General features: G+C 43.9%; 1 protein-coding gene, 1 non-coding gene and 1 pseudogene across 2 annotated transcripts; 1 reads left to right on the top strand and 2 right to left on the bottom strand.

Annotated features, from left to right (window-relative positions):
• Positions 1–24027: 24027 nt before the first annotated feature.
• On the bottom strand, positions 24028–24102 carry Trnas-cga (transfer RNA serine (anticodon CGA)). The gene has a single exon. It is a non-coding gene; the product is annotated as a tRNA-Ser (tRNA).
• Positions 24103–25857: 1755 nt separating this feature from the next.
• On the top strand, positions 25858–71255 carry LOC126419092 (protein takeout-like). Its single transcript, XM_050086189.1, has 6 exons — positions 25858–25988; positions 37639–37731; positions 42704–42851; positions 57214–57347; positions 61702–61854; positions 70196–71255. Exons 1-6 carry the CDS (start codon positions 25904–25906, stop codon positions 70348–70350), a joined length of 768 nt encoding a protein of 255 aa, XP_049942146.1. The 5' UTR covers positions 25858–25903; the 3' UTR covers positions 70351–71255.
• Positions 42144–42261, bottom strand: LOC126420017 (5S ribosomal RNA; annotated as a pseudogene).
• Positions 71256–72089: the final 834 nt, after the last annotated feature.

The following is a 72089-nucleotide window of genomic DNA, read 5'->3' as shown; positions in this document are numbered from 1 at the left end:
AGCGCTATGTGGGCGAGTGTTAACTTTTTGGAAAACAGTCCCTGGAATGCTGATCTTGAATGGCAGCACAGAAGGTCGAATCACCAGACAGACGTACAAATTTGCAGTCAGGGTGGCTGGGATAACCAAGAGAGTGCTCCTGGTGTCACACGAAATCGCATCCGGACCGTAACTAGGAGTAGGTCCAGTATGTCTAGCATGCAGACAGGTTGTGAAACCCCTGGGCTAGCAGGGCAGAGGGCATGGAATTATATTTGTGGAAAGGGGCCAAAATAAGTTACTGTCAGTTGCACTCAACATACAAGCATTATTTCTTAAAGCAGACAATCACACAAATAAGAATAAAAACTCTCAAGGTTTTAACGAAAGACCTCCTTTGACTTAATTTAGATCGGCTGATGGCCTCATCGAAAATCCAAGGCACAAGGCCTAAGCAAGGAACTGAGCTACAGAAGTTCTTCTGGAGGTTTCACTTCTTAAGAAAAAAATATTTTATCTCCAATATAAATAGGCTGAAAGCCTTAGCTTAAATTTGTCCCTTAGAACTCGGCTGAACGCCTCACATTAATCAAGAAAAGTGATACGGCTTGAGGCCGAGACAAAGATTTTCAAAGTTTAATCTAAATAGGCTGAAAACTCGGCTGAAGGCCGCAGGTCAACAAAACAAGGCCTAGGAATAAGAGCTTTCAATTTGAAAAGGCTGAAGGCTTTATCTTAAAATATGTCGTGTAAAACTCGGCTGAAGGCCTCGTACTTATGACTTAAGAGCAAGACAAGGATTTTGAATTTTTAATTTAAGAGATATTAAAACTCGTCTGAAGGCCATACACCATACAGAAAACAATTTTATGGCTTAAGGCCTAAGAAGAAAAGCAGTGAAATTTTAATAAGCTAAAACTCGGCTGAAGTCCCCACAGAGTGCTTAAGACTAAAAGGAAATCGCTATGTAAAACACAAGGAACGGCGCTCAGAAGGTTCTAAGGATCGGCCTGGGAAGTAAGACTAACGCGCATGTTTAGGCGGGACAGGCAGCCAGGCCGACAAACTCTTAACAGGAAGGCAACACAAGCTAGGCTAGGGACGGTTCAGGACCGACCGACAATCCGACCGATTTCCAACAGTCAGATCCAACTGCAGAGATAATGGAAAATATCGACCGATGGAGAGTGATCCAAGATACCAGTAACTTCAAACTTGGCCTCATCAAGATCAAGGCATCAAACACCACTGAAGACAAGTTTAAGGAATACAGAAAACAAGTCACAACTATCAAATCACTACTGAAGAAGGCTGCAGGTTCTAGGGAACAAGACACACTACTTGTTATCACACGCGTGAACGCCTAAGGAAACAACAAACCTCAAATAACGAACAAATCGTAACAGTCGAGATTTAAGTACAAGTAACTAATTACTCAACTTGAGGATCCTGCTGCGGAGGAAAGCGAAAGGTCGCTCACTTAGCTAGCGCCTCCAAATGCAACAGCGCGTGCCCGCCACCAGAAACCCCGGCCTGGCTCCGCGCTGTGGAGACTACGTCGTTGGTCAGTCCCAACGAACCAACGAGGTCCAACCAAACGACCAACGGCAGCCCATTTATCGCCCACAGTGGTCCCGGCGAATACTAACGGCATACGGATCCGACTGTTGCTTGCTGCGCACTCTTGCGCGACTGATACTGGTGTCAGTGCTCAGCCGACCTCATTTCGCCATCCGACGACCAGCCGACCGACCGACCAACGGTGTTTCATCAGCGTCGACCACGGTCCCAGCGCGTACTTGCACCGTGCGGACCTGCCTGCTGCTGACTGCCAACTCGTCCGACAGCCGAGTAACGACAAACCCAGCTCAGTCCATCACCCAAAAGCGACTGAGACTCAGAGCCGACTGACTAACATGGGACTGTCTGCCTTCAAAGTGACTCTGCCGACTCACTGCACCGACTGACTCCACCGGCTCCGTCCACCGACTCACTGCTGCTGCGTCCCAACTGAACTCCAGACACTCGACGATCCGGAAACACTATCGGTCACTCCAGAGATAGTAAAACAGTGCACTTACCGATACGTGCTGCTGCTGCCTCTCACGGAAGGTAAGGCAGGAAGTTAGTGACGACAGTAAATGGAGTAAGGAAACGAGGCGGCAGTACCGTAAGAGAGGATGACAAACAATAAATGACATGAACATGAGCCGCGCACGGTTCAGGTTGGTTGCAGACCCTCAAGTGGCATCCTATAAACAATACACGGTCATCACTGGCACCGAAGCAGACCCAGCTTCCATCAGAAAACAGAACAGACGTCCACCCTGTCCTTCGTGTGAGTAAAGAGCTAGTTGTGTTTCACAAGAACGATGTTTTCTAAATCCGTGTTGACTGTTTGTCAATAGACCGTTCTCTTCGAGGCAATTCATAATGTTCGAATACAATATATGTTCCAACATCTTGCTGCATATCGACATTAATGACATAGACCTGTAATTTAGTGGATTACTCCTACTGCCTTTCTTGAATACTGGAGTGACCTGTGTAACTTTCCAATCTTTGGGTACGGATCTTTGGGTTATATATGATTCTTAAGCACAGCGCTACTGCATCAGCTTACTCTGAAAGAAACATAACAGGTATACTGTCTGCACTGGAAGACTTGCTTTTATTAAATGATTTAAGTTGTTTCGCTACTCCGAGGGTATCTATTTCTAAGTTACTCATGTTGGCAGCTGTTCTTGGTTCGAATTCTGGAATATTTACTTCATCTTCTTTGGTGAAGGAATTTCGAAAGGCAGTGTGCAGAACTCTGCTTTAACAGCACTTTCGTTGATAGTATTTCCATTCCTATAGAGAACAGAAGGCATTAACTGTCTCTTGCCACTAGCATACTTTACATACGACCAGAATCTCTTTGAATGTTCTGACAGGTTTCGAGACAAAGTTTTGTTGTAGAAACTATTATAAGCATAACGCAATGATGTTCGCGCTAAATTCGAGCTTCTGTAAAAGTTCGCCATCTTGGAGATTTTGCGTACAATTAAATCTGGCATTCTTTTTTCGTTGTTTTTGCAACAGTGTTGTGACCTGTTTTGTGGAGCAAGGGGGATCAGCTCCGTCGTTTGTTAATTTATTGGTATAAATCTCTGAAATGCTGTCGATACTATTTCTTTTAATTCAAGCCACATTTGGTCTATACTTGCATTGTTAATGTGGAAGGAGTGGAGATTGTCTCTCAGGAAGGCGTGAAGTGAATTTTTATATGCTATTTTGAATAGGTATATTTTTCGTTTATTTTTGGAGGTTTTTGAGGGTTACAATATTCAATCTCTCTATGACAACCCTGTGCTCACTGATCCCTGTATGTCTGGATGCTCGTGGCCGCTCGGTTAGAGGCGCCATGTCACTGATTGCGCGGCCCCTCCCGCCCGAGGTTCGAGTCCTCCCTCGGGCATGGGTGTGTGTGCTGTTCTTAGCATAAGTTAGTTTAAGTAGTGTGTACGTCTAGGGACCGAAGACCTCAGCAGTTTGGTCCCTTAGGAATTCAAAGACACTTGAACATTAGCTCAAGATTATTTGTTGCTAAGAGGTCAAGTGTGTTTCCACATGCGTTTACTATTCGCGCGGGCTCATGAAGTAACTGCTCGAAATAATTTTCAGACGGTTCGTTTAGCATTATTTCGGATGTACTGCGTTTTATCGTACGATATACGTATACTTCTTTAGAGAGAGCCTTCATATAAGTGTTCCACTGCTTCTTGTGTTTCTTGTTTGTTGTTGTATACTACCCCAATTTTCATTTAGTCCACTTTTGTCTTATGCACTTTTCACTATTATAATGTCTTTCGAAGATTGTTTCTGGACTTGTACAGTCTATATACAGTTTCGGAAATGAACACAGCATCCTGAAGGACAATACATTGACAAGTGACGTGGTAGGAAACGCATCATTATAGGAGTATACGGTAAAATATTCAGGCCAAATGAAATATACACGTCACAGAACAGGGTGCCAAAACAGTCGTATTAGTACACAGTCTACCTCCCTCTGGCGGCAATGCAGGCGATTATTCTCGCATGCAAACGATCGTAAAGGTATCGAATGGCATCCAGCTTTAGGTTGTCTCAACCAAACATCTTGCACCTTTTGTTGCAATTCGGCGACACTTCTTAGTGACTCTGAAGTACGAGCAAGTTCCCACTTCATCCGAAGGACAAGTTGCATTGCTGCAGCCGTATGTGGATGTGCAATGTCCTGCTGAAAAAACGAATTATCTTCGTGTCGAAGAAATAACAGTAGCACAGGGATAAAAACATGAGCAGTTCAGTGGTCACTGGTTACTTTACATTGCAGAAACAACGTACGTGACCGCGAGTTGTAAGTGATAGCCCCCTACACAATAAAGCCTAGGATGGGACCTGTATGTCGTGGGGAATACACTCTGATACAGGCCACTCACCAAGTCTATGCCGTACACGTGCACATCCGTCATTCACATATAGACAGAACATACTTTCATCACTGAAGACGACAGTACGCCGCGCCAGTGTCTGACACTCCACTCCTTTTCACATTCGTCAGACGTCAGCAAAAACGCCCTGTCACTGCGTTAGTTTCACTAGAATAAATTAATGGGGTAGGAGTGGATCCTTATTCTACGACAGAGCACATCGGTATTTAGATGTACAAAATTGGTTTGTTCACTATATTATTGTCAATGAAGCACATTGATTTACATAGAGTGTGACATGACAACTTCAAGACAATTGTCAAGATAACAAATTACGTCCTGATTAGCGGAAATAACACTGAACACAACAATATCAAATTTAAATAAAAGATTCTCTACAGATTTTTTCTTACATCTAGACAGCGAAGCACTGTCTGAGTGGCCAATATACGTCAAATCATCTGATTCCAAGTTCTAAGTTCGGTACTATTTAGGATGACAATCAAGTCTACGGAGGATGGTTAGTTTTTCATACAACATATGCAAAAGATTACACAAAGTTCCTCGTGCTAACAGTGGACACAAGCTGGTGATCCAATATTTTTACGCCTTTGCCAGTGGCGTTTACCTTTAGCTGCGACGTGTAGTCGGCTGATGGCTGCCCTCGCCCTCTGAAAATCCTAAAAAAAGCTAATCAAAATCCTTACTGATTTTATCAGCTGAAACTGCCCCATGTTTCTCGTTAGGTGGGAAAATATCCACTACTCCATAGTCTGGAAAATATGGTGATGTACTCGCGCATAGATGGAGCAGCGTGTATATTTCAACGCCTTCTCAGTTCTTGCAAGAACAATTAACTATGGCCCGCAGCTCGTCGTCGTGCGGTAGCGTTCTCGCTTCCCACGCCCGGGTTCCCGGGTTCGATTCCCGGCGGGGTCAGGGATTTTCTCTGCCTCTTGATGACTGAGTGTTGTGTGATGTCCTTAGGTTATTTAGGTTTAAGTAGTTCTAACAAAGGAACCTCCCCATCGCAGCCCCCTCAGATTTCGTTATAAGTTGGCACAGTGGATAGGCCTTGAGAAACTGAACACAGATCAACCGATAAAACAGGAAGAAGTTGTGTGGAGTTATGAAAAAATTAGTAAAATATACAAACTGAGTAGTCCATGTGCAAGATAGGCAACATCAAGGAGGATGTAAACTCGGGAGCGCTGTGGTCCCGTGGTTAGCGTGAGTAGCTACGGAACGAGAGGTCATTGGTTCAAGTCTTCCCTCGACTGAAAATTTTACTTACTTTATTTTCGCAAAGTTATGATCCATCCGTTCGTTCATTGACGTCTCTGTTCACTGTAATAAGTTTAGCACCGCAAAACCGCGCGATTAGTAAACGAAAGGACGTGCCTCTCCAATGGGAACCGAAAACATTTGATCGCAAGGTCATAGGTCAACCGATTCCTCCACAGGAAAACACGTGTGATATATTCTATACGACACTGGTGACGGCATGTGCGTCACATGACAGGAATATGTTGTCGACCCACCTAACTTGTACACTTAGCGAATGCGTAAAAAGATTCTTCTACCTTGCCTGATTTAGGTATTCTTGTGGATGTGATAATCACTCCCAAAAAAGTGATGAAAACATAAGAGTTTGTCACATAAACTGAAAATATAAAATTAAACTTTTCACTCGAGGGAAGACTTGAACCTAGGACCTCTCGTTCCGTCGCTGCTCTCGCTAACCACGGGACCACAACGCTTCTTGCCTGCCGTTGTCCTTCATTTTGCATATCTTTGCATGGACTACTCAGTTTGAATATTTTACTAATTTTTTTCATAGTCCACACAACTTCTTCCTGTTTTCTCGATTGATCTGTGTTCAATTTTTCAAGGCCTATCCACTGTGCCAACTTATAACTAAATCTGAGGGGGGTGCGATGGGGAGGTTCCCTTGTAAGTTCTAGGGGACTGATGACCATGGATGTTAAGTCCCATAGTGCTCGGAGCCATTTGAACCATTTGAATTAATTATGTGGCTGTTTCGTTTCTCCGCTATCGGAGCTCAGCGGCCCAAAATTCCTCTTTTTTTGCGCCATGCAGGCCGTGATGCGCCCTGTACTATACTTGATGATAGTTCAGAGGAGAGTCGCCGAATTTTCGGTATTCTGTCTTTCGTAGCAACTGTCCCCTACTTGTGTCATTTCGTGCTTCGCGTCATAGCTTTTTTATTCCAATGAGAGCATTCCTTTCAACTCATGGAAACTACTCCACTAAACGCAGAGGGCGTACCTTCAAACTGCACAATAATCTCGCCACTTCTAGTCCTTTCGAGTTTATTTCAGCCAATCGGACATTTTGTGCCGGCTCCTGATACCTAAAAGTTACACACGTACATCGCAAGAGCACCACGGACCTTTCATGTGATCAGAAAATGCGACTCTATTTAACAGTGTCTCAGGCCTGTTTGTATCCATTTGGAAATTCGCCGGCGCAATTTTCTAAAGAATTTCTCCATCGCAGACTGTGCTTGGACATCACCTGCTCCCTTCGATGGACCGCCTGGTGCGTTCGCTGTCTCCCTCGCCATGGTTCACACACTGCTAAAAGCCTTTTGCTGTACACAGGCCGTGGCCGGGCAGCCCGAGTTCGTCCCAAACTGAAGCGTCTCTTCCACCAGCTTTTTCTTTTTTTTTCTCCTTTTGCTCATTGACATGCTGGATTTGGTTCTGGTGTGTTGATACTGTCGAATCGAGTGTCATACCTTTTTGCATTGCATAGAGTACATTTCGATACAAAAATCTGCACACTATCACCAAAGTAAGTCATGTGCCATATCATTCAACTCGTGATATATAGAATCTCAAGTAAGGTGTGAAATAACACTCATTCAAGCTACCACCTTACATATCTGCTTCCTTCTGTGTTCAATTTTGTGCTGGGTCAATCAGCGGTTCAGAAATTAATTGAAGTCAGTGCAAAATTGTTCTCAACTGCTGAATGTAGCAATTGTTATGTATTTATATTGACCAACCCTCTATTTTAATTTGGCATAGTCGAAACATGTGTTCTTTCAGTCACTCTTTGTTTTTCCAGTGCAGTTGGTTTACTATATACTACAGATTTGAGCTCAAAAAAACTAATGTTTTCCAGACTTTAACACGTTTTATTGGTTTTGTGACTTACAAAATTCTTTTTTTAATAATATGAATCCTTTTGTTTCTATTCTATGGTTGCCTATACTTTAATTTTAAATTCAAATAAAACAGAGATTCTCTTTCAATTTATGTACTGTATATTTATATCTGACTTTAATGCGAATTTGTACCACTCACAATTTTTAAATTTGAGATTGATTTCTATTCGACATCTAGACTTATGTTAAATGATGATGGAAATGTACTGAATTGAGGAAACCTTCATTTAATATTACCCTCCCCCTTTTTCAATACTTATGTCTTGTTCTCAACCTCAATTACTATATTTATTAGTAGCTTCTATTACAATTATAGTTCAAAAAAGTTTCCCCCTTACAATAATTTCTCAAATTATATTACATTTATAAGCACTGTCCCATAACTTTACAAGGACAATCCCATTAAGTTTTATATTTAACATCACAAACATATTTATATCCCCCAAAAATCTTAAATTTATGCTTTATGATTTTACAGAAGAAATAAATTATTCATTGCCTTCTACAAAAATATTAAATTCCTAACCCCACTAATTACCCTGTAAACATCAAATCAATATCATCAAATTGCAAAACTCTTTTTTGTACATAATCTATATATCAACAAACACGTTACATATAAGAATCTTAGCATCGAAAAAAAATATGTACACTTGGTTTCCTTAACCTAGCGTTGTCAGATATGAAATATAAATAATGTCATTTATATGTCAAGATTAGCAAAAAACTGAAAGGTATTGTTAACAAAAAATCTGTTTCTCAAATTGTATTACATTTATAAGCACTATTCCCATAACTTTATGAGGACAATCCCATTAATTTTTACATTTAACATCACAAACATTTATATCCCCACAAAATCTTAAACTTATGCATTATGACTTTACAGAAGAAATAAATTATTCATTGCCTTCTACAAAAATATTAAATTCATAAACCTACTAATTACCCTGTAAACATCAAATCAATATCATTGGGTTGCAAAACCCTTTTTTGTACATAACCTGTACAGGGTGTTACAGAAAGGTACGGCCAAACTTTCAGGAAACATTCCTCACACACAAAGAAAGAAAATATGTTATGTGGACATGTGTCCGGAAACGCTTACTTTCCATGTTAGACCTCATTTTATTACTTCTCTGCAAATCACATTAATCATGGAATGGAAACACACAGCAACAGAACATACCAGCGTGATTTCAAACACTTTGTTACGGGAAATGTTCAAAATGTCCTCCTTTAGCGAGGATACATGCATCCAACCTCCATCGTATGGAATCCCTGATGTGCTGATGCAGCCCTGGAGAATGGCGTATTGTATCACAGCCGTCCACAATACGAGCACAAAGAGTCTCTATATTTGGTACCGGGGTTGCGTAGACAAGAGCTTTCAAATGCCCCCATAAATGAAAGTCAAGAGGGTTGAGGTCAGGAGAGCGTGGAGGCCATGGAATTGGTCCGCCTCTACCAATCCATCGGTCACCGAATCTGTTGTTGAGAAGCGTACGAACACGACTGAAATGTGCAGAAGCTCCATCGTGCATGAACCACATGTCGTATCGTACTTGTAAAGGCACATGTTCTAGCAGCACAGGTAGAGTATCCCGTATGAAATCATGATAACGTGCTCTATTGAGCATAGCTGGAAGAACATGGGGCCCAATCAAGACATCACCAACAATGCCTGCCCAAACGTTCACAGAAAATCTGTGTTGATGACGTGATTGCACAATTGCGTGCGGATTCTCGTCAGCCCACACATGTTGATTGTGAAAATTTACAATTTGATCACGTTGGAATGAAGCATCATCCGTAAAGAGAACATTTGCACTGAAATCAGGATTGACACATTGTTGGATGAACCATTTGCAGAAGTGTACCCGTGGAGGCCAATGAGCTGCTGATAATGCCTGCACACGCTGTACATGGTACGGAAACAACTGGTTCTCCCGTAGCACTCTCCATACAGTGATGTGGTCAGTGTTACCTTGTACAGCAGCAACTTCTCTGACGCTGACGTTCGGGTTATCGTCAACTGCACGAAGAATTGCCTTGTCCATTGCAGATGTCCTCGTCGTTCTAGGTCTTCCCCAGTCGCGAGTCATAGGCTGGAATGTTCTGTGCTCCCTAAGACGCCGATCAATTGCTTCGAACGTCTTCCTGTCAGGATACCTTCGTTCTGGAAATCTGTCTCGATACAAACGTACCGCGGCACGGCTATTGCCCCGTGCTAATCCATACATCAAATGGGCATCTGCCAACTCTGCATTTGTAAACATTGCACTGACTGTAAAACCACGTTCGTGATGAACACTAACCTGTTGATGCTACGTACTGATGTGCTTGATGCTAGTACCGTAGAGCAATGAGTCGCATGTCAACACAAGCACCGAAGTCAACATTACCTTCCTTCAACTGGGCCAACTGGCGGTGAATCGAGGAAGTACTGTACATACTGACGAAACTAAAATGAGCTCTAACATGGAAATTAAGCGTTTCCGGACACATGTCCACATAACATCTTTTCTTTATTTGTGTGCGAGGAATGTTTCCTGAAAGTTTGGCCGTACCTTTTTGTAACACCCTGTATATCAACAAACACATTTCATATAAGAATCTTAGCATCAAAAGAAAATATCAACACTTGGTTTTCTTAACCTAGTGTTGTCGTGATCTCTAACATTGAATTGATACTGAAAATTTTTGATGGCACTTGGTTTTAGTATAAGCACATCAGCATTTTGCCATAATTGTCCCTCTAATTCGGCTTTGTCTGTTTCTGAAATATCCCTTACTTGTAGCAATTTATTATCTATTTCTTGATAAATTTCCAACTTTACTTCGTCATCTGCAGGTATTGTTTCTTCCAACCACCTATACCGTGGATCCATTTTTTTTGTGAGTGCCTGGCATCTCTTCATGTCTGAATTCTTCTTCAGAAGTAAGACGTACCTTCCCAAGCATCATATACCATTCGTCGATATTGAGCGTCACACGATTTTGATGCAAGAAATTGGCTTCAATTATGGGCACAGACAGTTTCGACACAATTACACTTCCCGTGTCAAGAATGATATCGACAAGCGTGCCCCCTACCTCAGCTCGATCGGTTGCGCCTCATGAGGAGCTTCAGGTTCATTTTCATGTATTAACGCATCCTCTATCGAGTCACTTTTTAACCCGTCAATGTGTTTGGCCTGTATTTCCCATTGGTTTGCTACAGTCACCTTATTCTCCTCATTATTCTTAACATCTGTCATCTGAATGTTCTGGGATGGAGTTATTTGGCCATATTCTTTGTCATAAATATCTATGATCTCTTCATATGTACCTGTCCTAAATACGTCATCTGACTTTTGTATCAATACTGCTGTTGCCAATGCTGCATTATCCTCTTGGCATACCATTTCTCTCTCAGTTTCGTGTAAATGAACTAAATCCTCATCAATTTGGTGATCATCAGTTTTTGTACACCTGCACACATTAACTGTCGACAACTCTTGTTCCTCATCATCAGACGATTCCCAGTTAATTTTCTCCCAGCATGCTGGCAATTGTATTTGATCACCCCCTAAACCTACTTCAGAATCTTGTTGATCCAAGTTAAGTCTATTTACACATTTAATTATAAAATCAACTTCATTTGGCGACTGAATCTCTTGTGACTGGTCTTCGTATCGTTCATGTCGTCAGTTCTGTTTCTTACCAGGGTTTGGTGGCCTCAACTCCTGTACCGATTCATCTGGCGTGCGTTGTCCTGCTGCAGCCAGATTCTTCCTACCTTTCTGCATTCTAGGCATTCCAGTTCCACCAGAATAATTTGACTTTGTGGTGGAGAACCTTTAAACCTTCCTACTTCGTTTGTATCGTTATCATATCGCGAATTATAGTTACCACCATAATTTCTGGAACCAAAGCCATTAATATAATTCCATGGCTTACCAAAACCATAGTTATTGTTTGACCTCTGTGAGTTGCCAAAACCATAGACACTATTATTCCATGGACAATTACTATTGTTTCCAAAACGATTACCTTTCCCAAGATTACTATTGCTGAAACGTCCCCTTTTGAAAAATTATATACATGACTGGGCTTGAACTGACACACAATGTCTTTAGCGCAACGCAATCTGACTTTCAATAATCCCTACAAAACAATGGCCCTGACTAACATTAACCTATACCTTTCACAAATCACTTACCTCACAAAAATCTTTGTTACTCGAACTACTGCAATATAGCGAGCGCCACTACTGCCAGCTAAATAAAAGATTCAAACTACGGAAGGCACTAACTACTGATAGGCATAGTTAGCAAATGAAAGATTTTGATAGAGAACAAATGATGTATTTACCTTAATAGTCATAATATATATGTAGCAGTTCCTGACATCCAGTCTTACAAATTTCAAAACTCCACCATCTCTCTCCCCACATGCACCACTGCTGGCGGCTCACCTCCAACTGCGCAACGCTACGTGCTATTAACATCCAGCTGCCCAACACTACAATGGCAGACAACAATGCAAACTAGCCACAGACTGCACACAGCACAGCCAGTGATTTTTATACAGAGCGCTACGTAACCTTGCCAATAAGAAAACTTAAACAGCCTACTTACATAGCCTCCATGCTTCCCACAAAAAATTTTACAAATTTTTTTGGGCACTGGCCAATACATATTTGTTAATATTTTTTTCACAATTACAGTAACAAAGAAATCAAATGCACACACTTATTGATACAATGTTGGTCAAAAGCTAAAATTTTCTCACTGTCCATAAAGACAGTCCTGATCATTCATCACAGTAAAATTGCAGTGTTTTTTTTCCCAAAGTCTGAGCAGTAAAAGAAAATGCACACGGAAGTAGTGGATTTCCATGCAATCTTGAAGAAGTAATGTTGTCCTTCCAACGGAAAGACAGTGCTGACTCTTGACATGCAGACAGGTATTGGTCCACAACAGAGCAAACCCACAGCATAGTCAGTCGAAATTTGGAAGAGTATTGGTAGGTAGGTCATTACAGAGCAGACCCACTGTAGTCCTGGTAGAGATTACGGTATTGGTGGGCCACCAGAGGTGCAGACCCACTGCAGTCTTTGTAGAAATAATGGTACTGGTGAGTCAGCAAAGGTGTAGACCCACTGTATTCCTTGTAGAGATGGCCAGCAGCCATCTGCTGTGACTGTGCAGGTGCACAATCACCATTGAAAAGTCTTGCAGATAATATAGCAAGTCCATAACCACCACTTGTGCACTCACAAAGTTTTTGGAATTGTCCTTAGAACCAGCAATGCTGCTATCCAGTCCCTTGCTGAATTTTTAACACACGTGCAAACACTAACAGTCCCTACTTCTCACATATTGTCCATATACTATAACCAACAGAAATGTGTGCAGTGAAATGTAACTTACAAGTTAATAATATGATGAACTGGTATCAATTACAATTTTATAACATAAGAATACAATAACAACGGTACAAAATACATCATTAAAGAACATAACAATACAGATAACATTTGTAGTAAAACAGGCTTTACAAAAGAATACAAATAAACATGCACATCATTGTTACAAGAATTATGACTTAAATGCATACATAAAGATCATAATAACTTTTGAAACATCAACTTCACATATGAGCAACAAAGCAGAACAGATAAATAATGTCTAAACATCTTTACAAAGTAAATAACATAGTATTAGAAAAATTCTACAACGTAACTCATATCAGCTAAACACATAAAGACAGGAAAAACACAAATATACAAGAGTACACAAACACATAGCAGAATAACATAAGAGGAAAGGGCAGGGTTTGTCTTACTGCAGTATTTTGCAAACAAAACTTTCTTTACTTCTCGGAGATCTCCCTTTGTTCTTCATTATTTCCAAAAAGTCCTATCTATACCTGCTCTCTGTACTTTTCTCGTATAGCCTCTCAGTGCATTTCTTCAAATTCATCGCAACTCATTCTCTTATAGGCTACCCCCTCTTAAGCTACCTTAAATCTACTGAGCTCAGATGCTAAACTAAGGGACGAGGCAATGCAGCAGCATAAAACAAATAACACAAACAGCAATGACAAAAAAAAAGATGGAAAATTGCAAAGCAAGCTACAGTAAATCTAAATTACCAAGCAATGCAACATTACAACTAATATGAGCCAATGTGCAGCAACAAGAAAAATAAATCAGTAGTAAAACTAGCTTAACAGAGTAATACAATGTGAAATTTAGTAGCACTATGCCTGGCAAACAGCAGCAGCAAATGCAATAACTTATATCTGAACATGACATAGCTCAAGCAGAAAAAATATTACGCTAAAGACAACAATGCAGACAAGGGAAATGTATATTCACATCTTAATGTCTATGTAATTAAAGTGGTGCACCACAAGAAGTTATTCTACCAAAAAAATTACCAAGTAGTTGAAAAGAAAATTCCATATGCAATTCCTGTGAAGGGAAATGTCTTTTTATGCTCATTCGTTTTTTTGAATAGCTCATAAAATTATTTACTGGTTCTGTAGGCATAAAATATTTATATTAGTACATCTATTAAATTTTATTTTAACCAATGCTGCAGCAGCTAGAAACTTGATATGAAACAAAATGAGAAAACTCTCAACTAGAAAGACAATAGATGTAAAGTGTTTCTCATCATTTCATTAGGCATTTTAGTAAATATCATAAATTAAAAGCTCCACAGTATAATCATATGTTTTCAAGTTTGAGCGTGTCGTATTTGCAATGCTTTCTACAAAGAAATGTCAATAGCGAGGGTGATGGCCTCTTTTTTTTTCCACCTGTGCCTCTGAAAGGCACACACTAATGGCTTTTTTCCAGGTGACTGTCGCGCAGCTGCCCACGACGCATTACGTGCAGGTGGTCACTTAACTTTCCTACGGAAATATTTACGACAGCAGTTTCCGCTACAGTGACAGTCTCATATAAAAATATTTCACAGGTCAAGAATTTGCGTTACAAATCTGTAGAAACAAAATCCTATTGATATAACACAGTCCAAAAAATTTTCATTGGCATTGCAATACATTCAAGCATTTACATACATTTCATAACTCTTAAAGTACGATTCTTGGTTTCCAACAACCTTTTTCACAAACCAGAGTCCCTAACCACTACTCATTATTCCTTACCTTATTCGTCGACACATCTTCAATATTTCATCATAACAGATATGTAGCATACTCAAATAACTCATATAGCATCAGCTTATTGATCATAAACATACCGCAACAGCATAATACACATAGTCATTGTAATAATATCATAACATCTCAGTCAATTTTCAAAATCGTCGTAGCTTCCTCCAATAATTTCAAAACCTAAAAAAAATTCTCTGCTCATGTCAAAAGTGTCATCTGCCTGCGCAACGCTACGTGCTGTTAACATCCAGCTGCCCAACACTACAATGGCAGACAACAATGCAAACTAGCCACAGACTGCACACAGCACAGCCAGTGATTTTTATACAGAGCGCTACGTAACGTTGGCAATAAGAAAACTTAAACAGCCTACTTACATTGCCATTGTAAGCATTACTAAAGACCATTCCCCCTACCATTAGTTTCTCTCGCTGCACGTTGTTTTTTCGCCTCATCTTCACTGAAGATGAATTCAGGTTCTCTTATCGTCCCTTTAAATGCCTTTGTATTATCTCCAGCTCTTCCAACTAACGATTGCTGATATGGCAAGGGTAACTTCATTGTACACATATGTATCTATTCCTCATCACTGTATAGACTGTCTAAACACTAATTCTTTTTCGACATTTCTTCAAAAAATCTAACTGGCTTCTTTTCTCCCAAATTTTCAAATGACGTCTTCTGTAACAATTTATATTTTATTCTATTTTGGGTTTCTGCGGACAGTATGGAGACTTGAATTGTACGACTGACAGTTTGCAGCGACTCGTTGCATCGTTTCCGCTATTGGGCCTTCCATATGACCACAAATGAAATCAAGTTCATGTCTAAGTGACCAATGTTCTGGTGAACCGATTTGGAATTGATGTATAAACGTGTGGGGGTGTAAGTTGTTCCCGTTTTCCTTGTAATGCTGGAATCTTCTGACTGTCAAAAAATGATCAGTGTCAAATTTCTCTATTGCAACGTATGGCGGTTGTGTTTTCGCAACATTTTTCCGTTCCCTTCATTTGCGCCATGTTTTTCTTTATTCGTACTACCACATTTGGGTGCTGAGAGACATATTAGAGTCCCATCGAGTATCGCATCTACACAATGGTGAGCAATTATCTATACCATAACGTTCCTCGTGTATCGGACTGAAAGATACATTCAAATTTCCTGTTCTGTATCAGTGTTTTGTACTTGCTTCGTATTGACCTGTGGTATTTAACCTGTTGTGCTGCAACTCAGAAATTTGATACGTGTGGCGCAGTAAACTGCTCTGTTATCGCGTCATTCGCGTACGTTCGGTGGGTCGGCTGCTACTCCGTTGTTTTGCTCGCAGTTACCGCTTCTAGGACCATTGTCGGCTGTGAACGCACATTAACAGCTTCGCTCTCCTGTCTCTACTGTACTTCTACAGTTTGTTTCTGTTTAGGATCGGAAAATACTAACGCAACATCTTGTGTACATACTAGTGGAATCCCATTACTTTTTTGCGTTTCCGCAACTGACACGAAAGACTGCATAACTGGCTTGGTTATATCTGGACTTTTTTTCACCACTACGTCAGATGATATTACCGATTCCGTCGTCTCAGTGCTTCTTTCTGTACGGTTCTCAATACGCTGCTTCAGTTCTGTACGAAGCTGTTGATACTGCTGCTTATTTTTCAAGACGGTATTTACAATGCGTGTATCGAATCTTTTTTGACGCGGCTCGCGTGACACGTTTTCTGACTAAGTTCTTCCACGATTTGTTGCGTCTCACCAGACGCCTACGTACTAAGTTATCAACTCTGTGGTTGACAGCAGACACTGCGTCCTGCACCTGGTCAATGTCAGTACGCATATTTTTCTTATTGGCCATAAGCGACTGAATTAGAACGCGCGAGTCCCTCGCCTCTTTTCGGATTTCAATAAACATTTCATTAACTTCGCATCTTTTGCTGAACTCAGCGAACTTTTTCTAACCCAGCATTGGTTTCAATTCTGAGACCATTTAAAGCAGCATTTGTGGCAGCTAACACCTGAATTTGTTTCGGTTTTTAAATTCGCCGTTTCGGTTTTTAAAGCCTCCAACACTGCATTTGTTCCTAAGTCTGCTAACCCTGCGCTCATCGTTTCACTTGTTTGCTTGACAACAGTAGTGAGTTGCTTCAGTATTGCGAACACACTATCAGATGGTTCGCCGTCGTCACCTGTCGCCATATGCTGAAAATTTTACCGTTCGCGTCTTTCATGTGACGTTTCACCGACTTCTGTGCATAGTGCTGGCGCACTTACACACATTATTTCCGTAGGAAACTGTCCCGTTTGATTCAGACTTATAACATTTGGATCAACGTACCGAAGTTGCACGTCATCTGATTCTGCTTCTGAACCACTAGGACCATCATCAGCCTGGATTTGTACGGTCTCAACCTGAGATACCGATCGCGAAACTGCCTCCATTCCCTCTGCATTGTCACTTCGTTCGGTTTCGTGACGCGCATTCGATACATTGTCTTGTACGCCATTTTCCATCCTATCAAGATCTTCAGTTTGCCCTACATGCGATAATCTACGTCCGTCCACCGTCTCAGAACATGTGACTGACCTCTGTCTTTCAAGATTGGCGCGTGCCTGAGCTCTAGTCAGCATGAAGTTATACTACCTGCCACGTCTCCAGAATGTCATAGAAAGTCTTTTGTGACATTAACACATCACTATCAACACCGTTCACAGTCTGTGGGCACTCAAACCAACTCAACAGCGCCGTGAACAACTTCACGCGCTCCAGAAAGGTCACGCACCAGCTACTTTTACTCAGAAACACACAAAAATATGTTCTTTGCTCGTTAATACAACCTTTTCTACTCTTTGGATCACACATTTACATTAATCTGACCACTATGCAGGCACGTACATTGAGTAAACTTTTCACTTTTTTTTCAAAAATTTTTCTTCTGAATTCTTAATACACAAATTTTAATTACTCCTCCTAATTTGACTAATTGGCATCGTGGCGACCAATTGCTATCCTGGCAGAGTCCCATTATCTGTCACTCCACTCCTTTTCGCATTCGTCACACATCAGCAAAAACACTCTGTGAGTGCATTATCGTCACTAGAATAAATTGACGGGGTAGGAGTGGACACTTAATCTTCAACAGAGCACATCGGTGTTAAGCTGTACAAAATTTGTTTTTTCGCTGTATTTTTGTCAATGAAGCACACTAGTTTACATAGAGAGTGACATGACAATTTCAGGACAATTGTCAAGATAACGTATTACGTCCAGATTAGCAGAAATAACACTGAACACAACAATATCAAATTTAAATTAAAGGTTCTCTACGAGTTTTTTCTTTCATCTAGACAATGAAGCACTGTCTGAGTTGGCCAGTACTACGTCTAATCATCTGATTCCAGATTCTAAGTTCAGTAGTGTTTAGGATGACAATCAAGTCTACGGTGGATGGTTAGTTTTTGTGACAACATATGCAAAAGATTACTTGCGTTCACAGTGGTTGCAAGCTGGTGATCCAGTATTTTTACGCCTCTGCCAGCGGCATTTACCTTTAGCTACGACGTGTTGTCAGCTGATGGCTGCCCTCGCCCTCTGAAAACTCTGTAAAAACCAAATCAAAATCCTTACTGATTTTATCAACTGAAACTGCCCCATATTTCTCCTTAGGCGAGAAAACATGCACTTCTCCCTCGTCTGGGAGATATACACGCGCATAGATGGAGCAGTGTGTATACTTTAACGCCCTCTCAGTTCTTGCAAGAACTATTAACTACGTGGCTGTTTCGTTTCTCCGCTATCGGAGCTCAACAACCTTTCAGGTAATTTCTAGCTAATGTCAGCCAAAGTGAACACTGTGTTCACACAAAATTCCTCTTTTTTTGCGTCGGGCATGGCGTAATGCGCCCTGTTGTACACCTGACGCTGGTTCAGAGGATAGTCCCCGAAATTTTCGGCATTCTATCTTTTGTAGCATACTGTCCCTCACCTGTGTCCTTTCGTGCTTCACGTCACGGCATTTTTAGACCAATTGGAGCACTCCTTTCATCTCGTGGAAACTACCCAGCCAATCGCAAAGGGCGTACCTTCAAACTCCGCAATTACCTCCCCGCTTCTACTCCTTCAGAGTTATTTCAGCCAATCTGACATTTTGTGCTCTCTCCTGATACCTAAAATTTACACGCTTACATCACGAGGCTACGACGGACTTTTCATGTGATCAGAAAATGCGACTCTATTTAACTGTGTCTCAGGCCTGTTTGTATCCATCTGGAAATTCCGTAACGCAATTTTTTAAAGATTTCTCCTCTGCAGCCAGTGCTTGGCCATCACCTGCTCCATTTGATGTACTGCCTATATTGTCAAATTTCATACTGTTACAGATTAGCACACAAAAGTAGTAAAATGTGGCCACGAATTATTGTATCTCAATTGTTAGAATTTCGTAAGTCGACGTTTTTCTGTTTATCACGAAGTAGCACTGATACAGTGAACAACTGTTTCTTCTTAATTCTTAAAACTTAAAAAATGTTTGTTAATATGCTGAGTCAGTATACAAATGACGAGTTGTATTCATGTAGAGATCAATTATTTTTAATTACGTGGATTTTCATAAAAGTCTCTCCTTCGTTAAGGTAGGTTAAGGCAGACGGAAGACACCCCGCTTTTCACAATAGTAATAGAATGGTAAATGAATTACCTTTAGTATTAGTGCTGTTAGTTTTCGTAAAGATGTAGCGATCCAGGAATGTAGGGGTCAATGATTATTCCAAGTCCTCCACGCCTTCAGATGGACCACAATTCCTACTATCTCTATCTCTCTATGACCCGCCTATTGTAACCCTTTGAACTCCCTATTTAATAAAACTGTTTAATTCTATATTTCTCCCCTCCAGTTGTATTGTTTTATCGTGTTCTTAGTTCATTGCATTTTATTTTATATCATAATGCTAAATCACCACAAAATAAGTGAATGTAAACAAATTGTATGTATAAAGCAAAAGAGGTAAGTTACCTGACAACAAGTAGCTACAAAAATCAAAAGTGGTCTATCTCCTCCTTGTGACAGGCAGCTTCGAGGGCGGCCGGAGTTTGACATAACTTGACCACTGACGGTGTCGGAGAGACCAGCAAACTTTGTCGGGTGTGTCATATCACAATATTTATGGTAATAAAGGGCCAACCATATACCCATAGGCGGCTGGTCCGCTACTTGCTTTAATGAAAAAAGAAAAATCCGCCCTCCAGTCCACTCCTTCCGACGTCAGAGTAGCCGTGGTGTCAGTGGTTGGCCTGGCTAGAGGCAGACGTGACCTTAGTCCAGCTGGAAGCAGACGGTTTCCAGTGGTCCAGGATGACACAGCAGGCGCAACAGGTTTCCAGATTTCGTCCCCGAACAATTTTCGACCTGCCACCGCTGCCTGCACAACGCGTTGATCTTGATGTGTGTCTGTACGATGCGGATGTCCAGAACCTGGTCTACAGTATTGGGGAAGTTCCACAGATTAGCGTTAAAACCAGCGACATACCATCATACCATCGATACGCTGTGTCCAACATGAGCAACAATCCGTCGATGCGCCCGTCCAGCTTCCCGCAGGCGCACAGTGGGGCCCTGTTCAAAGAGCTGAGGCTGTTTGTCAGGAGTCCAACGCTAGAACGAATGTTCGGTAAACGCTGTTCACATCTAAACACAGCACAGTTACTGCCTGCAGACTCAAAACGGAGTGGGCCTCCTGAGCGCCATCTGATCACTTCTGACCGTGACAGATGTATCACTAACACTACAACCCCTTAGTATACCGGTACACGTATAATACACTGGGTCCGTTTAATACTGTCCTTAGGTATAGCGTTTATTTTTCCGGCAGTATATAATTGAATCACTAAAGACGAAACACTTCTTTCTCTCATGTTCGCAAGAGGGGGGACGGGGGGGGGGGGGGGGGGGGGACATAATGTTGTTATTGACGAATACTCTTACCGGTTATATCAGCCGAAGTGCTCAACGAGAAACTTGTTTTTATGGAACGCTTTACTTTTTCCATGGCATCCGAAAGCTCTAGGAAAGACGAGGGCAGTGATACAACGCCTGTTAACGTTGGGATTGAAAGATTCGTTGAAGTATCTGTTCCAGAACAGGAAAAAGGACGGCCGGGATTGTCTGTTGCGATTGCTGCCTAACAGCCTGGAAGGAGAGCTCTGACTTGCGGTTGAAATTCGTACGACATAGGTTAACAGAAGACCAAAAGAAGCGCCGCGTGTTCCGTAACAGGGTCGTGTAGTAAAAATGGAACGGGTAAACGGGAAAGTGACAGCGGTAAACAAATTACCCTCCGCCACACACCGTAAGGTGGCTTGTGGAGTAGTGAGGTAGATTTCTCGGACATGAGAGCACTATTTGCTCATTTTTACACTGCAATTACCAGTGGCACTTCCCTTTCCTTTTAACTGAAGCACATTTCTGGGATACGTTTCCGAAATTCTTCAACGCCCACATTCCCAAATTCTGTATCAGTGTACCGTCTTTTGAAGTATTTTCGAATGCCGTCAAAAAATACACCGTTCCATTAAAAAAATCTTGCTTCGATATCTCCCCTGATACAAGAGCTACAAAAAAAATTACGTGCCCGTCTGCGCACAAACTTAGGTAAGTTTAGGTAAGGTTAGGTTTCTCTACAAATCTGAAATTAAATTTTCAGTATGGCTAGTCCAATACGGCGGAGAAAAAGTTACGCTTTAACCAATTTTGACGAAAATTTGACCAAAACAAAGTATTCTCGTTACTTACATTTAATCTGCAATTTCAGGGCCTTATATCAACCCTTCCCGTAACTCGAATTGCTCCTGGAGAACGACTCCCTCCTTCTTCTTGGCGAGACAAGCCGATGTGGCTCAGCTGGGTATGCTGCGTTCGGCAATCTGCACACGCTGTTCCTCAACTTTTTGGTGAATATGTTTTGCATGCGTACTGCAGTATAAATGATTCTGTGAACGTGCGGCAGGGCGCGACAGTTTTTCTACCTGAGCCGGGCGTCTACGGTTAAGGCAGTCTCGTGGCGGCTTCGAACAATGGGCTGTAGAAACTTTTGCAACGCACGGATTAAAAAAACTTTTCGTCTCGACATTCTAGATACATATACCTTGCAAACAATTGAATAAAAATTCGAATTTTCGACAATTTTGAATAAGCTGTGCGATCAGCACGGATGGCAGTGCATGCTGGTCGTAGGGTTGTTGAAACGGTTGTATCCGGACGCATCCTCACCTGACGAGAGATGGGAACACGTAGTGCATCTCGGAAGGCGGAAGACAGTCTAACGTGATCGTTTTGGTGGTGCGGAGGTTATGGTGCGAAGAGATATAATGTTTCTCGAGTGTACTGGCCTCCAAACCTTATCACGTTATCGTGACTCTGCACTCCTTCCCCATGTGCGTCTTTTCAGCGGCGCACTGGGCCCCGACTTCATTGTTTTGCTTGACAGCGCGCGACCGCATCGAACAGCGCAGGTGGAGGACGTATTGGAACGAGAGGGTATTCGCCGAATGGACTGGCCTGCTGATTCCCCTGATTTAAATCCCATGGAGCTCGTGAGGGAGAGAGATACTACAGTACGTCCAGATGCATCTGGTGGAGCAATGGAACACCCCACGACAAGACCTCCAACCTTGAGGCCAGCTTGGGGTTACGTGCAGAGCTCGCCCTGCCGCCCGTGGTGATCACGCACCCTATTAAGAACCGTGTGGCGCCTTTTGCAATGTCCAGGGAACCATCACAAATCGCGGTGACTTCAGAGTAATTACTGTGTTTGAATAAAAGTGTTATTTCTGTTCGTCTCACTCAGTATGTATTCAGTTACCTTTGCTGCTCTACTGCAGCAGTTCTTTCTACACTATGTGATCAAACATATCCGGACACCTGGCTCAAGATGACTTACAAGTTCGTGGCGTCCTCCATCGGTAATGCTGCAATTTAATATGGTGTTGGCCCACCATTAGCCTTGATGACAGCTTCCACTGTCGTAGGCATACGTTCAATCAGGTGCTGGAAGATTTCTTGGGGAATGGCAGTCCATTGTGAGGAGAGGTATCGATGTCGGTCGGTGAGGCCTGGCACCAAGTCGGCGTTCTAAAACATCTCAAAGGTGTTCTATAGTATTCAGGTCAGGAGTCTGTGCAGGCCAGTCCATTACAGTGATCGTATTTGTTGTATAGCTAGAGAAGGCCGAAATGCACGCGTTAAGCAGGCTGGCGTGAGGTCTGAAACAGGATACGGAATGAATGCTATAAAGAAAAGTACGTAGCTTCTGGAATACTTAACTTTAATCCATCATTTGTATACATCGTTCTTGATGAGACATGCTTCATACGATAACTATCAATTGATATGGCGCCTTGCTAGGTCGTAGCCATTGACTTAGCTGAAGGCTATTCTAACTATCTTCTCTGCAAATAAACGAGGCTTCGTCAGTGTTGCATCGCTAGCTAAGTCGTCCGTACAACTGGGGCGAGTGCTAGTACGTCTCTCTAGACCTGCCGTGTGGTGGCGCTCGGTCTGCGATCACTGACAGTGGCGACACGCGGGTCCGACGTATACTACCGGACCGCGGCCGATTTAAAAGCTACCACCTAGCAAGTGTGGTTTCTGGCGGTGACACCACGGTATTGTCGTGTAACCACTCCGCCACAGGCCGTGCATAATGAACAGGTGCTCAGTCGTGTTGAAAGATGCAACCCCCATTTCACAATTGCTCTTCAACAGTAGGAAGCAAGAAGGTGCTTAAAACATGACGGTAGGTCTGTGCTGTGATAGTGCCACGTAAAACAACAAAAAGGTGCAAGCCCAATCCATGAAAAACACCACACCATAACACCACCGTTTCCGAATTTTACTGTTGGCACTACACACGCTGCCAGATGATGTTCACCGGGCATTCGCCGTACCCACACCTTGCCATCATACCGCCACATTGTGTACCGTGATTCGTCACTCCATACAACGTTTTTCCACTGTTAATCATCCAATGTTTACCAAGCGAGGCGTCGTTTGGCATTTATCGGCGTGATGTGTGGCATATGAGTAACCGCTCGACCATGAAATCCAAGTTTTCTCACCGCCTGCCTAAATGTCATAGTACCTGCAGTGGATCCTGATGCAGTTTGGAATTCCTTTGTGTTGGTCTGTATTGTATTGTATGTATTGTATGTTGAAACTCCCTGGCAGATTAAAACTGTGTGCCGGACCGAGACTCGAACTCGGGACCTTTGCCTTTCGCGGGCAAACGCTCTACCAACTGAGCTACCCAAGCACGACTCACGCCCCGTCCTCACAGCTTTACTTCTGCCAGTACCTCGTCTCCTACCTTCCAAACTTTACAGAAACATCCCCCAGGCTGTGGCTAAGCCATGCCTCCGCATTATCCTTTCTTTCAGGAGTGCTAGTTCTGCAAGGTTCGCAGGAGGGCTTCTGTAAAGTTTGGAAGGTAGGAGACGAGGTGCTGGCAGAAGTAAAGCTGTGAGGACGGGGCGTGAGTCGTGCTTGGGTAGCTTAGTTGGTAGAGCACCTGCCCGCGAAAGGCAAAGGTCCCGAGCTCGAGTCTCGGTCCGGCACACAGTTTTAATCTGCCAGGAAGTTTCATATCAGTGCACAATCCGCTGTAGAGTGAAAATTTCATTCTGTATTTTATGTTAATCGGGGACCTAGAAACGACGCTCCGTCCTCGCCGCAGCCGCAGTGGTCCACAACCCCACGACGACTGCCGCAGTCCACTTCACCCCTCCGCCACCCCAAACCGAACCCAGGGTTATTGTGCGGTTCGGCCCCGGTCACCCGCCCCCCCCCCCGGTCCCCCCGTCCCCCCAACCCCCAGTGAACGTCTCACATCAGACGAGTGTAACCCCTATGTCTGCATGGTAGAGTAATGGCGGTGTACGTGTACGTGGAGAACTTGTTTGCGCAGCAATCACCGACTTAGTGTAGCTGAGGCGGAATAGGGGGAACCAGCTCGCATTCGCCGAGGCAGATGGAAAATCGTCTAAAAACCATCCACAGACTGGCCGGCTCACCGCCAGGCGGATTCGTGTTGAGGACCAGGAGCTCCATCCCACTCCGGAAAGCTGCTCGTGGCGGACGTCCCAAGACACCCAATTCAGTTCGTCGTTGATCCATTAACTGAGAGGGCAGCTAACCCTCTGACCGGACACGCTGAGTTACCGGCGTTAGACCGCTCGGCTAATCGCGCGGGCGATGGTCTTGATAGATGTCTCTCTATTACACATTACGACGCTCTTCAACTGTCGGCAGTCTCTGTCAGTGAATAGACGAGGTCGTCCTGTACGCTTTTTGTGCTGTACATGTCGCTTCACGTTTCCACTTCACTATCACATCGGAAACAGTGGACCTGGGGATGTTTAGGAGTGTGGAAATCTCGCATACAGACGTATGACATAGGTGACATCCAAGCACCTGACCACGTTCGAAGTCAAGTCCGAGAGTTCCGCGGAGCGCCCCATTCTGCTCTCTAACGATGTGTAATGACTACTGATGTCACTGATATGGAGTACCTGGCAGTAGGTGGCAGAACAATGCACCTAATATGAAAAACGTATGTTTTTGGGGGGTGCCCGGATACTTTTTATCACAAAGTGTATGTAACGTTCTAGTTTCATTGAGGTATGTTACTTGGCAGTGACGCATCATGCAAAAGCTATTTTCGGCCTTACGTTATGCACATCATCGTGTATTGATGTTCGAGATGAGTTCCCCAATTCGTAAGGATAATCGCATTTGTTTGAGTATGTTCTGCCTTGTGACAGATTGCGCTTTTTTCCTGTGGTTTCTGTTTTCTTCCCATTTCATAGATGCATTTTTGAGTGAAGAGTAAAAGGAAGGATAGGAACCTAAAACTTGACGGCCATACACAAGGGATGTACGGGAAACCCCAGTACACGGGAGCAGGAACGTCGGTGCGGAATGCACGTGGGTCGAAAGGCGCGCATGTTGCGGCCTGCCTGGCAAATTACCAGCGAAAACGAGTTGCGACTGCGTGGCCGGCGGGTGGGGGCCGCTGGGTTATACCGCGGCTGCGGCTGCTGCACGGCAGACGCAGACATGGCTGCCGCGTGCACAGTGACACTGGTCTGCGGGGCGGCCCTGCTCCTAGCCCCACTGCGGCCGGCTGCGGCCGCGCACCTGCGTGAGTACCGCCGCCGCCTCTACATAAACACTCCAGGAACAACGTTTTACCTGTGCTCATAGTTCTATTGTTTCTAAAAGTAACAGTAGCAGCTCACGCCACTCCGAATTCCTCAACCATTTCGCTGCTGTGGGCCTGTGTACATATCCTGTCACGCCGTTTCCCAAGTGCTGTGTTCGATTCCCGGCCGAAGCGGGGATTTTCTCCGCCTGGGGACTGGTTGTCTCTCTTTTCCTGATCATCTCATCATTCGAGACGTGGCGAGACTGGAAATGGAAAGATTGGGAACTTGTACTGGCGCCGATGACCACGATGTTAAGTGCCCCACTAAACAATACCGTCATCACCAGTGTCGTGGACGTGTATATGCACGCTGCTTGAGTTTTCCTACAGCACTATGGACCTCTGAGCCTCTGACCTATCACTGCTGCAGACGAGTTACTTCCATATCTCGGTGAACGGAAAAGCTTCGAGTATTTAACATACAGCATACTCTGTGTGCCTCATTGCGCGCTATCATTTGCAGAAAACCTCATTTCGATATCTTGAAACGTTCACGAGATATATTCAGAAAGGAGGAATTCCGATCTCTGTGACATTTGGGCAATGAATGAATTCATTGTCGACAGATGAAAATTTGTACCAATGGCGGGATTCGAACGCGGGTCTCCTGCTTACTAGGCAGATGCGTTATCCATTTGCGCCGCCTTGGCACAATAGCCATACACAACGGCACGGACTACCCGAGCACGCCTCCCGCCCCCTCCCCCTCTCAATGCTACTCCCGTTTGACGCACTCTATCCTTCGCCCTTTTTCCTCCGTCTGCTAGTCGCATCGCGTCAAGTCCCGTACGAGGTCGGGCGAACGCTGCTCTAACTTGAATTATCATATTAGCATTCACGGAGCATATATATGACTGGTGTCTCTTCTTGCTGACATGTCCGAAAGAACAGAGAAAACTCATGTTACGACCATAAAATTCGCGAAGCGTAACGACGTGAATGGGTGCGCCACCAACGACCGGGCTTGGGATACAAAATCCAATAACTCGAGAGTGCAATCAGACGTCATTCCACGGTCAATTTTAAATAAAATTTCAGTATCTTATCTACATTCCATTCACTGCAATGTATGAGCTAAAATCAATCATTCGCAAAGTTTAGGCAAAGCGTTTAAACCACAGCAATCTCTTTAAATTTTGCGCAATGTTTTACTTGATTTGATACGGTGCAATAAGCAAGAAGGAAAAAGAAAAGAAATTCAGTCCTTTATCAAGTGAAGATATCAAACTACAAGTTGCGCAGAAATAAATTTTTTGCATCTAATAGTTTTCGTAAAATCGTATAAGTATTTCATACCTGGCGGTGCGCCTTCCCTCAGCACAGTATCAGCATTTGGCTAGCAGTACAGCGGAAACAGAAGCCGCCTAGGCACAGTACGCTAAGAGCTCTTCTGTAGCAGCGGAAGGGTTGAAAGTATTCATTTCTTTGCTGCTGTCGTTTCTTGTTACTGACAAACCATTCAAAATGTGTGTCGCGCTCAAGAAACCGCTGCAGCAAAACAAATAAGTACTTTAACACGACACAAGCAAGTGAAACACCGCCAAAACGACGAAGAACCATGAAACCACGAGCAGCTCTAGAAAGTGTAGTAGAATTAAAGCTATCGTCGTATACACGTCATAGCATCGTGTGAGAGAGAAAATAAACAAGAATCCCATTTTTTTATTTATTCGTATGGCTAGGGCCCCCCGTCGGGCAGACCGTTCGCCGGGTGCCGGTCTCTCAATTTGACGCCAATTCGGCGACCTGCAAAAAAAAATGGCTCTGAGCACTATGGGACTTGACATCTATGGTCATCAGTCCCCTAGAACTTAGAACTACTTAAACCTAACTAACCTAAGGACAGCACACAACACCCAGCCATCACGAGGCAGAGAAAATCCTTGACCCCGCCGGGAATCGAACCCGGGAACCCGGGCGGGCGACCTGCAGTCGATGAGGATGATAGGATGATGATGACAGCGCAACACCCAGTCCCTGGGCGGAGAAAATTCCTCGGCCCAACCGGGAATCGAACCCGGGCCCAGAGGGGAATCCCACTGAAGATAGCACATAAAGTGTTGAAACATACCCGAGTAAAATAAAACTAAAACAGTGTCTTGCATAAGGCGGAATTCCTCTTCAGATTTGACGTTAAGCATCTAAAAGGTTTATGGTCAACTACGCAAAACCGTAGTCGTGTTACTTTTATTTGTTATGGATTATTGACCCATAGATCAATGAAGAAATTTAGAAAAATTATGTTAAAAAAGTTCGTTGAAAGTCACTAACTCCCCTTATTATCAAACACTGGATAACAACAGTGTGGGTAATCTGCGCTCTGTTTTAAGAAAAGCAAGTTTTTCAGGCATTTGTATGTTTATGGCGTCATATCTCCCGAACCATGTGTCGTACAATGGTGTAATTTTACAGGTAGATTCAGTGGTACAGAATGACACCGTTGTCCGCAAAATGTGTTGGGAATCGGGCTGGTAGTAAAGAAGAAACAACTTAAAAAAACTTGTCTGATGCTAAAGTTTTATGCATGAATAGCGAAAATTTACTAAACAATATTTTGTTTTTATTTTCATTGTTTTTTGGGGGAGAGGGGGAAGGAGAATGTTAACGAAAAAGTTCGGAAAATTTTTGAAATTATTTGTATAGTGTGTTCGAAGTCGCTAAGTACTCTCATTCTCAAATATTGGATAAATATAATCTTTATAGTTTGCGGTACATGCATTAACACTGCCTGATGACGTATACATACAATACGCTCGATCACCAGATCTGTCTCCAATCGCACACGTATGGGACATATCGGACTACAACTCCATCGGACTACATCCAGCAGTGACCGTCCATGTACTGACCGACTAAGTGCAACAGGCATCAAAAACCACCCCACAAAGTAACAAGCGGCACCTGTACAACACAATGCATGCACGTTGGCACGCTTGCAGTCAACATTCTGGCGGTTACAGGGTTATTAAGGTACCAAATTTCACATTTGCAATGGCTTATCAGGCACTTCAGCCTGTTTTCTTGCAACGTTAATCACTCAATTATGTTACCTAGACAAACGCACTGGCGAAATTTCATTACTCTACATTAATTTTTTGTTTTGTATCTGCGTTTTTTTTCCCCTTAGTATTTGATAGGTCAAGAAAAGTAACCTAATATACTTCTGTTTTTTACATGAATAGACGAAACCTGATTGTCATAAGGTGCATGAATAGAGTGTGTATTGCGTCTAAGAGGCTTGAGTGAGAAACTACACCGGAATTTGCATATAAGACTGCAAAAAACTGCCTAAAAGCTTTGTGAGGCTGGTCATTGTAGCAGAGGAACGGTCTATAAGCTAGCAACGAATTGCTTTTTCTTAATTTGTTGGCTTTCGGGACATGCCCAAACAGCTATCTTTATAGTATAATGTCAGTTATCACATATGAACGTAACGGCAATAGACGACCCAGTCCCAGAGCAAAGAAAATCTCCAGCGGTGACGGGAATCGAACCCGCACCCCTCCGCCACGCTGACCGCGCAGCTACTGAGCCGCCACTATCTGAGGATTCGCCTCGCAAAGTCAGTGCACTGCAGGTACGGTATGCGACAGGGACACAAAAGGATGTTGTATGAAACATTTAAATGACGAAAAACCAGACGATGGTAACAATAATAATTTACATTTACATGCAGCGAACAAAAATTCCAAAAAAGGCGTATGCTGACAGGTGTAAGTAATACCGAATTATCAATTTACTAAGTCCTGGTTTCAAAACACTGACACACACAAAAGAGTGGAATGACTAGTAAAAGCCGACCTCGAGGAAGCTGAGTGTGGGCTCTGGAGGACATGTGAGGCAATACTGACCCTATAAAGAAGGTAAACTGAGGAAAGCAGAAGTACATTTACCTGAATATGCTCTCGAAAGTCCTGATGGTACTAGGGTCACTCCAAAAGAAATGCACACTATTTTTTTTAAAATCCATCTTTTATTCTACATGATTGAAAGTTTTACAGCGTGTAGATACATCCTTTAGGAACAATATTTTCATTTCTCCACATAATTTCTATCCCTCTCAACTGCCTTACGCCATCTTGGAACCAGCGCCTGTGTACCCACACGGTAGAATTCTGGACCAACCTGTTGGAGCCACTGTTTGGCAGCGTGCACAAGGGAGTCATCATCTTCAAACCTTGTTGCAAGAAGAGAGTTTCAGTTTTCCAAAGAGATGATAGTCACATGGAGCCAGGTTAGGACTGTAAAGCGGGTGTTTCAGTGTTGTCCATCCGAGTTTTGTGATCGCTTCCGTGGTTTCTTGACTGACATGTGGCCTGCTTTTGCCAATGTGGTCGAACACGTCTCAGTCGAGTTTGAAGTTTCTTCAGTGTCGTCACATATGCATCAGAATTTATGGTGGTTCCACTTAGCATTATGTCCGCAAGCAAGAGTCCTTCGGAATCGAAAAACACCATAGCCATAACTTTTCCAGCAGAAGGTGTGGTTTTGAATTTTTGTTTTCTTGGGTGAATTTGCATGATGCCACTCCATTGATTGCCTCTTCGTCCCTGGTGAAAAATGGTGGAGCCATGTTTCATCACCTGTCACAGTTCTTCCAAGAAATTCATCTCCACCATTCTCGTAGTGTTCCAAAAGTCTGCTGCATACCGTTTTTCTTGTTTCTTTGTGAGCCACTGTCAACATCCTGGGAACCCACCTGGCACAAACCTTTTTAACGCCAACACTTTCAATATTCCGCAAACACTTCCTTCCCCTATCCCAACGTAACGTGACAATTCGTTCACTGTGATGCGTCTGCCAGTAGTCACCAATTCGTTAACTCTCTGCACATTGTCTGGAGTGTATGCAGTACGAGGCCTGCCGCTTCGAGGACAATCCTCAATATTGCCGTGTCCGCTTTCATCACGTACCCTGCTTGCCCACCGTCTAACTGTACTGCGATCGGCAGCAGCATCTCCATACACCTTTTTCAACCTCTTGTGGATATTCCCCACTGTCTCGTTCTCACAGCACAGGAATTCTATGACAGCACGTTGCATCTGACGAACGTCAAGTGTAGCAGGTATCTTGAAGACATGCTGTGATGGTGCCACTCACGGGAACAGGTTGAACTAAGTTTGAAAACAAGCAGGAAGGATGTGTCTACTCACTGTAAGACTTTCACTCATGCAGAATGAAAACTGTATTTTTACAAAAATAGTGTGCATTTCTTTTGGAGTGACCCTCGTAGCAAGGACTAAATACAGGGAGCGAAAGGTTATCTAAGGCTTGTAGAGGAACGAGCAGTAGTTGATTAGCGAGTGAGACGGGGTTATAGCCTATCCCTCATGTTATTCGATTCGTACATTGAGCAAACAAAAATGAAACGAAAGGCAAATTTGGCAGGGGAATTAAAGTTCGGGGAGTATACATAAAAATTTTAAGGCTTGCTGATGGCATGTTTATTCGGCTAGAGACGTCAAAGGACTTGGAAGATTAGTTGAACGGAGCGGGTAGAACATTGAAATGTGCTGTTAGGAAACACAAAATATTTATAATTCAACAGTTATCTGCTATCTTTTTGATAGAGCTGCTAAAGATAATACGATAACGTGAGACGTTTGGTAAAAATCATAACAAAAATTAAGCTGCGAAAGACGGGAAGTATTAAATTTTAGCTACATGATAAACATTGCTGAAGTACCAGTTGAGCACCAAAGCGTGCAAATATTAAGATATATTTTCTTTTTTCAGTTTTTTGATTCCACACAGTCATCAATGTGGAATATTACCAAATGAAATCCAGTATTAGAGGCATTCAATAAGTAATGCAACATTTTTTTCTTAGTGAGTTTCGGTTGAAAAAAAAATGCGGAATTTGTTGTGTGATATCATGGAATATTCTCGCCATATTTTCATGAAGTGCTGGTAGATGGCGACGCTATACGTAGCCTTTAAAATGGCGTCAGTAACGGAAGAGTGTTCCAAGCGGAGAGCTGTAATTGAGTTTCTTTTGGTGAACAGCCAGAGCACCGAGGACATTCATAGGCGCTTGCAGGACGTCTGTGAACAAGAACGCGGTGAGACCTTGGGCGCAAACCTGTCCCATCTCCAGCGTGCCGGCCGGCCGCACACAGATGTGACTCCTGCAGTGTTGGAACGGGCGGACACTCTCATTCGAGGTGATCGAGGATCACACCAGACACCTCTATCTATCTACGTGATTACTCTGCTGTTCACAATAAAGTGCCTGGCAGAGGGTTCAAGGAACCACCTCGCAGCACAATCGGACGCCTCTGTTGGTAGTGTTGACATACTCGTCGACCAGTTGGGATACCCTGGATTCCTCACCACCTAACAGAAGGCTCTAAAGAGCAACGAAGGACCATATTGCGGTGTTGCTTGCACCTTACGGGTCTGATTGACAATTTTTTGTCGAACATTGTCACGTGCGAACAAACATGCATTCATCATTTCCGACTGGAAACAAAACGGCAATCCATGTAGTGGGGCCACACCATTTCTCCTCTGAAGAAAAAGTTCAAAGCTACACCCTCAGCCGGTAAAGTCATGACGACTGTCTTCTGGGACTCTGGAAGGACTATTATACTTGACGTCCTCCATCATGGTGCAACGATCAACTGTGAAGTGTGTCTTGCTACCCTCAGGAAACTGAAGAAACGACTCCACAAAAATGCTAGCGAACTTTTTCATCTCCGTGACAACAGAAGGCCTCACTCTATTCTGGAAACCCGAGAGGAGCTCACGAAACCTCATTGGACTCTTCTTCCTCATCGACCCTACAGTCCAGATCTCGCACCTCCCGACTTCCATCTGTTTGGCCCAATGAAGGATGCATTCCGCGGTAAGCGCTGTGTGGAACATGGGAGATCATTGATGCAGCAAGATTTTGGGTCCGACGTCGACTAGTAGATTGATACAATGCGGGCATACAGGCACTCCCGGTAATATGGAGTAAGGTCGTCGCATTGAACGGAGACAATGCTGAATAATAGGGTTTGTAGCAAAAAAGTGGGGATAATATGGTGTGTTGGAATGCTGAATAAAACTAAACTGCTATCAGAGAAAAAATTTGTTGCATTAGATGTTCAGGGCAATCATATTTTCTCATTGGATACGTAATTAACTATCTCTGTTTCCTTAAAACTTTTTTGGTGTACTTGATTTTGACTCCCGCATAGATAACAAATATTACTGCTGTTTCACCGGTGTATGATGTTATTTATGTACAATGGGAATATTAGCGAATCCAACTTGGAGCCTTGTGGTAGATCAGTAAAAGTGTGCATGAAGGCTCTGAGGCACTCCTAGACAGCAGCTTCGCAACCTGCTGATGTGTACCCAGCTATTAGCTTTGCTACGTCGCTTTCGTTTTCTCCAGTCGCCACGGGAGAGTCCCACCTGTGGCCGACAGCAGCCTTCACAACCAGTTCTGCGGGACGTGAGCAGTTTATATTATGCAATAGCTTGTTACCAGAAGGAAAATTTCACTAGAGAATAACAGGCAAAGTACCTGGCAGAAACATGTCGAGCAAAACCTGCAAAAAGCTAGTGTATCTAGTTACATATTGACGACAGAAGGAGGAGATTACGCCATCTGTGATGCAACATGTTTTTTACAGCTAATCTTCATGTCTGATTAATACACGGCGCGTGCCAACATTAGTCGCACTCCGTTCCGCTGGATTCGCGTGTCAGCTAGGGGCAAAAAACGCTGTCCTTAAGTTTCCGTTAGTTCTTTAATCTCTCTTTTTTTATTGTCATCGTCACTACGCGAGATCACGAGATATGCGATGTAGGGAATAGATATTTGCCACAGTCTACGTGAGCTGCTGGTGTCATAAATTTACTCAACTGGCTTCTTCTGGAACAACGCCACGAAGAGAAACAGAGAGAGAGAGAAGAATCTGTCTGCTGTTAACAGAGGATTTAAAGAGAATAAACATCTAAGGCCATCAGTCCCCAATTCACCCCCTCCTAGGATGACATCAGTAAACCGCATCTGTCTGCGTTGAGAGTAAATTCTGTGTCGAAATTTGAGGAAGTTTTCTAAATGTTTGCGTAACGTTCTCATCAAGGTAACAAAAGTCATGGGGTACCATAAGCTGGTGTACAGCTGTTGGTTGTATCACTTACACAAGAAATAAAACGGCAGTGCATTCGCGGAACTGTCATTTGTATTCTTTTCACACGAAAAGATTTCCGACGTGACTGTGGCCGCACGACGGAAGTTAACAGACTTTGAACGTGGAATGGTAGTTCGAGTCAGACGCATACGACATTCCATTCCAAAACTCGTCAGGGAATTCAATATACCTAGGTCCACAGTGTCCACAATGTGCCGAGAACAATAAAATTTCAGGCATTACTTTTCATCAAGGACAACGTAACCACCGACGGTCATCACTTAACGAGCAGCGGTGTTTACGTAGAGTTGTCACTGCCAACATAAAAGCAACTCTGCGTGAAATAAGCGCAGAAATCAGTGTTGAACGTGGGACGAACGTATCCGTTAAGTCGGCTCTGCGAAATTTGGCTTTAATGGGGTGTGGCAGCAGACGACCGACGCCAGTTCCTCTGCTAACAGCACGACATCGCCTGCAGTAGCTCTGCTGGGCTCGTGACCATATTGGTTGGACCCCAGACGACTGTAAAACTGTGACCTGGTCAGATGAGACAGGATTTCAGTTGGTAAGAGCTCATGGTATGGTTCGAGTGTGGCGCAAACACCACGAAGCCATGAACTCAAGTTGTCAACAAGGCACTACTGTTCAAGCTGGTGGTGGCTCCATAATGGTGTGGGCAGTGTTTGCATGGAATGTTCTGCCTGGTCCAATTGAACCGATCATTAACTGGAAATGATTTATTTGCAGCCATTTATGGACTTCATGTTCGCAAACAACGATGTTGTGTCACCAGGGCACAACTGTTCGTGATTGGTTTGAAGAACACTCTGGACAGTACAAGAGAATGATATGGCCACTCAATCGCCCAGCAAAAATCCCATCGAACTTTTGGGGGACATAATCGAGAGGTCAGTTCGTGCGCAAAATCCTGCACGAGCAACACTTTGGCAATTAGGGACGGCTCATTATTTCTGCAGGGGATTTCAGACAACTCGTTGAGTCTATGCCCCATGGAGTTGCTGCATTATGCCGGGAAAAATGACTACCGACACGATATTAGAACGCATCCCATGACATTTGTCACCTCAGTGTAACGGGAAACGTCGGTATCAGACCGATATTCACCACGTGAGGTGTGGGAAACCGCCTAAAAATCACATCCAGACACGCCGACTCACCGGCTCTCGTCGTTAACCCGCTTGTCGGATTCGACCCGGTACTGGCGCGTTTCCACCAGTCCGGAAGCGTGTGTTTTCACGCGCGCGGCTTTCGGGGCAGATACAATGCTGCCACTTTTTCAACAGCTGGTCTTTAAGTTCAGTACACAACATAATTCCGTCTGGGCTACACAGGCATGTTACAATACTAGCAACGCAATCCTGAAATCCCTCTACTTCGCCTGTTAGTCACACTTGAACAAGATCGCAAACTCTCGAACAGTAAGAATAAAACATTCTCGGCTTCAATTCAAAGTAAAACCTCGCATTTTTGAGAATCACCCTCATCATCTTCGTCAGGAAACGGTTGCTGTGGCCCAAAGGCGTCGTCTGATTGGTCAGAAATCAGGTAATGCTGTAACAGATGGTGACGACGTCAGCACCACCGTTCCCGTCGTAGGGTAAACGTTGAGATGAATATCTCTGGCTCCTCTCTGCATCGAGAGGTCGCTTCCACGCACCGTTGAGATTATATCCGCTGTCGCGGTTGAAGTTGTCCTCACTAATTCTTATTTCCACAGCCTCTTTAATTACAGAATCCAAGTATGCTGGAGCCTGGACAAAACCTTTGTTTCATCAAATAATATTTTGTGTTTGTTTGTAAAGCAGTACTCAACATATGCTTACCTCTCCAGTTCTCGATTTTTAATATATCGGCGATAGACCATTATGGAATATGGCTAACAGCTCAAAATCGGTTCACCTCTTTAACAACAGACAGCAAAAGGACATTGTTCACAGTGTTGAGTATGGCTGTGATGTGCTGTCTGAGTGAGGCACTGTTAAATTAGGGGGGGGGGGGGGGGGTGCCTCAGTGATCAGTGTTGGGGCCTCTCCTGTTCCTTATTTATATAATAAATGATATGCCATCTCTGTTTGCTGATGACGCTAGCTTGGTAGTAAAGGATGTTGTGTGCAATCCTGGCTCTGTTTCAAATAGTGCAGTTCATAAGTTCATGGCTTGTAGAAAATAAACTAACGCTAAGTCACAGTAAGACTCAGGTTTTACAGTTTCTTAACGCACAATTTAACAAAACCCGACGTTTTAATTTCACAGAGTGCGCATATCATTAGTGAAGCTGAACAGTTCAAATGTCTACGTGTTCAGACAGATAATAAACTGTCGTGGAAAGCTTACGTTCAGGATCTTGTTCAAAGACTTTAATATTCGAACGGTGTCTGAAGTAAGTGATCGTTCGACCCGAAAATTAGTCTACTTTGCTTATTCCCTTTCGCTTATGTCGTATCGTATTATACACACGTCAAAAAAAGGTTTGTTATAGAGTGTGAGTCTCTTACAACAGACAAGACTTTTTTTCTGAAATGAACAAGACTCTACTAAAATCCAAACAAGACAAGAGTACTCTCGTCGAATGGCCATTGTTCCTCTTCTGAAACAAACAATGCTCTTCTTATAGAACAAAGAAGGCAGGCCTGTTTACCAGACCGAGTTTTCTCTTTTACTTTATTTTTAGGACCACCTTTCAGCCATGAAGCCCTTCACGTTCGCTCGCCATAGGTGTCTTGTTTGGCCTGACTTTTATCAGCCATTGTGTCACTGTTTTTCTTAAAGACTTCCTTCTTCTTCAATCTAAAACGAAGAACCCTCGGTTTTGTCAACAACTGCAGAAAGTAAATTTTGTCTCTTCACTGAGTGTAGTGTTTAAAGGAAACTAAAGTTCTCATTTCTTATGCTTCTTCATTGAAATATGGATTGTTGTAATCATTTATTAGAACCAATGACCTTTCACACGGATTTACATTAGAAGAAGAGTTTCCAAGGCTTTGCAAGAGGTTTGCTGCTTGTTTTGGAAGAAATATCGTACATCTGTTTTGAAAAGGGGGTTTATTTGGCGCTTCGAAGAGGAATCGTGGTCATTATGTTCCGTTGAAGAGGAGTATTACACGCTTTAGCAAAACTTTTAACACTATAGCGTGGGGAACTAGCCGCACAAGTCATGTTTGGGCAGACAGCATGAGAGGCAATAAGATGTTAAAGTTAGACTATGAATCCAGAGGTCTCAGGTTCGATCACGGTCAGTCCTAGGATTTCTGAGTGTTACTACTTTCACCTCTGGCATTATTTGTTGATGTGAAATATGTTGAGATGCACCATGCGTCGGGGTCCAAGTAACTGTAACACTGTAGTACTGTGCGTATGTGTGTTTGTCTTTCTCTGTCGACCATATTTATACTTGCCTGCTTACCTTAGTTTAATTATCATTGTACGTTTGGTTCCAGCTCCTGACTATCCAGTCTGCAAGAGGGACAGCCCCGACGTGAACGACTGTTTAAAGAAGGCGCTGGCCGTGGTCGTCAAGCTGGTGGCCGCAGGTGAGACACCTACCGGGTCATCCCTACTTTTGGTCCGCTCACTGCTGTTGCGTGTATGCCTTCGTGGAGCAGCAGGGAACACATTGAAGTTAAAATGAGGTGCCAATTCCAGACGTGGAAAACCTCTGTTGACAGTTTACTTACTCCCTATAAAATTCTGACAGCTGCATACTTGAAGGATCAGCAGCATCTGGGCACACAGCTGGAGAGCTCTCCTGAAAGTACATCAAGGAAACGTAGCACCTTTCACACTTTACCTACACAAACACATTGAAAGAAATTGAAAAACGGATGGGTCTACTGGAACATCAAATTTTCACAAAACAATGATGAGAGAGAAGTAATTGGTTATCGATAGCTATAGCTGGCTGACATGCAACCACCAGCAATGAACCAACTGGTGCTGTCGGCTCCCTATGTGTTGCCACTCTGCTGCACAAAGCATTCGTTGCGGCTGACAAATCTTATGTAGCAAAGTGTACTTAATGCGAAGATTAGACACATTTCAATAAAGAGCAAGTTCCAGCACTGATTTGACAGTCCACAGGTGCCTATCATTGGAGAATTTCAAACTTTTTACGTGATGTTTGTAACGAACAGTCACTTCAAATTTCATACTTTTTGTGATGATTTTCTCAGTTTTCCGTAGCTTATACTGGGTGGACAAAATGAAACTGGCGTGCACCTTAAGATGTACTTCATGCACTCAAGTAAGTTGAGTTGCCTATCTTATGGCGCAAGCAAAATTTTCTGGGCCAGTTTCGTTTTACCAGATACCAAACGCAGTGCCTTACAAAACTTTAAAAGATCCAGTACCAATATACGTAGTTTATTGTAATCAACAAAAGAAAATTGTGTTTCACTGAGGTCAACAGATTCAGAGACACAAGACGGGAAAATTTCAGTACTTACAAAAAATAAATAAATAAGTAAATAAAATATAACTCTAGCCCTAATTTAAGTTAAGAACTGTTTTCTGGCGTGTTTAGAAAGGCTATCAGTTCTATATCATTCGTCAATTTCAGAATTCTTAAGCTTATTTTGTATGAGACAAAGACTTTAAAATGATTTTATATCACTGTGAAGAGTGGACCACTCTGGCGGCTGGCTGCGTACACTACTTGTTGCCGAAACGTCAAAACATCGGACCTCAAAGTAATTTAAATAAAAGCGCAAAAGCAAAAATTCTTAACGCTGTTCTGTGGAAGCAGATCGCATATCACGTACTGAGCGTGAAAACCGCTGAGCCGATCACAAATGTGATCAGTTCCTTAAAGGAGCTGCAAGCGTTGTGCGGCAGGCTACAAGATCGCATCCATTGGTGCACACATGTATCAGTTAAAATTAATACGTCTTACCTTTTTCTTATTCTGCATTATTACGTTTACAGTAGTCATCTTTGGATCGAATACGCCCATGCCAACCCTTCTGCAACTTTTGAAATGCATCGAGGAAGTTGGTCTTCTTCACTATGTTTAATACGCTCCAAGATTACACTTTAATATCTTCTGCTGTTTCAGAGTTTTGCCCTGTCAACATTAATTTCATCTTGAGTGAGAGATCATATGGTTCATACTTCTAGTATTTTGATTTTATAAAAATGTGTTGTGTAATGTACACGATATGCGATAGTGGGTGTTTTTTTTTTCGACATGTCCTTATATGGACATAATTTTACTCTTGACATATCGAGATTGTCTGGCGGAGGTGAAGGATTCTTCCACTGTGGCGATTGCTGTGATTTTGAGAATGTTAGCTATAAAACAATTTTCGTCATCAGAGACAATCTTTGAAAGAAATTTTGCATCATCTTCGTTGCAAGTTTTAACGCGTGTTCCTTCTGATGTCTTGGGGAGGTGTGGCACAGACTTCACCGCAATCGTTCTTATGGGTAGTTCTTCTCACAGAATGCGTCCGCATATACTACGACTTATTCCCAAGGTGTTGCAGAGGTCTGTCTACAATTTTCAGGATCAGATTACTTACATTCTGAACATTTTCTGGTGTGATACGAGTTCATGACCGCGTGGAACGCTCATCATCATTATCAGTCGATGTTCGCCCGTTTTTGAAACGGTTATACCAATTCAAGTCTGCGTCTGACCTAAGCGTTGGCTCCAAGTGCATACTTCCAAATGCGTTCTTCAACATTAGGAGCGTTTCTGCTGCCGTTTTCAGAAGTTTAAAACAAAGCTTTATGCAGACACACTGCTCTTCCGTACCAACCAGCATAAAGCTGCAGCCGGCCGGTGTGGCCAAGCGGTTCTAGGCGCTACAGTCTGGAACCGCGAGGCCGCTACGGTCGCAGGTTCGAATCCTGCCTCGGGAATGGATGTGTGTGATGTCCTTAGGTTAGTTAGATTTAAGTAGTTCCAAGTTCTAGGGGACTGATGACCTCAGATGTGTCCCATAGTGCTCAGAGCCATTCGAACCATAAAGCTGCAAACTCACGGAAACACGAAAATGATGGACCGAAGCAGTCATTTGTTAGTCGCTTACCACCCTGATTGAAGAAGGGTGTGTAGCGAGACACCTAGAGGTACTTTAGTGTAATCGTAATCATTTGTGAGCAAAAGTCAAGTTTCGGGGCTTCTAGTCACCGCTGCGCTCTGAAGCGAGGCTTCTCGCCTGTTCTGCAGTCGCTCCCAACCTTTTAGACAATATCACCGCTGGACGAGATCAGCTGTCGATCTACACACCCAAAAAACTCTGGCCCGAAAGAAAAATTGTAGTTGGGAAAAAAGAAGAAAAACCCCTATTTTTAAAATGACAAAAGATAAGTGCTACACTACCGGAAAATAATAGATTTATTGTTGCAAGAGTGCACGTGGAGTACATGAAATGATTACATTTACTAATCAATAGTACAAGCGATACTGAGGTAACAGGTATCGAATCACGCTGAGGCGCACACATCAGTACGTGGTGTAGTCTCCACGAGTGGCAATGCAGCTGCTGACCCTGGCATGCAGTAGATCACGCAGGTGGTGAATACTATCCTAAGATACGACCTGTTGTCGACTGAGGAGTTGCACGAGTCACTTCTTGTCCTCCCATGCGTGCTCAAGTCCGGAGATTATGCAGGGCAGAGCACTGTAAGGTTTACGGGCAGTGTGTGGTCGAGCATTATCCTGTTGGAACAACACATCATTTTCCTGTTGCAAGAGCGGCAAAAAGACGGGTCTAACAACATTCTTCACGTACCGAGCGCTGGTTAGCGTCCCCTCCAGAAACACTAAAGATGAATAAGAGTTGTAGCTTATCGCACGTCAGATCATAAGGCCTGCGTAGGGCAGTGTGTCTCGGACGAGACAGCGCTCAAGAGGTCTACGTCGTACGCGCAGTCGATCGTCACTTACATGCTGGCAGAATCTGCTTTCATCGCTGAAAACCAAAGGGAGCTACTTAATCTTCCTTTACACTCGGTTTGCATGGTTTTTCAGAACCGCTTGTGTATTATTTATTACAGGTAGCTTGTCAGCTGCAACCAGACGATGTTGATGAGAAATTTTGTTAGGAGTTAACCTATCACTTTATGCTCTAAACGTAATTTAGTTTGTCGCGATATATTCACATAATTTTGTAATCATTTATTAAAAATGTTCACATTACAGATTAAATAAAACAGAAACCTACTAATGATGGCACAGAGGTGCTGAAACATGTTTGCGAACTTGGAAAAAACGGTGTTTTGTATAGCTGGTGGTCGTTACATCCAACAATTTTAACTGAAAAAACGGAGAACACAAGGAACTGCAAATGCAAATGACGAAATCTGTAAATCCTAGCCTAATAAGTTCAATCTTAGATTTTATTCGTAGAGATAAGATTGTGACACTTAATTCCATCAGTGACGTAGAGTTCAGAAAATACATTTGTCGTTGACTTAAAAAAAGACTAACAGCGCTGTTTATTGGTTCTTTGGTGTACTATGCCTCGATGATTAAACATCTGTACTACTAAGCTGAGCAGATTATTTTAGATACAACTTTCAAATAAACATCTTCTTTTCTCGTGTTCCAATTTTGATGAAATAAAGCTTATATATTGCCCCTGTCTACGATCAAGTTAAGCCTGAAAACTCCATGAAAATTAGTTTAGTAATTGTGAAGACAGCGTCTATAAACAGACAAACATGTCTCATGCTAGTATGTCCTCACAGCTTGTCGTCTGCCTAGGGTTTGTGTAAATTTATTTTATCCAGAAAAAAAACACTCCATCTACAGGACACAAATGGCCCATCGGGACCATCCGACCGCCGTGTCATCCTCAGCGGAGGATGTGGATAGGAGGAGCATGGGGTCAGCACACCGCTCACCTGGTCGTTATGATGGTATTCTTGACCGAAGCCGCTACTTTTCGGTCGAGTAGCTCCTCAATTGGCATCACGAGGCTGAGTGCACCCTGAAAAACGGCAACGGCGCATGGCGGCCTGGATGGTCACCCATCCAAGTGCCGGCCACGCCCGACAGCGCTTAACTTCGGTGATCTCACGGGAACCGGTGTATCCACTGGGGAAAGGCCGTTGCCAAATTCATTTTATCTACTGTTACTTTTGTGGTGTCAGTTTCATTTAGTCACTTGTTACGTGCCCACGCCTATTTGTTCCTCAGTTTGGTCCTACAGCGCTACACGTGTAAAACAGAAATGTTGCTACTTTGGGCTACAAAATTCTGCGTAACTCCCCGTATTTTCCCGACATGGCACCCACTGCTGCATTTCTGTTTCCTTTATTGAAGAAACTGTTGCGTGGAAGATACTTGGAGAATTATTTCTGAGACTGATTTCTACAACAGAGATCTCCATAATGTCATTCATAGTTGAGAAAAAGCAAGACGCACTTAAGGGTGAATGTATAGAGGACTGCTATAAAGTTTCATAGTTACAGAGTGCTTTCCTCGGGTTGATAATCAACATAAGATAACTACTGCTCGTACTCTGACCTTGAGGCAGGCTGCTGCTGTGCCCACAGGCATCCCCTCGCTCGGCGTGGTGCCCGTCGACCCCCTGGATGTCCCGCTGATCGAGATCAGCGACGGCACCAAAAACATCAACCTCAGGATCACGTTCAGGAACGTGCGCGTCACCGGGCTGTCCCAGGTGTCGGCCATCAGCTCCAGGTGAGTCCTGCACCTCAGTAGTGCACCGGCTGCGCGTGGTTGCTTCCACTTTTCTTATTTGGTGAATGGGCACAGAACACTGTGTGCATACGTCTGCGAGAGACCGATGCAGTTGTTCAGAACTATACACAAATTCCCTCTCTCGCAGCACCTGCGCCAACTGGGGAGGCGCCCAGCTCGCATGGTTTTGCAGAGTATGTTGGTCCATTATGATTCTATCGACACTGCAGATTACATTAGACATACTGCTCATTCCAGGGACACATGGTAATGAGCACACCGACGTTGTGTAACACGCCAGAAAAACTGAAATTAATAACACATAGATGACGAAAATTCTTGAAAAAAGAAAAAGATTAGCGTGAGAAGTTAGAGACACAGTTACATAAAATAACTCTTTGTTTGGTATAGAAAATCACTCCTCGTCGTAGCTCTCCACTGCTATGATTGAGTTAAGCAAGCGTGGAATATTTGTACAGAAATGAATCTTGATTAAAAAAGAAGCAGCCGAAGACACTGAGCTGTGTGAGATAGGAAGTCTGTAGATCTCGAATTGTGAATGTTGCAAATGCAATTACTACAACATTTGTCCGTTTGACGAACTTCCCCTCACCGACTTGATTCCTATTGACAGGCTGTGTAGGGCACGAATTGGACTTCGACAGACGTAAACAACAAGACGCAACTCTTAATCGTTGTCGACAAAATAGAGTTTGCTTATTTTACGCGTGCTTACATACTTCGTGTGGTGGCTAGTTACCAAGCGAGTAAACGCTTAGTTTTATAAACGCGATGTCTGAGGGACGCTTAGTTTTATAAACGCGATGTCTGAGGATCGAATCTCGCTACCAGAGGTCTTTTATTTGAGTGCCACGCAACTACAACAGCAGATACGCGTGATACGCCGCGTTATGGTGTGATGACCGAGAACCGCTTACGAATGCATCTCACATTTGTTTAGCAATCGACACATTCAAAAAACCATGCACATGCAAAGGTTCGGAGTTCATTGCAAGTGCTGTATGTCGCAATAATTACTACCATGTTTCTATTATCATCATCATCCTGACTCGTACAATGCTCCATATGTAATACATTTGCTTGCCGCGCATGTAGATAAAATAATATAAATAAAACGAGTATTCTTATTGGACTGAAATTTCTTGTGCATCCACTTTTTCCACTCTTATAAAGAAAAATTTTTCTCCTTTTCTCAGGATAAAGATTACGGAAATAATAAATGAATCATTTAATATTAACGGTTTTCACAGTCATAGAAATTACATGGAAAGAAAGGATATTCGGCCCCTGGAGGTCGTGCTCCTGAAGTTAATCACTCGGCTGCAGACTTTTCTCTAGCACTGGGGATCGTAAATTGGAAATCTGAGTGAGCAAGGACCATGTCCAGGTGGCCGAAGCGGCTACGGCAACCGCTCGTGAGAAGCAGTAAATTCTGGTTCGAATCCCGGTCTGTCACAAATTTTCTACCTCCACTCTTGTATTACCACAATGCCCTGTGCGCCTTATCGTCATGATTTCTTACCCCTCCTTTCCCTTTACTTCCCCTTCCTGTGTTTCTTATTTACAAATGGCTCTGAGCACTATGGGACTCAACTGCTGTGGTCATAAGTCCCCTAGAACTTAGAACTACTTAAACCTAACTAACCTAAGGACAGCACACAACACCCAGCCATCACGAGGCAGAGAAAATCCTTGACCCCGCCGGGGATCGAACCCGGGAACCCGGGCGTGGGAAGCGAGAACGCTACCGCACGACCACGAGATGCGGGCTCTTATTTACACCAATATACGAGGGTCACTCCAAAACAAATGCACACAATCTTTTTTTAAATCCATCTTTTATTCTACATGTTTGAAAATTTTACAGTGTGTAGATACATCCTTTAGGAACAATATTTTCATTTCTCCATATAATTTCTATCCCTCTCAACTGCCTTACGCCATCTTGGAACCAGCGCCTCTATACCCGCACGGTAAAATTCTGGACCAACTTGTTGGGGCACAAGGGAGTCATCATCTTGAAACCTTGTTCCACCAAGAGAGTCTTTCAGTTTCCCGATGAGATGATAGTCACATGGAGCCAGGTCAGGACTGTAAGGCGGGTGTTTCAGTGTTGTCCATCCGAGTTTTGTGATCGCTTCCATGGTTTTTTGACTGACATGTGGCCGTGCATTGTCGTGCAACAGCAAAACATCCTGCTTTTACAGATGTGGTCCAACACGACTCAGTCGAGCTTGAAGTTTCTTCAGTGTTGTCACATATGCGTCTGTCAGCAGACACCAATTCGTTAATTCTCTGCACATTGTCTGGCGTGTGTGCAGTAGGAGGCCTGCCGCTGCGAGGACTATCATCAATATTGCCGTATAAGCTTTCATCACGTAACCTGCTTGCCCACCAACTAACTGTACTGCGATCGATAGCAGCATCTCCATACACCTTTTTCAACCTCTTGTGGATGTTTCCCACTGTCTCGTTTTCACAGCACAGGAATTATATGACAACACGTTGCTTCTGACGAACGTCAAGTGTAGCACCTATTTTGAAGACATGCCACTCGCGAGAACAGGTTGAACTAGGTATGAAAACAAGCGGGAAGGATGTATCTACACACTGTAAAACTTTCACACATGCAGAATGAAAACTGTATTTTTACAAAAATAGAGTGCATTTCTTTTGGAGTGACCCTCGGACGAACTCCCGATCCTCCCGCTGGCGCGGCTGTTTGTTCCCTGTAGAGTGGCATCGGCCCGAGGCCCACGAGAAAGTCTGTGGCACGTACTTCATACCACGTGATGCTACAGGTCTTACGAGTGCTGGCGCCCCCAGGGGCTCAGCATTCATTTGCTGAGTACGGGCTTGGCGACCCCGGGGTCCTGAGCTGGGGACTGGTCAGCGCCGCCAGTCTCGTGTCCCCGTAACCACCGGACATGCTTCAGCAACCACCGTATGGTGCGGCGGTGGAATGTTGTGTGCTGCGGGGAATGGTAACCTTGGCTTGACCGCCTGGATTGCGAGGAAGGCCAACCTCTATAAAAACCCCTCAATCTTACAGTGTGCTCCGCGCCTATGAGATGCATGGCTGTTGGGGTGGAACAGTCGCAAGCGGGCAACCTCTGGGGCACCTGCCGCACCCCAGTTGTATACGGTTTACTCAGGCATGCGGGGCTCTGTCTGAGCGGACCTTTAGTTCCCTAGCTGCTCGTGGGACCGCAATGGACCCTTCGACATCTACATTTCCCCCTACCAGTGGATTGGGTGGGCCACTGGTAGGAAAACACACCCCATCGAAAAAGCGACTTCGTGCAGTGAGTCCTCCCGCGCCTGGTGTTGCTAGAGATTTATCAGACTGTCGTAACAGATCATATGCTGATATCCAGAATGTGTTTTTGATTGTCAAACGGAAGGAGGGTAGCTTTGAGAGGGTTTCTCCCTTTTACATCCACAAGGGTCTTGAGGGAATTGCAGGAACACTGAAATCTGTGAAGCGACTGCGCAATGGGACTCTGTTAGTTGAGACTTCTAGTTCCCGTCAAGTCGCTTCTCTTTGGAAAGCAACCCGTCTCGGAGAGTACACTATCGAAACCGAGCACCACTCCACACTCAACTATAGTAAGGGTGTTGTGACATGTAGGGACTTGGTGGATACCCCCACAGACGAGTTAAAATGTGAGTGGGCTGATGAAGGTATTGTTGACGTGCAGCATATTATGAAACGAGTCGATGGGGACCTAGTCAAATCCGACTCGTTTATTCTCACGTTCAGTTGCCCGAGACTCCCAGAGCATGTTAAAGCGGGGTTCTTACGTTTGCCAGTAAGGCCATATTTCCCCAACCCAAAGCGCTGTTTTAAATGTCAGCGCTTTGGGCATACTAGGTTGGGGTGCAATGGGATAGCCACTTATGGTAAATGTGGTCAGCCTGCCCATGAAGGAGCCGATTGTTCATCGCCTGTGAAGTGCGTGAATTGCTCTGGGAGTCACCCTGTCTGGAGCTGGGTCTGCCCCATCTACCTCGAAGAACGGAAGATACAGGAGATTAAAACATATAAGCGCATCCCCTATGGTGAGGCCAAGAAGCTCTTTAAGGCCATGCAACCTCCGGTGTTTACAACATCTTTCGTTTCAGCTCAGAAAAAACTGGTACAAATGGCCACTGTTGCTACACAAACGGAGGTTGCTAGTGTTAGCACTAATACCTGCGTTTGCCAGTGCACTTGTGCTGCTGCAGTTGTTTTGCAACCTGCGGCTCTCCCTGCAACGTCGGACAAGGCTGTGGTTGCTGACATTGGGGTACTTCCTGCCTCTCCCCATTTGGGGACTTCTGCCCAGGTGAGTTAAGCTCCAGCTGTTGACAAGGCTCTGCATTCTAAGCCCCCCAAGACAAAGACGCCGAAGCTGAAGGTTTTGCCACCTGAGGAGACTAGTCAGGGTCAGTCCGATGATGAGGCCTTCGTACTGTCTGACATCTCCCGTGGGTCGTCATCGGAGCTGATGGACATTGATGTCGACCGGGGGCGATCTTCTCGCCCCAAGAATAAATCTCCGGACAGTACAGGCTCTCCTCCAAAGCACAGAGGCAGGGTGAAAGTTCAGCCACCCTGATCACTGGCTCCCATATTGCAGTGGAACCTGAATGGGTTCAGGACGCATGTGGCCAAATTACAACTCCTTGTACGAGAGTGCCCTTTGTGCTTATATCTCCAGGAGACACATTTTCGGGCCACTGATGCTCCTTCTTTACGGGGCTATACCGTATATCGAAAAGACGATCTGATGGGGGAAAGGGCAAAGGGTGGTGTTGCGGTTTTTCTCCGTGACATGCACCCCTCATCTGAGCTCCCTCTCGTAACAGACTTGCAAGCAGTTGCAGTTGACCTTCTTGTGGGTCGGAGGCTCACAGTCTGTTCAGTTTACTTACCACCTCAGGATGTGATAGACTCTGAGGCTCTCACAGACCTTATTAGCCAACTCCCCCGCCCATTTCTTCTTCTGGGGGACTTCAGTGCTCATAATGTCTTATGGGGCTCTCCGACTAGTTGCCCCAGGGGTCGCATTCTGGAAAGCCTCATGATGTCTGAAGAACTGTGCATCCTCAACTCTGGTGCTCCAACTCATTTCTTTACTGCTTCCGGGTCGTCATCGGCTATTGACCTTTCCTTTTGCTCTCCAGCACTCGCGGATTCTGGTCTGTGGGAGGTTGTTGCTGACCTCCATTCTAGTGACCACTTCTCCCTTTGGATTCGCCTCCTGGATGAGGCTGTGGCATTACCAGTGCCGCCTCAGTGTGACCTCTGCAGAGCTGACTGGACACTTTTCAGCCAACTGGCTGTTTTGGAACACAGTGCCAGCGTCCACGAATGGGTAGACCACGTTACAGCCGTGATCTCCCATGCTGCTGAATTGTCAATCCCACGGTCATCCGGTCATCCCAAGAGGCGTCCTGTCCCTTGGTGGACCACTGAGTGCCGCTCAGCCATCCGAGCCCGCCGTGCAGCCCTGCGCCGCTTCAAGTGCCGTCCTTCAGCTGACAATCTTGCGGCCTTTCGGGTGACAAGGGCCAAAGCGCGGCGAGTGATTAAAGAGAGCAAACGACGGTCATGGCAATCGTTCTTGAACTCCATCTCTCGCTCCACTAATTCTACAAAAGTATGGGAAGCCATCAGGAGGATTTCCAGCCAACTACCTGTCACGGCATTGCTGCATCAGGGATGTCTCCTCACGGCGCCGAGAGACATTGCCCAGACACTGGCCGTGCATTTTGCGGAATCTACCGCCACTATTAACTGTGATCCAGATTTCTGCCGCTACCGCACTGCCATCGAGAGGGGTCACTTGGACTTCCAGTCTCCAAATTCGGAACCCTACAACTGCCCCTTCACAATGTGTGAACTGGATTCGGCGCTGTCTATGGCTCATGATACTGCGCCTGGTCATGATCAAATCCGGTACAACATGCTGCAGCACTTGTTGCTGCCATCCAAGGAAGTTCTCCTCAATTGTTTTAATATGATATGGTTATCCGGCACGTACTCTGACTCGTGGAGGGAGGCGATTTTGATTCCTCTCCTCAAACTGGGGAAGGATCGAATGCCTCCCAGTAGTTATCGAAGTATTGCTTTGACGAGCTGTGTCGGGAAGACGTTGGAACGCATGCACAACCGTCGCCTGGTTTGGCTGCTCGAGACCAGGCAGCTCCTAAGCCCCTCTCAGTGTGGCTTTTCGAGGTGTCGTGCAACTATAGACAACTTGACCCTGCTTGAGGCGGCCATCCAGCAGGCCTTCCTACGTAACCAGCATTGTCTAGATGTATTCTTTGACATTAATAAGGCGAATGACACTACTTGGCGCCGCCTTATCCTCAATCAACTCCATGAGTGGGGCTTTCGTGGCCGTCTCCCCATCTTCATTCGGTCCTTTCTTTCCCACTGGCTCTTTCGATATCGGGTTGGTAATGTGCTATCTGATTTGTACGTGCAGGAGAATGGTGTTCCTCAGCGAAGCGTTTTAAGTGTCACCCTCTTTACCGTCGCCATTAACTATCACGTCCACTATCTGGAGTCCTGCCCAATGCTCCTTGTTTGTGGACGATTTTGCTGTTTTCTGTTCTTCCTCCAGTCTTGTCACTGCTAGTCGGCAGTTCCAGCTTACGATAAAGCGATTAGAGGCATGGACTGCGAAGACGGGTTTTACCTTTTCTGCAGACAAATGTGTGTGTGTTCATTTTAATCGTTCTCGACGCCTTTTTACCTCCCCTGAATTGCGTCTGAGGGACACCGTTCTTCCTTTTAGAGACATTGTGAGGTTCCTGGGCCTCACTTTTGATTCCAAGTTGTCGTGGTTGCCTCACCTTAAAGACCTCAAGGTGTGGGTCCTGAAAGCACTGAATATTTTGAAGAGTCTGAGCCATCGATCCTGGGGAGCAGATCGGGCACGTCTGCTGCAGTTTTATAGGGCTTTCGTTCGATCGCGTCTTGACTATGGTTGCACCGTGTATGGGTCAGCAACGCCTTCGTATCTGCTGTTGACGCAGTACACCGTGAGGGTATCAGGCTGGCCACTGGTGCCTTCCGTACCAGTCCCATCCCCAGCCTGTGTGCTGAGGCAGGGGAATCGCCGCTCGACCTTCCGGCAGAAACTCCTCATGGTGCGACAGGTGTGTCAGTTCCTTGGCTGTCCTACCTCCCCTGCGTACCCTACCGTTGCCCGACCGCCTATGGAACGTCTCTTTTCCAGTCGTCCCAGGGCAACAAGACCATTTGGGATTCGTGCCAAGCATTTGCTTGAGTCCCTTGGTGTGGAGTGTGTGGCCCCCCAACAACAAGGTTTTACTCGCCTGCCTCCCTGGTTGCTCCAGAGGTCCATCGTCCTTTTAGACTTGTCGAAGTACCGGAGGAGCTGCACTCCTGCGTTTGTTTTTACCTCCTTGTTTTACGATATTTTAAAGCAGCATCCCGACCATGTACCAGTATTTACGGATGGCTCTAAACAGGGGGACTCTGTTGGTTGTGCTGTTGTTTTCCCTGATCGAGTCGTCAAGTTACGGCTTCCTGCAGCGTTTACCATCTTCGATGCCGAATTGTTTGCGATCTTGCGGGCATTGGAGCAGATGAGATGTGTTCCCAGTCTTACGTTCCTCATCTGTTCTGACTCCCTGAGTGCCCTTCAGACCATGCAACACTTGTACCCAGCGGATACGGTCGTCCAGAACATCCATGATGCCCTACTCCACCTGCAACGGCAGGGGAAGGAGGTTTCTTTCTGCTGGGTGCCGGGGCACGTGGGTATTAGGGGAAACGAACTGGCGGATGCGGCTGCCAAAGATGACTGTTCCCTCCCTCACGTTGTTGAGTGTGCCATCCCCCTCCATGCTGTTACCTCCCTTTTGCGTTTTCGTGTTATTCGTCAATGGGAAGAGGAGTGGCTGGCAGTTGATGAAAATAAGCTGCGTTTGGTCAAGGCCACGACGCGGCCATGGCGTACGTCCTACCAGTCATGCAGGCGGGATGAGGTTCTCCTCACTGGCCTCCGCATCGGGCACAGTCCCTTAACACATGGTTTTTTACTCCGGCGGGAGGACCCCCCAGTCTGCAGTCCTTGTGGCGTCCAGATTACTGTCCGCCACATTTTACTTGACTGTCTTTTATTCTCTGACCAGAGGGCGGTGGTTTCTTTGCCACCGGATTTGCCCTCTATTTTGCAAGATGACGCAACGGCTGTGGTTAAGGTCTTACGGTTTTGTGTGTCCAATTTGTTGCCTCGGATTTTAGGGAGGGGGTTTTAATGTGCTGCTGGGTGACTGGCTCACTCAGGTTTGAGGTCCGCCAGTCACTATTACCTCCTTGTTTCCCTTAGGTTTCTATTCTCTTTTCCTTGAGTTTCCTTTCCTTTTTAGTGTGTTCCTTCTCCTCTTGTTTTGCCTCCGTATGTGAGGATTTGGAACTGGTCAGGTCTGTGTCTTTTAGCCAATCTCCTTGTTCGCTGTTCGTCTTAGTCCCTTCACAGCATGTGTTCCTGTTTTTATGCGTTTGGGCGCTGATGACGACGCTGTTTAGCGCCTGTAAACCTCAAACACACACACACACACACACACACACACACACACACACACACGAGTGCTGGCAGCCGTCTGCAGTGGGGAGCGAGCAACTATTCCCGACGAGTTTAATAAATCTTGTCTGCGTGTTTAAATGGATGCAAGTTTTCGATATCACCTTCATTGAGTACCTTTTCAATTTAAGATTGATTTTTTTGGGCTCCGCATGGAGCCGAGCATTCGCGAAGTGTGGCGCACAAGCTTACTAGTGTGACGTCACAAGTTCGTTGTAGGGCCCGTGTATATCGTTGGCCCCGCCTGTGGCGTCCCCACCTGACGTGCTTACCATGATCCTTTGGGGCGGGACCGTGCGCCGTGGAAGTAATAATGCCTCCACTCTCCGAGCCAAGCAATCCCCTTATATCTGCTGGTCCACGAGAAATACGGGCCTCGCAAGAAACCTGTGACGTCACACTAGCCGGCTTGCCCGCCACACTTCGTGAACGCTCGGCTCTACGCAGAGCCCAAAGAAATCAATGTTTAATTGAACAGGTACTCAATGAAGGTGATATCGAAAACTTGCATGCATTTAAACTCGCAGTCAAGAATTATTAAACCCGTCGGGAATAGTTGCTCGCTTCCAGCTGGAGGCGGCTGCTGGCACTCGTAAGACCTGCAGTGTCACGTGGTATGATTTCCACGCCGTGGCCTGCCCTTCTCTTGGGTCTCAATATCGCTGAATCGGCACGATGTTACAAAAATTGTGTACCTTTTTACTTTTAATTAAGGAAGATATCACAAATATTTGAAAGTATGCATACCAACTTGCATAGTTAATTCAGTACCCTTCAACTCCCATTCTTCACGTGTCCGGTTGCAGCGCCATTTCAGTCGGATACTTTGGTGCATCTGTTTACGCGGGCCGTGTCTGCAGGCAACCTGCAACATGTGTTCCCTTCCCACAATGAGCCACTGCTGTTGCTCAATGGTCTCAGAGTGGGACGACAAGCGTCAGTTATGTTAGTCCTCTTTTTCGTAGGCTTATCCCATTTCTTCCGGGATCAGTGCGTTAATCTGGATTTCGCAATGTTAGTGGTCGCTCCCCTTTCCTCCCGGGACGTAAATTGTGTACTTCATCTGTTTGCGTCTATTGATAATAATATGAAGTATTCTAAATGGTCCCGAATCGCGTAACAAAGGGGGGGGGGGGACCAGCCCGGTATTAACCTACTCGAATGTGGGAAACCACCTAAGAGCCACATCAAGGCTGGCCGGCACACCGCTCCTCGTCGTTAATCCGCTGGGTGCATTTGATCCAGTGTCGGTACGCCCCCCAGAATCCCGGAAGCAGCGTGCTAATTCACGCGGATATCCGCTTGGGTTTCTGCCTACCTAATATCAATAAACGAGGTTCCCCTGTACCTCTCTCATGCATTCCAAACTCGACAGAATTTCTTTTATATGTCTTACTAGACTAGGTAACCTGGGAGAAAGTGTAAAGGTTCACACTGTGGAGGAGGGATGTGGGTCGTGAACGGACAGCATCGGTCTGCGAGAGCATCGCCAGAGAGAGGAAAGGTTACTGGCTGAAATCCCGTTTCCGAGAACATAATTTTAATTTCGTAGCAAGTTCCATGTTAATCAATCCTCATGCAATTCATCGTCATACGGAGGAGAAACTTCCTATTCATTTGTTCTGCTCTCATACATTGAATGATCGGATCCTCCAAGTACGCCGCCATTGCGTCAACGATCTTCCAGTGTGCTAAAGAAGCGATCGCAGCTACCGTGGACTCTTGGCGTTGATGTAGTTAAAAGTGTGTATGTTTGCAGGGAGATTACGTTGAGAGTTGGCAGGAGTTTAAAATTTTGTGTGTAACTATTTCGGGAAACAGGAAACCAAAGACCTTAAACCCGAACGAACATCATACGACTGGCCAAGGTTTTACACATGTACTACCTTTTACAGCATAGAAACCTAAAAAATTAAAAATGCTTTTAATAAATAGGACAATTTTGATCTGTCAATGAAATCAGCATCATTTAAACATCTTCCAAGAAAACAGGAAACGTGGATATCTCCAGTGTTCCACTAGGGAGTTCCAAATTGATCATATAGTGATCTCGAGACATGTGGGGAAGGAAATTCTAAATCTCAAGGCCCTCAGGGCTACAAACTTAGATTGTGTTTCTATCTTTCAAAACTTAAGTTCAAAATTCGACCAAGAACCCATCAAACTAAAAATCTATCCGTATAGTAAAGTTCTATAAACAGGAACTTAGAAACAGCAGACATTTCAAGGAGCGCTAGTCTCAGAAGAAATATGCACTTCTTGACAGTAGGTATGAAACAGTTTTCCTGGAGAAAAGCAGAAGACACGCATGGCGGTCTCCAGAAGGAGATAAGCCAATCGAAGACCGGAGGAAAGCGTAAGTTGACTGCTCAGGAAACACCAGAAAATCTAAAGAACTTCCAACAAGTAAGAAAAAAGTCAACATAAAAAAGTGAGAAGCAACGCTTAACTCAGGTAGGAGAGGACTTCCGACAGAACAATAAGCGAAACATTTACGGAACATTCAAGCCTAGCTTAAGTATGCAATTTCCCCCAAACATAAGCTCTAAGAAATAAAAAGAAAGTATAGTAAGGTGACATTGAAAACAGATCTCGGCAGAGTACCTTGAAGAGCTCCTAAACTGTGAAGTGCCATGTGATACCTTCCGTTATAAATAGAAAGAACCAAATGCCAACTCGGAATCACCTGCTGCAGACGAAGCTATGATCATCATAAATTCCTTGAAGAATAACAAGGCTCCTGGGAAAGAGGGGATCATTGCAGAAATATTGAAATATGTTAATGGGAATACAAACATTGAACTGCTTCCAGAGGGGTGGAAGTTGGCACTAATAGATCCTGCACATAAGAAAGGACACCAATTCGAGCCTGGGAACTTCGGAGGGATGTCGTTAATTCTAGTGACTCATACGATATTCTCAAAAGCATTACTAACAGAGTGGAAGAGCAGCTAAATCACAAATTGGTGTGTACCAAAGAGGCTTCAGAATGAGCAGTTCATGCCCAGAACAAATCTTGAAAATAAAAACTAGGATCGTGTATCGAAAACAGTAGCAAGCATTTCGTGCTCACATTCGTAGACGTTAAGGAAGCCTATGATGCAGTAGATACACCTACGCAGTTCCTAATTTTGGAAGATATGAGTTCGGATAGAAAATCCACTGCATTGATTAAACAGGCCGCAAGCAATACGGCATCTCAGAATCAGACACATAGACAGACTCTCACCTGTGGTCTTTGACTGTACCCTTAACGAGTGATCAGGGAACGGCGACGAGAAATGAAAGGAGCGGGTGTAATATGACTGGAATGCAAGAGAAAAGGAATATGTGCAGACTGTCTACTATTTGCTAATTATATCATGATATTGTCGGTATTATTAGAAGATGCGGCTAATCAAATCACGCATCTACAGAAAAAGAGGATAAAGCAGGTCTACAGCTCTCTGTCGAGAAGACACAGTACGCGACGAACATCGTGACAATAGAAAGAAGGAAAGCTCAGATGGCTGAGAGTTTTATATACCAAGGAGAATGGACAGTAAATGATCTGACAGAAAAAGAAAGTATGAGAGCAGGAATAAACGAAATGAATTTAGCGTCCGACTATGAACATGCATAATAAGAAAAATCATCGAGTCAAAATTGAGACTTCTGTGGTGTCACCGCCAGACACCACACTTGCTAGGTGGTAGCCTTTTAAATCGGCCGCGGTCCGCTAGTATACGACGGACCCGCGTGTCGCCACTATCAGTGAATCCAGACCGAGCGCCGCCACACGGCAGGTCTATAGACGTACTGGCACTCGCCCCAGTTGTACAGCCGACTTTGCTAGGAAAGGTTCACTGAGAATTACGCTCTCATTTGCCGAGACGATAGTTAGCATAGCCTTCAGGTAAGTCAATTGCTACGACGTAGCAAGGCGCCATTTATCCTTTGCTATGTGTCTAATGAAGCATGTACAGTAACAAGACCAACGTTCACCAATTGTGGATTAAAGTTAAGTATTCCAGCAGCTACGTACTTTCCTTTATAGCATTCATTACGTATCCTGTTCCAGACCTCACGCCAGCCTGCGTGAGTTTAAGCGCGTGCCTTTCGGTTACCCGTCACTGTGGACTGGCTGTCTTGCCAGTCCACAACAACTTCACCAGATAGTGATCCCACCTGAAGCCTTACATACAGCTGGAAACGTGAATTACGGAAGAACAGGATCACGGAAGAGGTTGTATCTTGTGGAACGATGAATTCTTAGCAGGATATTAAGATCTCGATAAACAGGGCACGGTCAGTATAGAAGACGAGCTAAACTAGAACCGTCCATCCAGATAGAGAATTTAGGAAACCATCAAGAAAAGAAGGAGCATGCCTTTCGAACACATCCTTAGAATGGACACAGGAAGTTAGTACAATAATAAGAGTTTCTCGTAAACAAGTTAAATCAATTTACACTGGACCCAAGATGTATATACGGGACCTGGAAGAAATCGGAGTACAGGAAACAGACATATGTAAGAGAATGACTTTCATGTTTGTAATTCAGACTTACATAGGTTTCCATGGCAGAATTAGACCCAGAGTATGAGAATGAAAGAATAAGGATAAAGACGAGAAGAAAAGAAGGTGATCCTAATTAACATGGTTCTCAGATCACGGAAACGAAGTGAAGAAGAAATAGTAATAAAATGGTAGTAATAAAATTAAAAATAATTTTAAACAAGATTTGAATCTGTCTACCGACAACAGACAGTAATATTGACGATAGTACTGTCTAAAAAATAATAGCGACAACTCTAGCAGTACTACGAGTGCTACTACTACTATTACTACTACTACCACCACTATTACAGATTCTGCGACTAGTATCGCATAAAAATGTATTTACGGGTTTGTAAAAATAGTATTCTTTACAAAGCAAGAACTGACGGAGAGGACTTTGGGAAATAAGAAAGGTCTGTTGGGATCATCCTACTGATGTTGCGGGGAAGAGCGTAATTTGTAGCGATGTTACGTTGGCAAACAAGAGAAAAGATGACACAGAAAATGTAGCTCACGCTCTGGAATTTCACTGTAACTGGCAGCCGGCAAGTGGTCATATCTCGCGCCAGTATATTCGTCATAACTTTACACAGTGAGCCTTAAAGAGATTACCGCTACGCTGTACAAATTGTCCATTCGAAAGTACTTAGTGCTCCCCAATGGAAGCCACGGTGGATCATTGGTTGTCCTGTATAGTCACAGAATGATTACATTACTCTCTGTTTTGTAAGTTTTCTGTGTCTAATCCTGTACGCATGAAAATGTCTCTTTCCCTACTTAGTGTTCCAGATAAGAAGAAGTTTACAGAGCTCTGTCGGCATCTGCATCAATAGTAGAGGTTGCTAATGCACACTTTTACGGTGGATATTGACTTGGTAGCTGCCAGTTCGATTCTGGTGAGGGAAGAAATTTTCACCGCCACCAAGAGGAGGGATGGTGGCACATAATTCCTTATTGCGAAATCTTGGACCCATCTCCTAGATTAATTTCCAAACTTATCCACAGTGCCTCATGGACTGAGTGCATGTCCAACTGTTGACAGCGATGTATCCGTCAGCTGCTGGAACTATGGGTAGCACTAGTGTTATACACGATGCGGCAACGCTGTACATGGAGGCTACATGGACTTGTTAATTATTTAGTTACCATCTTGTTGAGAGCAGAGAGTGTACTAGCGTGTTGTCTATGTTTTCCAGCCTGGACCTGGCCAACAACAAACTGGAACTCTCCGGAGTGGAGCCCCATCTTGTCTTTGAAGCGGACTACGAGATGAGCGGCAAGTTCCTGGTGGTGCCTGTGGAGGGCTCCGGGCGCTGCAGGTTCATCTTCAGTAAGCAAACTCTACAACTTCAAGTTCTGAATTTCTTACCGTGACTGAAGCAGATGGTGCGTAAGTTCATTATGGTTGATGAATGGAGGCTGGTATCAAATTACACATCTTTCCGTCGCATTCCAGTCATGCTCAAAGGCTGACAGATCAGCGGCTGCATTATCCTTTTCGAATAGGCCTTTTGATAAAGTGGTCATGAAGAGTATGACAGTAGGATTTACCATTTTTGCCACATACCAGAGAGCATTGTGCCTCCCTTCACCAATTATCAAACCTGTCTTTTTGTCGTATCCAACAGCTCCCCACCCCATTATATGCAGCAGTTGGAGAGATGTGGGAATCGACAGTCGCTGTTTTCCTAATATGTGTACCGAGAGAGGTAGGAACGGACGTTGTGTCAGGTCTATCTTGGGAAGTGGAATGGAACCTTTATTGTTCACACTGTACTTCGATAGCAGAGCACACTGCACTGGTGTTCATTGTGGAGTGTTCGACCAGAGAGCATCTGCGAAATCCATAACAATATTCACGGAACATGTATGTGCTGAAGTAGCTGAGCGGCAACGCTAGATACCGCCACGACCCACTGAGCGCGACTACACATTCAAACAGTCCTTCTTCTACGCTACCCTCAGTTTCTACTACGACGGTTGTCTCTTAACGTTCTACACAAATAGTAAAGGGCAAACGACATTTGTTACAAGTCTTTCTTATGTTTCACCAATCGTTCACCTTTTAAATTTATACATTTTTATTTGTGTTAGAATCAATTCTGGAAATGTTCCCTCAAGTCTGAGACTGGTATCTCAAAAATTTGGCTGTGGAAGCGTTCAACAACTTCTTGGGATGGTGCAAATATTGTGCACACAAGTAGTGTTTGCGAACTAAAAGGAGATGTTAGGTCACAGATACAGTGAGTATGAGCAACGAGACATAATTTTTTAATTTCTTCCGTCAAATAATTGTTTGACGACGTATGCGATAGGTGACATTCTCATCATGATAAATGATGTGAGTTTTCCGGTTGTTTTCCCTGATCTGAACAAATTGACATTCTTAGGTCATCATCATCATCAGTTATCTGCTATATTAGCAGGTCCTTTGCCTCTCCATTTTCTGCGATCCATTGCTTCCTTCTTAAGGCTGCTGTATGTTGTACCGTCCATCATGTCATCCAGTATCTGGAATCTCTTCCTTCCTTGCTTCCTTTTCCCTTCTACATAACCTTCTAAAACTGTTTATCAGTCCGTCATTCTTTCTTTATTTATGCCCAATCCAATTTCTTTTTCTTCTCTTTATTACATCTAGTAACTGTCTTTTCTCTCCCACTCTTCTCAGTACCTCTTCATTTTTTACTCTGTCCATCCAACTTATTCTATCCATCCTCCGCCATATCCAGATCTCAAAGGCCTCCAACCTTTCTCTGTGTTTCTTCCTCATAGTCCATGTTCCAGCGCAATATAGAAGAACACACAAGACATTTTATGAATCTCTTCGTGAGTTCTATGTCCAGACCGCTGCAGAAAATTCTCCTTTTCTTATAAAACGCCTCTTTTGCCATTGCTATCCTTGTTTTAACTTCTGTGGTGCACTTCCAGTCGGTGTCTATCCTGCTTCCAAGATACTTAAAATTTTGCACCTGTTCTAGTATTTATCCATTCAGCATAATTTTTATTTCCTTATTTCCTCCTAGAGCCAATACTTTTGTTTTATTTGTATTAAGTTTCATTTGTATTAAGTTTCATTCCATATTTTTTTCAGTTAGTTTCAATGGTGTCCACCAAATCCTGTAAATCTTTTCCCCCTGTGGTTAGAAGGACCATGCCATCAACAAACCTCTACTGTTCTTCCTCCAATTTCCACTCCTTTGTCATCTAATGAGAATCGGTCAATTATATTTTCCAAGTAGAGGTTGAAAAAAATAGGTGATAGACAGCATCCTTGTCTTACTCCTTTTCCGTGGACCTTCCTAGACAGAACTGTATTTCGTACACGTGTCTACCACTTGGACTCACATCATTTGGCGCCGACAATAAGCGCCATAACTAAAGCAAAGAGTCGTGTGGTGTTTCCGGTTTAGAGATCGGGGTTTGTTGTTAAGTTACACAATCGGAAAACATTTTCCTCCCCCACACACAATCATTGCTGTCCTTGAGTTGTATGAGAGTTGTGCCTTAAGTGAGTTTGTTAAATTTAGGTGACTACAATCCAGTTTGTACTTTCTTCTCTCACTTTAATTGAAACTTTTTGATTAAGCTATAATGGTTCTTAGGTACAGGACCACAATATCAGCAAACAGTATTGAATTCTAGGCGTTCCAGAGTTTCATGAATGTGGAGGCGAAATCTTCCGAATTTTTGACAGACTCAAGTCGGAAACACGTGACAAATTGTTTATCATTCGTCATTGCTGTTCCTCGATCCTGTACACCAGTGGTCACCGCGTTTCCAGGGAAACCAAAGAAACTGGAGGTAATTTTCTTGGAAGAGCACGCTTGACGACCCACTCATACACACTGAACGAAAGCAGAAAAGGAAAACCTTTTCAATCACCAAATCCCCATAACAAACAACTCACTATGTACATTAATAGAGAAAACAGTAGAACAGTATCCAAAGAGATACCCGTGAGAACAATGTTACAAAACTCCCGTCCCCTTTTGTTGTTTCATCATTAGTATGTGGCCAGCAAGGGGAGGAGACGTTATTTGATCACCAGAATTTGCACAAATGTCGTGAACCAAATTTCAAAGCTCCCCGCTGTTCCTCATGGAGTGAGCGCATCAGTGCAAACATGACCCCCACACAACACGCACATCCATTGTAGTCACCTAAATTTAACAAACTCACTTAAGGCACAACTCTCATACAACTCCAGGACAGCAATGATTGTGAGTGGGGGGGGGGGGGGGGGGGGGAAATGTTTTCCGATTATGTAACTTAACAACAAACCCCGATCTCTAAACCGGAAACAAAAAATGGTTCAAATGGCTCTGAGCACTATGGGACTCAACTGCTGTGGTCATAAGTCCCCTAGAACTTAGAACTACTTAAACCTAACTAACCTAAGGACAGCACACAACACCCAGCCATCACGAGGCAGAGAAAATCCCTGACCCCGCCGGGAATCGAACCCGAAACCGGAAACACCACACGACCCTTTCCTCTAGTTATGGCGCTTATTGTCGGCGCCAAATGATGTGAGTCCAAGTGGTAGACACGTGTACGAAATACAGTTCTGTCTAGGAAGGTCCACGGAAACCGAAGCATAAATCAAACATAGAATGAATAATGGTGACCGTACGTTCCCGTGACCGCCGCTGCCAGCACTCATGTACAGTGGCTACATTGTTGCCAACCCTCTCCGCAATATCGCTGAAGGAACATCCAGCTTCTCCAAGAGCTCGTTCAAACTCAGTGAGGTATTGCTAATGGCGTTTCTGTCGCTTTAAAGGCAAACTTCACTAACGTCAACTCAGCAATCTCAAAGGTAACTAATGCTCACGACCGTTACAGTGTGTATTTAAAGCAAACTCGATTTGCATCGTCATAGTGGCACTATTAGCGTCGCTCTTATGTAACTAACGCCAAATCTGAAAAGACAACATCTTTCTGATTTAGAAACATGCCGACCAATTCCGTTTCGTCGTACAAGTCCTTCTTTATGTTGTGATTTTCTTCCAGTGTATTACTAGGTGTAACTTTTAAAATAATTCACTTTCAAAATCTGATTCGGTTTGTGATGCGCCACAGTGTGGAAGGTTGCATGTTTCTGTGTTGCAGGATGCTGGAAACTGGCAGTTAGTACTGTGCCTGAAGAAGTTACATTCCTATATATCTTAAAAAATGTTTTTGTTTGCTAATGTCAATGATAAGGTCTAAAAAAAGATTGAGTCTCCTCCCAGATCAAATGTAAAGTTAATTTTGTTGTGGTGTGAATTTAGATGTTTAACTGTCTGATACTAACTGTCCACAAACGTATTACATCCTCCACATATCTGTAGTCTATCTTAGAACTTATTATTTAAAAGTGTTTGTTCAAAATTATTCATAAATATTTCAGTTAATAAGGGGCGCAGAGGGAACATCCATACGCCTGCATACAACTGCAAAACGTGAGATGAGAAAGCTTAACCCTTCAAAGGAGTACGCTGGTATGTGAGTAGCGAGTTAAAACACTGTGCTGCACAGTATCTCAAACCCAGGTGCAGACTTTCGCAAGCAGTACACCAAGAATTGCTCAGTGACAGCACACCGCAAGGGCCAACTCATACCTTGAACTTGATAGAAGTGCCACTCTGTAACTAGGGCGTGTTACACATATGTATTAATAACTTAATTAAATTTTATTACAGCCAACTTGACAGCAGAATTAAAACTCATATCTGAACGCCAAATGAAAGGAAACCAGGAATACTGGGACCTGAAGCAACTTCTCCTCAACATCCCAAGACTTGAGCGTTTTGAAGTGAACTTCGAGAACCTCTTCAATGGTGACCAAACACTCGGTAAGTCGCACTGCCAACGCTGCAAGATGACTGCTGCATACGCCTTCCATTGTACATTACATGCGTTAATACAGGGATACCATAATTAATGGTTAATATATAAGACGGTAGTGGTGCTGTGACATTTTCAGCCGATGCTGCATTGATGCTAGACTTTCTTTCTCCACCCCTACGGCATCATGCAAAGATTTCTTCCTACCTCTCCCATATCCCCTCTGACATAGGCCAATTGTCCTATTTATAAAATGGCGGGATATTCGAGAACTGGCTGGAAAATTGAAAAAAATCCAAGATTATGTCCCAGTCCTATGTTACCACTGGACGGTTGTTGTAAGTTAAAAACTCCAAGATGGGGTATTGTCCAATTGGTGCGAAATTTAAAAATTCAAAATGACGGACTTTGGTGTAGTGGCTGACCCTGCATGGTTAGATGGTGGACTTTGGGGTCCTGCATGGCTGTCAGATTTGCCCATTGCTACAATGTCAAACAGAGTGGTCCATGTGGAACTGATCCAACATACGTGGTTGCCAGGTCACTTAAATCCAAGATGACCACTGGGATTTTTCCCCAAACATATGACGCCAGATGACAGTCCTGGTGATTTGGGCACATGCTGCATGATTGTCAGATTAGGTAGGGTGTTCCAAACAGAAAACCCTATCCTTGTACAAACTGGTGGCGAATTCAAAAATCATTGGTTTTTCCCTTACTTCACAGTGCACTTGCCTTACGTTTAAAAGCAGTACAGTCTACAAGGTTACACGATTCCATCTGCCCCTTTGGTGACACAGTTTAAACAAATTCCCCCAAACTCAGTGACCTTAAACAAATACTGCACCAGTGCGTGCTCCATGCAGCCTCTAAGTCTTATATCTAGTTCAAGTTGAGTGCCCAGAGCCACTGCTGCCACCAGGCAGTTGGACCACGATGACTGAATTGGTGACGTAATGCGAGACCAGATTGTTGAACCCATAGTCACAGCCACAGCCACAGCCACTAAACGCTTCTTGGCACTGGAGACAACTGCACTGGGATGCTGGAGACATGCTGCCAATTAGGCTGCATAATGCGAAGCGCAGAATAGTAGTTTCGATTCCCACCACCAGTATGTTATTTATGTTATTTGTGAATGCACTGCAGCCACAACCTACGTGGCCTAAGTCAAAATGTCAGAGAAATATGAAAATGCAAGAAGCACACTTATACTTTAACCCACATTGAAAAATGTGGGGAAATTAAAAAGTCTCATCAGTTTAAAATGGACAATAGTCCCCACATTCATTCAGCAGAGAAATTAAAAGCCACTGAAGCGTCTTGACAAATCTCTATTTGCAATGCGAATTGTGTCAGACATAGGGGATATAAAAATGAAAAAGCTGGCATACTATGCTTACTTTCATTCCATAATGTCATATGGGATTATTTTTTTGGGGCAACTCATCAAGCCAAGCTAAAGTTTTCCGGGCACAAAAACGTGCAGTAAGAGTTATATGTGGTGTGAACTCAAGAACATCCTACAGAAGCCTGTTTAGGGAACTAGGGATACAAACTACTGATTCCCAATATATTTATTCCTTAATGAAATTTGTGTGTGTGTGTAAGTACAATCTAACTTCGGCACCAGTTCAGTGCAGTAATGTGTTCATTCTAAATAAGTATTTAGTAGTTGTATTACACGTTTATTACCTTATAAATAAATAAAAACCTTTCTTTATTTTAAATTCAGTGCATTAGTATTTGTAAAATGATGCTTTCATATAGCGTTCATATAAAAATGACAATGCGACTTGTGACCTGTGGAATAGTACAATAGGTTATTTGTTTGAGTTGTAAATATTTGTCATGCATTGTTGTTTTTATGACATGTTCTACATCCTGGTGGGCCTCCTCAATACGGATCAATTGGAATGAAAGTAAATCTAATCTAATCTAATCTAACAGAAGCATGTCCTTTCTCTTCAAGAACTGTAAAAAAACTATGTTTTTATAAGATTTACCACAATAGTTAAGTGTGGGGTGATGACAGCTACCATTAACTTGCTGTGGTCATAGCCAGGCACTGCAGTTATGTCATGAACACAATAACTTTATGTACGACCACCATGAGTAAACCGCATTTGACAACCAAGCATCCTTACTCCAAACGCTAAGGCAAACTGTAACTCCCGAAAACAATGTAAATACATACGATGAAAGAAGAACTACATTTCATGATAGCAGAACTGTGTAACATATTAACACAAAAAATTTCATGATGGAGGAACTCATATACCACCATCAGCAGAGCGCATGGTTGTCTAGTGAAGAGACGCTGAGCACCGTAGTTCACCATAACACACTGTCCGTTCTAACGTTTCTGACCCAGGAGAGAGCAGTACGCTCCATAAACATGATGCAGTTACATAGATCAAACAAATGGCAGACCAACCCACTAGTCAAGCGGTCGGCGAGTGGACCCGTTTCAGGTAGCCATTACAGGTATTACATGGTACTGGCACAGCCTCGGCTAACATGTCTAATATGGCGCTGTGGCTGCCAAGCTAGACACAGCCCAGAGTGCTGAGTGGTTAAACTTTAGGGGTGGGTGCAAAAACCTCGGGTACAATCTAAAACACATTGTAAGATACTTGCAGCAATTTAATGGTTTGTTAATATTTCTGCATGGGAAAATGTGATGGTCCAGATTGAATATTTCTGCTCCTGCTGCCATGGAAACGTAATGCGATGGCAACTTCCCTGCCTCAACAGACATAACTAATAAATGAAACACAGTTTTCGCAACTTTTAGTGAAATATTTCCTATGAATAGTGGGCATGAAATCAGTGAATTTCGCATCAAATCTGCTCCCTAACGTTATACTTACACCTGAGCTATACATACCAGTCTGATGCTAGCAGAGCATTGACTGTGAATGGAACTTTTAAAGATACTCTATCTTAGGATAACATTTCAATGGTATTTAGAAGGAACTGTGCATTTTGTAACATGAAGCAAACTTGGCATAGGTAATAAATTGTAGCCATAATCCCGCGATACCTTATTCTGCCAAGTAGGAACATTCTTCTGTTGGGTTATATTGCATGTTTCCTGTCTCGTAGGTCTGTCTATGTTGTGAGGAAAATGTCGGCTATGCAGCACTTGAATACATGTGCCCTGCAGACTATTGAAGTAGAGCTCGGATGTTTTTCCTTCAAAATAAGGATGTAAGGGCTGTAGGATGGTGTTTAATCATCGCTTGGTAGTGAAATGTAGTTTTTTCTTCGTCATATACGTTTGGTTCGTTTTAGGCTAAGAATGCCACTTACTATTTGGAATAAGGATGCTTGGTTCTGAGGTGTGCTTTATTCATGCTGGATGGATAAAAAATGTGTTTACGATTGAACTGCGGTGGCTGGGTATGACCAAGGCAGGTTAATGATAGCTGTCATCCATTCCACACATTAACTTTTGCGTTGAATATTTTAAAAAACATAATATCTTTTATCAGTTTCTCAACGTTTACACATGCTCTCCCAGAGGAAGAGTGTACCTCTGTGAATTTTGCATTTCCCTGCAGAATGTATGTGTGGGCTATTGTTCCACCATATTTGGTGCTTCTTGTGTCTTAAATTTCCCTACCATTTTAATTTATGCAACATGGGCTGTGACTGCAGCGCCATCACAAATAACATGTTGGTGGTGAGAACAAGAACTATTGTGCTGCATTTCACATTTGGAAGTGCATGTGTACGATATTTCTGTGTGGGTCTCTTCATTGAGAAGAAGTGCCTGGGGGCTGTGGCGGTGGTGGATAAGTCCCAGCACTCTGATGGTGTGCCTCTGGTGGTCAAATCCTTCAGCGGCAGCAGTGGCACAATTGAGTCAGCTTGCACTTGGAGTGTCGCAAGATCCTGTGTGGAATGGTGCACACCCTGGTGCAGTATTTGTTTAAGGTTACTAAGGTGGGGAAATCTGTTTAAACTATGAGAGATGGGGCAACTGACTAAATATGGGGGCTCAACTGATCGTAAAATTAAGATAAGTGAAATGTTATGTCAGGGAAACACAGCGATTTTTCCATTTACTGTCATTCTATACTTAGGACCCATGACGACTACGCAGGCTGGGCTTATATCCCCGACACTGCAACCGTATTCTGACATTGTAGGGCTGGGAAAATCTGACAACCATGCAGGTTAATAAACCATCCCAAAGTCCACCAGTTTTGATTTTTTAATTTCACACCAACAGGACAATGCCCCATCTTGGATTTTTGAATTTACGCTATTTTATTCTTAGGACAGCCACCATATTTCCACAGCGGTGTTACAGGAGTCGGGAAAATCTTGGATTTTTTAAATTTTGCACCATATTTCATTTTATACATTCGGAAATTAGTATTTGTTAAAGGAAATGGGATAATTGGCAACATAGCATGGCGTCATATTGGGGAAGAGCTGAAATATGGCAACAATGCAGACGGGGCTGAAAGTGTCACAACGCCAGTGCTTACAACAATTGAAGCACAACCGTTCCAGTAAACATCGATCTGCTAAAGAGCTGTTTCTGCGACAAATGCGAAGGTGCTACTGTGGACCAACGCAGACTGCAGTTTAAAAAAAATGGCTCTGAGCGCTATGGGACTCAACATCTGAGGTCATCAGTTCCCTAGAACTTAGGACTACTTAAACCTAACTAACCTAAGCCCGAGGCGGGATTCGAACCTGCGACTGTAGCGGGCACTGGACTCCAGACTGTAGCGCCTAGAACCGCTTGGCCACACCGGCCGGCTGCAGTTTAAAGAATAGTACAAATGTATCTGATGTATTATCACTTCGATGAAGCTCACATACAATCTACCTGATATTTCACCCATGGCAATGTGGTACGTGCATGATGGGGCATGGGCACATTTCGCTGGTGTTGTAAGATGACTCTTAACTCTCCAGTACGACCCAAGATGGATTGGTCAAGGCAGAGCCTGTATCTTGGTCTCTAAGATCACGTTACCGGACTTCTCTGTTTCTGTTCTGTCTAATGTTATCTGAAGGCGGAGTGTACATCAGGCTTGGTGATCAGGCTAAAGAGCTGGAGCAGCAAATTGTACTGTCTTGTTCACATTTACGTGATGATCCGGGATGTGCTTGACAAAGTTCGTATCTCTCTGCAGACGTCAGTACAGTATTGCAATAAAATACGAACATGACTCGTGGAACATCTCCTTTAACAGAAACGAGTGTACAGTAAAATGTGACAAGTAGCATTTTGAAGCTGTATTGTATTTCTTCTTAAGGTAGGCCATGTGTGAAATTTGAGATCAATTAGAGAGGGTATTCGTCGAAATGTTTACATTTCAAATGCGTGTGCAAGACGCTGTTTCATACTGAAGTCTATGGCATCCCTTAATAACACATTCGTAGTTATGACGCAATATCTCGGAATATTTCACGTGAATGTGAGCAAGAAGTACAAACGTTTAGATTTGTCTTGACCTACCACTAACGTCTTCTTTTCGAATTTAACTATCTATTGCATACAGAATTTAAATATGTACTGCAAACCATAATTCTCCACGATGTAGAAATTTTTGAAGATTGATCAGAACTCAGCGATATTAGTATAGAGGCAACACAAAACAGACACGCAAACAGGCAAACATGAAAAGTCCAGGTCCATTCTCGACGGCGAAATGACGCACATACACTATTATATGAACCAGTTCTGTGGGTAACAGGGAAGACATTGTACAATTGATTAACAATGAGGGCAACTTTTTTTCCCCCTTCCCTTCCTCTCCCCTGCCACGCTCCACTGAGACTGTCTCTTTCTTCTGTGGATGCCATATCTGTCGATCAGAGTGCTGTAAAAAGTCGTAATATGGGTCTGTTGTTGACATGGCTTAACCTGACATGGCTTAACCTGTGCTAAAAGATGCAGTTCCTCCGTATGGCTCCTGACCCACCAATGTTCTGCTGGAATATACGAATCATTTTACCAGTAGTGGATGCTGACTGCACACAGCTAGACGGCATACAGCAGTTTCTTGAGTTTCCCATTCTTTTCTCTATACTTTGCTTTGGAGGGGACTGTTCTGTAGCAGTGGATTTGTTCTTTCTGCGTGCTCGGATGCGGGAAGTAGCATACGACAGCATCAGTGAGTTGTGTTCACTGCTTGTATGGAGGTGACTACAGGTTTCTCTGCAGCTGCAGTCTTTCACACATGACTTTTTTCTGAAATTTCCAGAACTCCCACAATTGTTTACATCTTTGACTAACCACGAACCGTTTGCCACTGCATATATGCGACGACAAGCTCCTTCTTCAGGTTTTAGTAGATACCTTCTAAGTTCTTTGCACGTTCTGCCATTGTGTTGTGGCACTTCTGCATCCAGGAGGAAGAGACCGCGCAGAATTGTACTACACAAGACACCAGGTTGAGGGTTGTTCAGTGAAACTAAATGTTCTGACGTGTAAGGGTGACTGCCTGATTGCGGCTCAAACGCAAACAGCGCGTCGCTGTGGGGATATTTCACCCAGCGTCTCGATCTTTCAATCCTTGAGACCCAATTGAAAGCTTAAAGTGGTCACTTGTGCTGTCCCTTAGCTTTCAGAATACACATAGGCTTTTCTGTAACGCTGCGAAACTAGAATCCGAGTGGCTCCTCGTCGGATTGCGTGCCTGTGGAGTACCATCTTCCCGTGCGATTGGATTCGTGAACTCCTGTCAGAACAGCCACTGCTCGTAGTAGTTGGCATGATGTCATCTAATGAAACCCAAGGAAGTGTTACAGGTCCTGTGCTGTTACCTACCCTGTACCATTGATTTAGGAGATAACGTGAGCGACCTTCATACATTGCTCGAAGATTATGCTGTCGTTTACCATACAGTGAAGTCACCAGAAGATCAAAACGAAATGATCTCGACACGCTGTCCGTATGGCGTGGAAAGTGGCAGTTGACGTTGATAAAAAATGTCACCTCCTCCACATGAGTACTAAAGAAATTCCGTTAAATTTCGATTATACGACAAATCACACAAGCTTAAAATTTAGCAGTTCAGTTAAATACCTAGGGATTGTAATAATAAATAACTTAAACTGAAAACATGGCATAGGAAGTGCTGTGTGGAAGAGTATCAAATACTACGTTCTACTAGCACAAAACTTTTAGAAGGTGCAACAAATCTACTAAAGAGACAGGCTACGCTACATTCTCCCGTCCTCTTCAGTACTACTGCGCGATATGGGGTCCGGAAGAGATAGAACTGACGGCTGACACCGAAAAAGATCAAGTAGCTCGTTCTGTAATACCGCGAAGCGGGGAACACAGTGTCACAGATGTCGCAAGCGAGTTGGGGTTGCAATCATTAAAAAAAAAGTCATTTTTCGTTGCGGTGGGATCTTTTCGAGACATTACAATCTCCAACTTTCTCCCGCGAATGCCAAAATATTTTTTTGTCTCTCACCTACATAGGTAGAAATGATCTACGTGATAAAAGAAGAAATATCAAAGTATGCCCGGCAATGTTTAGATGTCCATTTTTACTGCGTGCTATTTGACTGGTGCGGTAGAAAAACAGTCTGAAATTGCATTGCCACGACAGCAATAATCTCCTAGATATCTTCATCAGATTCCCGCTAGAGCATCCTGCGGCTTTCCTAGCAGGATGGCCACAACTGAGGCGGAACTGCACTACACGACTGACGTAGCTTACAGCGCCAAAGCCCCCGTCCCCACACTCCCTCCCTCCCTCGCACAGACACACACACACACACACACACAACAATCTTATGAGGTCGTGTAGGTGACCCCACTTCAAACAAGTTCAGCCAGACTGTGAACAAATTCCTGAACGCATCTATCAAAAAACAGATTCGACATGCCACCACTCCTGACCATTGCCCCTGAACAACGTCGAAATCCAGACACAAATGTACCATTCCACCAAGATCTATGGTACACAATCTGACAACAGAACTTTCCTTGACAGCCAATGAACTTCAGCAGGAAGAAAAACAAGGAAAGTTGTGCAAGAAACACATACTCCCATGTCCACCTACTGGTACTGGATCAAAACTGGAAGAAGTGGGAATACAGGCTAGTAGATAATAACGGTAACCACTAGAAGTGCAAAAACAAAAGACCGAACTATATACCATAGGATGTTAAACTCTAATTTTGCTTTTCCTTCTTTATTTCTCCCACTAGCAAGTCTATTTTCACGCGTGGTATTTCTGTACCTTTCATCTTGGATTTGTATGCTCCCATTGTTACTTCTTCAATTAAAAGTAAACTCTTCCACCTACAGCAGTATAAGCGCTCCTTTCCATAACTAATACTGAACTCTGATGTCCCAACAGGTCCCGGCTTCAACCGCCTGCTGAACGAAAACTGGATTGAGTTTTGGGGAGCCCTGCGTCCCACCTTCGAGGAGTCCTTCGGGCTCATCTTCAAGTCCTTAGCGGCCAACGTGTTTGGGAAGGTACCATTGGACGAGGTGTTCCTTCCAAAATAGAGGCAGCCCCTCCCAACGCACGCCGCCGGCTCGCGCTACATCACTCTCCTGCCGAGTTCCTGTTTCTATGCACAGCAGTACGGACATGGGCAGCGTGCAATCCCGCTACTCTCTCTACAATCCGTCACACATTGTCAGCAAATTTTGCTCACAAATGAGGCTCATCATCCACAATATTCTCATTAGCAGGGTAACAACTGTCAATATTTCACAGACAGGCTCTTCGTTTTTGACATTTGCACTTACCAAACTGAACGATGTGACAAGAAATTTTAAGTACGTGCATGGTTAACTAAAATTAGATTGTCGCCTTGCTAACTCGTTCTCTCATCTCACCAGTTACACAGTACCGACTGATTGTGGCAGATGCATCTGACGTCGTACCTGGTTCACATGTATTGCTAGTGAGCGCATAATATCTCACAAAGTGTATGTTATTATGTATAAATGTCGTTTATGTGGGCAGCTGCTATCTACATCTGCTCACCAAACTTGGTGCTCCTTTTGTGTTAGTGACAAATTAGCCCAATATTTACTGGTGCACTGAATACTGAATGTTTTTACCAGTAAAAGTTTATTTTGCAATAGGTTAAATACACATAGAATGGGTAGAACAACAGAGCTAAAATACCAAGCTGATGTACTGTAGCCCCACACAACTTTCGAAGGTTTTTGCAGATAACAGGAAGTCCATTGGAAGCCAATATATGACCATTGATCCATAACTACTTCTCACCATTCTAAGGAATGTTAGAACCTTAATTCCCAGGTTTAAATATTGATGAATGTGCAGTCTAACTCATTCATTAGTGTACACATTATCGTATTAAACATTTTGTAAAATCTACCAGCTTGAACAGCCGCAACAAATCATGTACCATAATAAATAATACATCAAAGGAAAATTTGTTTCCATTTTTCTACTATTAACATATGTTTTTTGTCACTCCATTTTATAAAGAAAAACTTCGAATTTACAGGTTGCAAATGATCATAATGGAACTGTATATATAAACAAATTTGAATTGGTTTGTAACTACACTCCTGGAAATTGAAATAAGAACACCGTGAATTCATTGTCCCAGGAAGGGGAAACTTTATTGACACATTCCTGGGGTCAGATACATCACATGATCACACTGACAGAACCACAGGCACATAGACACAGGCATGCACAATGTCGGCACTAGTACAGTGTATATCCACCTTTCGCAGCAATGCAGGCTGCTATTCTCCCATGGAGACGATCGTAGAGATGCTGGATGTAGTCCTGTGGAACGGCTTGCCATGCCATTTCCACCTGGCGCCTCAGCTGGACCAGCGTTCGTGCTGGACGTGCAGACCGCGTGAGACGACGCTTCATCCAGTCCCAAACATGCTCAATGGGGGACAGATCTGGAGATCTTGCTGGCCAGGGTAGTTGACTTACACCTTCTAGAGAACGTTGGGTGGCACGGGATACATGCGGACGTGCATTTCCTGTTGGAGCAGCAAGTTCCCTTGCCGGTCTAGGAATCGTAGAACGATGAGTTCGATGACGGTTTGGATGTACCGTGCACTATTCAGTGTCCCCTCGACGATCACCAGTGGTGTACGGCCAGTGTAGGAGATCGCTCCCCACACCATGATGCCGGGTGTTGGCCCTGTGTGCCTCGGTCGTATGCAGTCCTGATTGTGACGCTCACCTGCACGGCGCCAAACACGCATACGACCATCATTGGCACCAAGGCAGAAGCGAC

This window comes from Schistocerca serialis, chromosome 9, assembly GCF_023864345.2.
Source record: "Schistocerca serialis cubense isolate TAMUIC-IGC-003099 chromosome 9, iqSchSeri2.2, whole genome shotgun sequence".
Lineage (NCBI taxonomy): Eukaryota > Metazoa > Arthropoda > Insecta > Orthoptera > Acrididae > Schistocerca > Schistocerca serialis.
The sequence above is the reverse complement of the archived record's forward strand: the minus strand, read 5'-3'. Positions and strand labels throughout refer to the sequence as shown.

Bases quoted from the DNA above. Each gene is read 5' to 3' on its own strand.
- LOC126419092 (XM_050086189.1), top strand. From the start codon at position 25,904: ATGGCTGCCGCGTGCACAGTGACACTGGTCTGCGGGGCGGCCCTGCTC. The intron at 42,852-57,213 runs GTGAGTCCTGCA...TATGTTTTCCAG, and splicing joins GTGTCGGCCATCAGCTCCAG to CCTGGACCTGGCCAACAACA. The intron at 57,348-61,701 runs GTAAGCAAACTC...ATTTTATTACAG, and splicing joins GCGCTGCAGGTTCATCTTCA to CCAACTTGACAGCAGAATTA.